This window comes from Colletes gigas, unplaced genomic scaffold, assembly GCF_013123115.1.
Source record: "Colletes gigas isolate AHSC1104 unplaced genomic scaffold, ASM1312311v1 Colletes_gigas_Sc00008, whole genome shotgun sequence".
Taxonomy (NCBI): domain Eukaryota; kingdom Metazoa; phylum Arthropoda; class Insecta; order Hymenoptera; family Colletidae; genus Colletes; species Colletes gigas.
In genome coordinates, this window is record NW_025106637.1 from 5,632,976 (window position 1) to 5,687,421 (window position 54,446).

At 37.8% G+C, this 54,446-nt stretch overlaps 6 protein-coding genes across 11 annotated transcripts; 2 read left to right on the forward strand and 4 right to left on the reverse strand.

Annotated features, from left to right (window-relative positions):
- Window positions 1-628: 628 nt before the first annotated feature.
- On the reverse strand, window positions 629-2,543 carry LOC122396988. Its single transcript, XM_043395788.1, has 5 exons — window positions 1,969-2,543; window positions 1,636-1,901; window positions 1,182-1,409; window positions 859-1,108; window positions 629-724 (listed from the first exon to the last, which is right to left on the reverse strand). The coding sequence occupies exons 1-5, from the start codon at window positions 2,251-2,253 to the stop codon at window positions 629-631; spliced, it is 1,125 nt and encodes a 374-aa protein (XP_043251723.1). The 5' UTR covers window positions 2,254-2,543.
- Window positions 2,544-7,575: 5,032 nt separating this feature from the next.
- Window positions 7,576-8,430, reverse strand: LOC122396855 (helix-loop-helix protein 1). The gene is made up of 2 exons (XM_043395570.1): window positions 8,303-8,430; window positions 7,576-7,729 (listed from the first exon to the last, which is right to left on the reverse strand). The coding sequence occupies exons 1-2, from the start codon at window positions 8,428-8,430 to the stop codon at window positions 7,576-7,578; spliced, it is 282 nt and encodes a 93-aa protein (XP_043251505.1).
- Window positions 8,431-13,872: 5,442 nt separating this feature from the next.
- On the reverse strand, window positions 13,873-16,348 carry LOC122396990 (secretin receptor-like). The gene is made up of 9 exons (XM_043395789.1): window positions 16,243-16,348; window positions 15,686-16,071; window positions 15,425-15,519; window positions 15,091-15,256; window positions 14,854-15,016; window positions 14,657-14,787; window positions 14,439-14,530; window positions 14,237-14,375; window positions 13,873-14,136 (listed from the first exon to the last, which is right to left on the reverse strand). The coding sequence occupies exons 1-9, from the start codon at window positions 16,346-16,348 to the stop codon at window positions 13,873-13,875; spliced, it is 1,542 nt and encodes a 513-aa protein (XP_043251724.1).
- Window positions 16,349-17,774: 1,426 nt separating this feature from the next.
- On the reverse strand, window positions 17,775-48,740 carry LOC122396779 (probable beta-hexosaminidase fdl). 5 transcript variants are annotated; one of them, XM_043395442.1, is made up of 8 exons: window positions 48,637-48,740; window positions 36,674-36,811; window positions 27,486-27,629; window positions 27,028-27,126; window positions 23,579-23,841; window positions 22,494-23,105; window positions 20,952-21,681; window positions 17,775-20,624 (listed from the first exon to the last, which is right to left on the reverse strand). In XM_043395442.1, the coding sequence occupies exons 2-8, from the start codon at window positions 36,754-36,756 to the stop codon at window positions 20,477-20,479; spliced, it is 2,079 nt and encodes a 692-aa protein (XP_043251377.1). In that variant the 5' UTR covers window positions 36,757-36,811; window positions 48,637-48,740; the 3' UTR covers window positions 17,775-20,476. The 5 variants fall into 5 exon arrangements, with proteins under 5 accessions (XP_043251377.1, XP_043251379.1, XP_043251381.1 ...); XM_043395444.1 differs by lacking the exon at window positions 48,637-48,740 and adding an exon at window positions 37,337-37,457; XM_043395446.1 differs by lacking the exon at window positions 36,674-36,811 and having other exon boundaries at window positions 48,642-48,716.
- LOC122396780 lies at window positions 31,276-40,344 on the forward strand. Of its 2 annotated transcripts, XM_043395448.1 has the most exons (5): window positions 31,276-31,442; window positions 34,750-34,924; window positions 35,558-35,749; window positions 37,516-37,672; window positions 39,719-40,344. In XM_043395448.1, exons 2-5 carry the CDS (start codon window positions 34,893-34,895, stop codon window positions 40,061-40,063), a joined length of 726 nt encoding a protein of 241 aa, XP_043251383.1. In that variant the 5' UTR covers window positions 31,276-31,442; window positions 34,750-34,892; the 3' UTR covers window positions 40,064-40,344. The 2 variants fall into 2 exon arrangements, with proteins under 2 accessions (XP_043251383.1, XP_043251382.1); XM_043395447.1 differs by lacking the exons at window positions 31,276-31,442; window positions 34,750-34,924 and having other exon boundaries at window positions 35,452-35,749.
- A 1,280-nt stretch (window positions 48,741-50,020) lies between the features above and the next one.
- LOC122396720 (Golgi resident protein GCP60) lies at window positions 50,021-52,372 on the forward strand. The gene is made up of 4 exons (XM_043395350.1): window positions 50,021-50,376; window positions 50,673-51,730; window positions 51,820-51,879; window positions 51,980-52,372. Exons 1-4 carry the CDS (start codon window positions 50,199-50,201, stop codon window positions 52,079-52,081), a joined length of 1,398 nt encoding a protein of 465 aa, XP_043251285.1. The 5' UTR covers window positions 50,021-50,198; the 3' UTR covers window positions 52,082-52,372.
- Window positions 52,373-54,446: the final 2,074 nt, after the last annotated feature.

Sequence of the window (54,446 nt, forward strand, 5' to 3'; positions counted from 1 at the left end):
ATTAATTGAAAATTACATCGTGCATCATCTGGACATACATCCTTTTCAGTTTTTTAACTACACAGAACTCTCAAGCCCTAGTTATGAGTTTTGTTCGTAATCAAAACCAATTCGTCCAAACCGAAAGATGGGTTCCATTGTATCATAGTAATAACGTACGTTATCACGAAGCTTAGGCACTGTAACAATTGTACGCGTATATATAGAAAAATAATGTTTTATATTTTTTCTCTGACACTGAATTCAACTGACCCTTCGCAAGAAGACGTAGTTCAAGCAAAAGAAATTGGATTTCGAGTTTCCCATCTGCTTTAGCGACGTTTGCAAAGAGATTTGGAGGATCTACGAACAGAACGATTTTGTTTTTAAAGAATCTGTCAAGATTTAAAATTGTACACAGTTCACACACACAAGTAGGAGGGATCCAAGAGAGGGACGAAGTATATAACTTTATTTTTTTCAAAACTTTAACCCTTCGCATTCAAGTGACACTGTTACGATGACGTACCTAATACAATACAAACTTAATTAACGAAACAAATTTATAATTACAGATATTTATAAATTTTTCTGAAAGAAAGACCAATTTTAATTTTTTACAATGGCTCTACAAAATTGATTCTCATTATTAATTGCTGTCTTCAGTTATTCTCACCTCATCCTTCATTTCCTTATCAAATTCGTGTACAGAAACCGAGTGAATGATATCTCTCACTTTGTTTGCCTAGAAACAAGATAAAATGATTTTACGTATCAAACTTGAGCGTCTGAGTATCGAACGAAATAAGAAATCAATGAAAAGTATGCAGATAAGTAGCCAATTTTGCAAAGTGGACGATAAAACTCGGTGTTACTCGCCTCTCTCGCAGCACGTTCGCAGATGTAGCACGCCAGAATAATTTTTCCAATATTACTCGATAACTCTATGAAATGTATAAACAGTAATGTCGAATTGTTCGAGTAGTCAGCTGGCGATTTAATTTTAGCGTAAGTAAAGTACAAGGTCATGGTAATGTATATCACAATGTTGGTGGTCTGTATCATTAATTGCGCTTTAAACACTTTGTTCACCATTTTTATGATGTCGTACAGCTGCAGATGCACGAATCTAGAAAAATAAAATTCTGGTTTAATTTCGTGGAATAAAAGGACCCAGTATTCCAGTTAAAGACGAGATTTACCTGATATCTTTCAGGAATTCTATTTTGTTTACGGTTGATTCGGGTGATTCAGAAGGGGCTGTCTGGGATCTTTGAAAATGAAACTCAGTCGCGTACGTATTGAAAATTTTTAAAAACTGACTTCGTCGATTTCTTGCAGTGTTTAGCTCTCTGATCCAAATTCGTCGATTGTCCGCGTGTAACATTTTTAAAAGATCATTCGTCTGCTTGAACTTCAATTCCAGCCAACTATGAAATTTTTTCCAGGTTTTTATCGTTCTATTTAAAACAGAGCTGTTGAAGAGTTGCTTATATTTGATTAAAAATTCTTTGAACCATAAGCTTGCCTATATGTTTAAACTCCTACAGTTGGAGGTAACTGATTAAAATTGTTAGAATAGACCCACAACGGCCATAAATGGTAAATATATTTTACTTTGAATATATTAGCATCGAAAAAGGCGTGATTACGTACTACACATATGTCACGAAGTCATATAGGATGATTGTATCAAGGTTAAGTATAAAACCGAAGCTAAAGGTAACGATTAAAACCATAAATCTCGATATTTGTTCCTGTAATCTGTAAAAATATAATCCGAGAAATACAACGAAGTAAATGACAATCACAATTCCAAGCTCTATCACGCGATAAAGAAAATTACGATAATCGATCGACGATCCTAATTTCCTTAAGCTTTCGTCTACTTCGGCTATCTTCGTTCTGAGCGTCGATGTGGCCTGAAGAAAAAGGAACTGTAACTATTAACTATACTATTTCTGTAAATTACGAGTTTTCGTCGCTCACCTTAGAGTAGTGCCATCCCAATATTATTGTACACAAATAAGTCACGGTAAAAACGAACGATATAAACATGTACGTCATACGGAATGGATTGCCCGATAGTTTCTTCATGTTCCACACATCGTGGTATATCAGACTCATAATAACAAAGCATAGAATTAGAATGTTATATAACCAGACGAATAGTAATTTCAATTTGTTTGCGGGATACTTGTGATTCCGTAATGCCAGAATGGAATTTATCGAAATTATAACTACGGTAGCCTCCTCGAAGCTGTTTATCTCCATTGGTTGGCCTCGTTGTTCCTCTATGGTGTGTACTGATAGAATTTCTTTAATGTCTTCAGGTATTACAGAGTTTTCTATTTCAATCCACCCTTCGGTTTGGACTCATTTTTCGAAATGTCGTCTTAAAAGTTTTTTCTGCTGGAAACATTCTTCGACATCGCCGTTACTATATTACTATATTAAATGGGTCACTTTTTGTACTTTATCCGCCCCAAAGAACCACAACTGTTTCGAAACACTGTCCAAACAATCTGGAGATCGACGATTCGACTAATCTATGGCTTGTGCAGTTGAACAAGTATGAGTTACATATGAAACCAATTGCGATATTGTTGCCTTTTGTTTCCTTTCTTGCACTAGGAATGCGGATGCTATCAGCGTCGCATGTTCATTTGCATAATTACGCAATTTCCAACGGCGAGCGTATGCTCGAAAAATGATAAGAAGTAATTCATTTGCTTGATTGGAATTGCTGAGAAAACGCAATGGGCGGTTCGTTTGTTCGTAGCATTTATAACAATCGCATTCACGTCATTCGAGTTCGTAATATCATTGTTGTTCGCTACCTTTGGATTCTTTGATAATAATATCATTAATATAATATTATGCCAAATAAGAGCTGTAATCGCAATGGTGGATAAATAGAATAAAACAATTTCTGAAGAAGAAAGTGAAAACTTTGCAGAAATGAAAAAATAAATACAATACATTCGTGGGGATTCGTATATTTACACAAGACAAAAACGATAAAATAAATAGTCACAAAAATAGTGCTCCAAACGTAAAAAACTACATTTCCATGTAACATAAATATAACTGCTTTGAAAAAGTATGTTTCAATGTTTCTGTAAGATTCATATTATCAGTGATCAGAGAATTTTTCTAAATCCTTTCACCGTTTCTCGAAGAACGAGTTCAACATCACAGAAAGGTCGAGTCCCGATTATAGGTCTTGTTTTTATTCAGTTCTGCATTCTCCAATTCGTAGGATGAGCCCCATTGTATGATAACAATCAAGTACGTAATCACGAAGCTTATGCACTATAACAGTGGTAAAAAAATACTGGTATTCTACGTATTTCTCTAATAGAATTCAACTAACCCCTCGTAAGAAGTCGTAGTTCAGTCGGAAGAAGTTGGACTTGCAGCGTCCGATTTGACTGAGCGATATTTGTAAAGAAAATTGACGGATCTATGAGCAGAAAGATTTTGCACGTATGCAATTAATAATGTTCAATGGTTTTGAACAGTGATTTACAAAAGAAACAATCTTCGGTGCTAATCAAATTTATGTCTTGTTAACACTTACCTCATCTTTCATTTCGGCGTTGAATTCACGTATAGACAGTTTATTAATGATCTCTCTTATTTTGTTCGCCTAGAAATAGAATAGAATAAATAAATAAAAAATATACATATGATTAATCTCTATTTTGTTTGAATAAAAAAATTGAAGTAGATATTTGCTGTGGCTTCTGTGAAAACAGATTGCAACATGATTATACGATAAAAGCCAGAGATTCTTACCTGTTTCACGGTATTTTCGCAACTATAGCACGCCAGAGTGAATTTCCCGATATTATCTAACAACTCCACGATACGTGTAGCGAGTCTATTTACAATTTCCCATACATTATTAGACGATGTTCTAAATTCATTGTACGCAAAGTACAGAAGCACGGTGAGGTATATCAAAATGACGGAGGACTGTACCATTAATTGTGCATCGAACACTCTGTTCATCATTTTTGCGATCTTGCACAGTTTCAGATGCATGCGTCTTAAAATATAAAAATATTTTAGAAAATGAACTCGAACTTCAATCATCAAATGGAGGGTGAAAGCATAATAATTAATGAAACAGTTAACCAGTTTTAAGTTTCGATCGTTTAAACGAGATTCGAAGATTTACCTGATTTCTTGTAAAAAATGTATTTGCTTCCCAGCCTGAGATTCGTGCTTCAAACTCGAAGCCGAGTTTAATGGAAAAACTGGCAAGCGTTGGAAACAAAACTCGGATAGGTATACTTTGGAGCTTCCTAGAAACTGACGACGACGATTACTGGCGGATTTGATCGTGTACTCGTGGAGTTCTTTCGCCTTAGTTTGAGGATCGTCTACGAGGAACGTTCTCAAAAGATCGTTTGTCTCCATGAAACTTAATTCCAGCCAACTAAGAAATAACCGTGAAGATTTTTATTGTTTTACGCAGAACAGAGTTTTCAAAGAGTTACTTATACTTTATTAATGGAATACACGAGCCTTCTTTAATCATTCTTCAAGCTTAACGCGTGCCTGACTAATTTTTTAAATAGATTTTCTGATCAATGAATATTTAAAAATCATTATTTTAGGAGATAATATATTACGTACTATACATGTATCAAGAAGTCGTATAGCAAGATCGAAGTAAATTGTCCACAGAAAATAGTATTAGCGAAAGCAAGCAAACCGACCCATCCCATTTTTTGACGAAGTATCCATCTTACATACAATCCGCACAGTATACTCATGGAGAGAGCAAACACGACCCCAGTCGCTATTACACGGCGATATAAATCACGATAATGGATCACCGATCTTAGTCTTTTAAAATTCTCGTCCACGTTACAGATCCTCTCTTTGAGCGTCAATGTCCCCTAAAAATACAAAAAAACGAAGCAATATTGACGAGTGTGTTATAGGAACTGATGACAGACGGTCGATCTTTTATATTTGTTGATTTTAAAGCGATTTAATTAGTTTAAAAACGAGTTTACACCTCTTCACTTTGGATGGAAAGTATTACTTTCGATGAAACTAGCTACATAAATTTGGTACTTTTTGCAGCAGCTTGGAACAAATCTTGGCACAAAGTGTGATTTCTATTGTTTATCGCTTACCTTCGAGTGACACCAACCCAGTATTAACGTCCACATGTAGCCAGCAATGAAAACGATCGACACCAATTTGTACGTTATGCGTTCCATATTGTTTGGTAGATTTCGAATGTTATATTCATCAAAATATAACATGCTTCCAGTAAAAGTGCATAGGATTAGAATGTCGTAGAGCCAGATGAACAGATATTTCTTTCTGTTCGTGGAGCATTCGAAATTTCGAAGCGCCACGATGGTACTCAGTGTGTTAACCACCGCGGTAGCTTCTTCGAAGCAATATGGCTTCATTAACTGGTCTTATTCTTTTTATTTTCTATATATAATGAACAATAATGTAATGCTCTTTATAATATTGTCTATTCGAAATCATTTGTCCGTGTATCTTCAGAATTTTGTTTAAAATCACAAACACGAAACCGATTGCGATATTGCTGCTCTTGTTTCCATTCTCACACTAAAAACCAGAAATCAGCATCGTACGTACATTGTCATAATTATGAAATTTCTAGAGGCGAGTAATGCTTGAAGCACGATAAAAAAAAAGCAATTCATTTACTAAGATCGATCTAATGATTATGTGACGGTCTATTCGTTCGTACCATTTGAAATAATTACGCTCGCATCGGAGGAACGTTTGACATTATCGATTGATATTAATGGCCCGCTTTGTAATGGGCGTTGTTGAATTCGTCGACAATAATGTCATTAATATAACGTGACAGCGATCTGCAATCGCAATGACATTTGAACAGACGAAAGTAATTTGTGAAAGCAAAGTCAAGAGACTCCCAAGTAATGTGAATCGATTATTGCAGTATTCTGTGAAATATTTAATTAAGTAAATTATATAGCTTTGTACTAAATCGAATAATATAATAAGTCCCCCGGAAAGATTTCAAGTCTCCCGCCGCTTCTTAATTCGCGGCTACCAGAATAGACAGGGGGGAGGGGGGCTGTTTATTTTTTGCCGAAAAATTTAAAAAAAAATTTTACGCGGCGCGTCCCCAGGTGGCGGATAGGGGTAGTCGCTGGAATGGGGTGCGGATATGGGGGCAGAGAAATGGAAACGACGAAGGAAACAGATGAACCGTGAAGTTGGCTCTCTCGTACAGTTCTAATCGAATGTCTGTTTCGTTCAACGATGACCGGTAACTGTTTCGGGATAGAGAACGTTGGCTTGTTGTCAATTATTGAGAAACATGCATTTCTAGAAATAATGCCTTATTTACATTATAAAAAGAAAGTGTTTCACAGGCTATAGGTCCCCCAAATAGCTTCAACAATCCTGTTATGCATATTGTAAATTAAGTAATTTTGTAAGGTCTGGGCTAAATTGTGTCAGAAGCTCTCTTTCTTCATTTAACAAACGTCGATTATACAATAAAAATCTTTTGACTCAGGGAAGTTAATTATAAAATCTAAATGGTATTCTAAACAAAATTTGTCAAAGGCCCATTTTTTACTAATTCTTTCGATTCCGAGAGATTGACTATCCGATAGTTACTGCCTAAATCGTAGCAACGTGCATTCAATTGCACGGTGGAACTTAAGCGACGGGGGCAGCGCGGCGAAAATAGAGGATTTAGTAACGTGGATCTCGTGGGGCGCGTTAATCCCAGGGGTACCAAACTCGGGACGGTCCGCTAATCCACGAAACAAGATTGATTTAAGAGTTTCGACGAGGCGTACAGGCGATTGCGAATCGCCGCACTTGAACTTTGTTTCTATCGAATGTTCAGCTTTCGTGGAAACTGTACATTTCAAAGTATCGTAAAATATTACATATAATGTGCTCGATACTTTAAAAGTATGATATTGTTTATGGCTGAGCAATTGGACTTTCTTTCTCCTATATTCGCGAAACAGAAACATAAATGACCTGCGAAGGAAACATTTTAGGCTTAATCAAAGAACAAGTATGTTTTATTTATTAAATATAATGATAAATAATGATTAATATTCGAGCCAGCGTCAACGTAGGCTTAGATTATAAAATTATTGTTAATTATTGCAATGGACACGGCGAAGTAATGATAATTTTTCCCGTAATAAAATAAGAGACAGTCAATAGAGCAGCAAAACAGAATTCTAGCAGTATTGCTTCACCGTTCATTCTTTAAATAACAACGTGCAGTTCAATAATAGGCACATATTTCATTCGAGTACACGTGCAGACGGTTAACAAAATAATGCTTGTAATCGTTGCGTAAATAATTAAAATGTAATTTTGTAAACGAACAAAACTTATCTAAGTATCATTTAAACGAATTTTGAATAGAACTATCGGTGCAGATAGAGGTCCGTAAACAGATTACAGAGACGTCTTTCTGCTCGTTTGGCTGAAATTGGTCAGAATCGTGTCTGATAAATACATAGTTCATAGTAATACGAAACAGGATCTGCAAAAATATAATCTGCGTAAGAAATTTAGTTCCGTTTCGAGTCAAGCCTCCAGGACGTGGTTCAAGTAGGCGATGTAGCAGATGGCCAATCGGAGAATCTCGATTTTCGAGAGCTTCTTGTCGGGTGGCAAGGTTGGCAAGAGTTTTCGAAGCTCCGCGAAGGCCAGATTGAAGGCTTCCACTCTGACCCTCTCTCTGTAACCAATTAACAATCACTTGAATATAGAGAGAATTTACGAAACCGAACCATCGAACATAAATTTGTACTCGTATCTTGTTCCTTTGTCAAAAAACTTCTTCATAAATAAATGAATATTTACTGATTACGTCGACTCGAGATTCAAAAATGATTTTTGTACTGTACTTTATATTACAGAATGTTCGAGCAAGTCGATCGAAAGTGCCCACATAACGTAATCTGATTACTATTAATTATAATAGTATTTACACGCATTGAAGACTTACAGTTACAATTACACCACAATTGGACGGTAGTTACAATATTCATACTCGTATGCAAATACTGCAAAGTCGAACCCATCAGTTATCAAAAATATTTATTTAAGTAAGAACAATTTAAGAAGACAAATGATTAATATTAGTATGAAATCGCTGAGAAACGATTAGTATCAGTGACGAAACGTTGAAGGGGGGCCAGAATGAGTGGCTACACCGTAAAAAGACATCCGTATCGCCGAGCAGCGGTTCAGTGTAACGAAATTACGAGACAATCTAGAATCGAATTGGACATTTTCGTCGGGATCTCACCGTGTAGCGTGTGCCGTTCGGTATTTTTGCGTGGCTCTTCTTCGTCTACGTCTCTCCTCTCTGGAGAGAGTGCCTCCGCCAGGTGCACCGACCCCGTTGACCACGACCCCGTGTCCACCGTTCGCCATCGAATTCTGTTCTCCTCTATTAAAAAAAAATGGAGGTGAACCTCTAACGCTTCCTGCCAGGGGGATAATTGTCTTAGGTAGAACCGTGTCGGTGTCGAGGGGCCGCTTCTTATCTTCGTCGTGGGTGGAAGCTCGGAACGACCATTTTCATGCCACGGAGCTGGAATTCAATTTCGTATCTATTCGCAGGAGATTTAATTTCCTAACGATAGTAACACCCTTCAGCCGTATTACTCTTTGTTCTATTTAATTTTTATGAAACGGAGAAGAATTTCTAACGAATCGCGAAAGAATAAACGCATCGATCACCTTCCGCGAAATTCGTATCGTTATTTAGCGAGCATTCGTTCACTTTCGCGAGTAGTATCTCGAATAATCGCCCTTTTATGTGGGCCACCCTACGAGGCACGAAAATATTATAGTAAACGTGCCTTCTGGCCGAAATCGCCTGAATCCCGGCGGGACTCGTGCGCCCAAATTCGGAATAAGGGGTTTCCACCACCAGAAATAATAACCTGATCAAATATTTGTCACGCATATTTTCGAAAACGTTGTTACAATGAACTAAAGGGTTGATTTTCCGGGGTTACTTAAGCTCCCCTATTTCGTGGCTTTTCTTCTATTAACGTTCTATTAACCTTCGGGGGACTAGAAAAGTCACTGTAATGGTTTCGGATATTAATTGTTGAAAGGGGAGAAGAGAAATTAAACCACCAAGATTTATTTAATAATACACGATAGTATTAAATCTTTTTTGCAATAACATTCTTAAATTCTGTTGCATTCAAGTGAATAAACCAACGACTAGTCCGACAAAGTGTGAGTCAAACAGGAACGTATTAAAGAAGGAATAGTTCCAGTTCTCGAGGGGCTCTTAAATTCCAAGCAATTCGATGAAATCCGACGAAAGATAGCGTTGTATTATTCAAGAAGAAGAAACGTTCCCGTTCTGCATAACCCACGACCGATCCCTCCTCAATTATTAACGAAAAATAACCCCTGGTCTCGTTCGATCTGATTCTTATGCTAAATCCAGCAATTCGTATGGACATCTTGCGGCTGCTTTAATATTTCAGGATATTCCCGGATTTCGGAGTCGTTCAACTTTCATTGACACGCATTTTTGTCTTTTCTCTAGGAAAATCGAGCGTAGCTTTTGTTTGCACCAACGAGAACTACACCTCGAATCGAATAAAACAGTTCTAACAAATATGGGCCATGTTTCGAACGTTTCAAGTAAAGGATTTTATTTCAATTGAAATTGTTAATAAGGGAATAATGATTATTTACTTCGATTTATGATCCACGGTTCCCTGACGCCGTAATAATTATTATTTTGTATAAATAATCACGCATTCGTTCGTCTTGTCGCGCGTGAAATAGTAAAAATAAGTAGAATAATCAACGTTTAAAAAGACCAGAGTAACGTTCTCCATCTTGTGAATTTTTAACCGGAGCAAATAAAATCCAAACCCGAGTGTCAAGTATCCTCGTTCTTCTGTATTTTTAATGACATCGTGAATCTTTTAACATCATCAATATTTTCCTTTCCTATCGTTTCTCCCTCAAACGTTTGCGACACGAAAAAACGAATAAAAGCGCGGAGAATAACATAAAATTTGTTACTCACAATCTTGTGACATATTAAATAATAACTGATATTACAGGTGTATTTGTTAGGTGTACGTGTTATTTGCTGATAAAAAAATTAACACAGTTTGAACGATCGCATTTGAAATAAAGAAATTACGAATTCTACATAAGTTAACAAATAGAACACGAGTAAAAAAATATTCAACAAAAAATCTACATACATATTACTTACGAAATTCAATTATCACTAAACTTAACATTGAAGAAAAAGCGCACTCACTTTAGAATCATTCTGCAGCTTTCATCCCCAACTCGAAGAAGCCATCAAGTTCTCCGCCGCGATACATTGTTGATCTTTTGAATTATTCAAGAATCGTCCAATCCTCGCGATCAGGATCTTCTTCCAAATCACTGTGCAGCTTTTGGGAACAAATATATTCTTCCAGCAACCACCCCGTTCTCCACAATCACTTCCTATCTATTAAACGTCGTATTCGAACGATCCTCGAGTATAGTATTTCGGTTTCGTTATAAAAATATTGACCAACGACGTTGATATTTTTATCTCTTACTTTCCAACCGTTAACCTGCTTCGCGCGATCGATTTGTCAAGGACGAGCACTCCACGAGATCAACAGCTCCTCTGATAAGATCTTCGGTTCTCGTGTGGGCAGGCTGCAACCCCCGAAAGAATCTAAACGATCATCTCTTCATCCCTTAGTCCACGCCCCGAAACGCGTCCTCTCGTCGTTCACCCTTCGTCTCCTGGTACGTTCGTCTTTCTCTCGCAGCATCCCTCGCGTTCTCCAATGGAAATGCTGGAAAGGTGGTGCAGAACCGCCCCGAACTGCCCGCCATTCTGTCGGTGGCGCGTACGATGGAACACATGATCCGAATTCGCGGATGGGTGGACCATTTTATCGATCATGTGACGTCTCTGGGTCCCCGGACGTTGGTTCTAGTCCTCTGGCTACAATCCTGGAGTCTCCCTTGCGCGTGAAATTTACGATACCCATAGTGGACGCGAAGTTATCCCTTTCTTTTCATTATTAATTACACTGGTCAACAGCAAATACGTACTCTTTACATAAGCAATCAATTCCCTGTTACGAAAGTCAAAATGTGGGCTCTAATTCTTCTAAAACGCAAACTAAACGTGGAAATTTTTTAATATCTGGAAAGGGTTTTGTCGACTTAACACTCTATTTTGAAATCATTTTCATTAATTCCTTTTCAGGAACATTGAGTAATATTTTGTAAATATATTCAAGTTGTCACTAATTATAAATAGTTTACGAATATTTATTATCTCCATTTTTAAATGGAATCGTTTCACATCCTGTTAATCCTTTTGTGTAAAACATTTCTCGATTTTTCATTTTACATGGAAGTGTCAATGAATTGTTGAACATGTCACTGCTTCTGCAAATAGATCAAAATGTTACTTAATGTCTTTCACATATATTCATTTAATAAATCCAGCTTATACGATTTGTTATTGTTTGCACGAATGATATAAATTTCGATACGTTAATATTTATCGAAAGCGAAATTTTTGGACTCGTTTTTAATTTCCTTCGCTGTTAAATAATTTTAAGAGCTATTCATGAGGTTCGCCCTTAAACATCTGCATTGCAAGTTTTATCATTTTCTAAACCAAAAATGAATACTATAAATCGTGAAAAAAATAACGTAACGTAATGTTTTGTAAAAGCACGTAACAAAAGGGGCAGAATCTTGCTTGAGACCTAACTTAACATAGAAAGGAGAGAAGATTATTATGTTAGGGGCGCTGGCGCAGATGCTCCTCCTTTAGCACCTGATCCTCTAAGGAAATCCATACTCAGTTGAGCCTCAGTATTGTTCTTGTTAAATTTCTTTCTATTTTTGCTATGTAAAGTGGATTTAGAAAAAGTGTTATAATAATAAGTGAAACCAAAGATATATAAACTTTTGCCCCATATTTTCGAATGAAAATAAAATTAAATGAAATGAAACACAATTTTGTTAATCTTAATTTTCATTCCACATGGAACGCTGCAATTTATTTTCTACAAATTAGACTTCGTCCTTAACTTTGTGCGAGGTCTTCCTCGATTCACAGCAACGAATTGAAAGCTGTGACAAAAATACTACGACAAAGGGAACCCCAAACGAGTCTTTAAACTCGAAGGGGTTGTCTTCGCGATTGGAAACACGAGTCGTTCTTGTAATCAGACAAATTCGTTGGGCAGATTGGAAGGCGTGGATAAGAAGTAAAGGGTAAAGATTCACGCAATGGATGTTACGCGTGTTATACAATATGCAACGACAGCCACGTGGCACAGATTACATCTTTGTAACGAGAGACGAGAGCAGGCAAGCCGCATTCTAATCGACCACTTCCCGATTAATGTTTCTGGTGGTTACAAGTGTCATGAGATAGTTCACGGTTCGTTACTTTATCCCCGCCTTCTCGACGCCCATTCTCACCCTGTCGCGTGCCACGCGACTCCGGAGAGCCACAGTCTCCGTAATAGGGTACGAAGACTGATTTTTATCACCTTGTTCCATACGAAATGATTGATGCTTTCAATTTTAACATTAGTTTTGTACGAAATTAGATGATAACATTTACGAGGTAAAAATTATTTCAATGGAAAGAGCAAATAGGAAACTATTAAAGGATCAACAAAATATCACGAGGAAAAATTAAACGACATCGAACTATGCAGAAACTGAATGTAATTTTATTTCTTTTTATTTATCTATGAATTTAAAAAATGAAATTGTATCCTTTTTTTAGAATGGACCTGTATAATTTTGATTGGACTATTCGATGCAGTTTTTTTAAACACCACAGTGGGGCACAGTACAAATGAACAGTGATACAATGGAATAATTTAGTTAACTTTAAAGTGTTAGAATTCTTGAACTATTAGATTCAGAGCGTAAGTACTTGAATATTTTTTTTAGAGTTATAGCTTTTCTCAGTGGTGTCAGAAGCTTGTATATCATTTTGGCAATGAAAAACAATGTGCCATGATGACGTGACGATCAATGTATGTAACAATGAATCCTTGACAGCCTGATGGACAGCAAACGCAAGATAGCAGCACAAACAAGGCCATCTGGTCAGCTAAAATAATCAATATTTCAGTATCTGCTGGTACAGAGATACTCTCTTCATTTTTATCGGTAGAAAAGCCAATAGAAAATAGCTTGTAATTATATGTATAGTTGGGAAGTAAATTTAAGACCTTTGGATTTTATGGTCAGACGGTTTATCTTCTGCTCATCTACCTAGTGGTCATTTGTGGATTTCTGACCATTTGATCAATGGTAACCACTGCTGACCATTAGTGACCAGTAATGACATCTTCCGAGTACAATTTAAACCTCAAACTCTCCAATTTAAGTTTATTTAACCGTTTGCCTGTTTTTACTTTATTATTTTGAATCGTTTCTTATTTTTTACCTAGATATTGCATCGACTTTTATTTACACATCGAATTTTATTACACAGTCACAGATAAATACAATAAATTTTTCCATTCCTTAAATACATTTGCAGTAATATAATCCAGTTTTCACGGAGGTAGCAATTATTATACGTATATAAAAATAGAAAATGGCTGTACAGGAAAGAACCTAGGAATCTCAACAGGATTAAATAAAACAGTTGTTACAGCAGAAGGTTCCTACAGCACGAAACTGAAATTCAAATAAATCAATAACGTAGTACATAGTAAAAATAGTAAGTAACACACAGTTCAGTCATTTACGAATGACTTGAACTGACGATTAAAATAAAATACAGACAGAAGCTGGAGTCTGGTCCAGTTGCAAAATTACTGTTAACAAATTTGTCTATCCTGTATCTAATTCTACCATGTTTGGCCAATACTCGTTCGATCTTCTATCTACCTGCACTACAAACAAATTCCTCATAGTCGTAGCGGAGATGGTCGGATGATCGCACTCGTGGCATTGCCTGTAATGACGTTTGATGTTTCGTTTTCCCGATTCTCGACGCGTGGTGAAGTTCTTGGACCACCTAGCTCGCCAGGAACGCTTTATTTCCGTTCTGACTTCGAGATTCAGCAGACAGTAAAGCAGAGCCACGAACGAACCCTAGAAACAAATGAATCTAAAATCTTAGCTTGGAGATTCAGAAAATATCAAAACATTCATGTCTCTGACAAGCTATTTTTTATTATTCCTGATAAAGTACTTGAAAGGACGCGAAGAATTGGTCGCAGAAGAGCCAGACGAGTTCCACGCGATCGTCTTTGTAATAAGAGAGGCCTAGGAAAAGCGTGTAATGAGCCCCAAAAAGTGGTACCAGGACTAGCGTGGACTTGGCCCATCTGCTGCACAAAGAAGACGAATTTCACTTTGAAAACGTATTCACGTTTCCAGAAGTATAAACTCACCTATACTGCATTTTCTTGCGTTGCAAATGCACCGAGGTCTTGAACTTGATGAACAGCACTCGCACTATGTTGATGAATAGCAGGAAGTTGAACTGTCAACAGTCATTTGTAATTTTCAATAATTTGATTATTGTAATTTTCCGAGTTGAAATTAGTTCCAAGTTAAGATCAAAGACAATAGACACGATTGGGAGAATTTTGAAACTCAAAGCACTCACCAAGATTGATATCATGATGGGAATTCTTATGAGAAGAAACAAAGAAGGATTCCCATGAGTCGTCCAACAAAGCGTGTCTTCCATCGTTGCACGGATAATTATCCAAGGTACCACCACGAAAACGGGTAATCCTTGTTTAAAAAAAGAAACGAATAGTTAATTTGAAATCGTGAAATTGTTGATAAGCGCAGTCTTACCCCAACCCATCAAGATATACAAGTTAATCGCTGCACTGTCGGCAGAAAATGCTAAGATCACGAGATTGTGTAGGTATAAACCCTCCATCAGGATCCAGGAGTAATTGGCAACAATGAAGTACTGCCACGCGCTCGTGATAGTCTTGCAGATCAACGTCTGAAACTAATCGTTTCGGTATCCAATCAGTTTCAACGGGTCTTCTTCCCTTTTATTTAAGGAGTTTCTAACATGCCTACGTTTCGTTGCTTGATAAACGCGTCTTTCCCGTCGACGTAGACGACGTCCACGGCGAGTCCAACCCCGTCAACGAAGATCCAATCTCTGATGAGTGCCATGGACGCTCTCATTATGAACGAGGCAAACAGGTGCATGTGCAGCCTGTTCCTCGGGTTTCTGAGCTTCCTGAACATGAAATTCGAACTCGATATTATAAATCAAGGATCAACTACAGTAGTCCCTCGTTCAATGACGAGAACTCGGGTCCGCTAGATGCCAATTAAGAAGTAAAATAGAGGTGGGAGTAATTTAAAAAAAGCAAGGAAATATTCCTTGAAAAAGAAATACGAATACCTGAGTAGAGAAAACACGATCATTGTGACAACCAACATGATGAACGAAGTAGCATATCCGATCTGCGAGACAATTCTGACAATCGGCAACCATTTCTGCAAACGTAGATAGTCAATTGAGGTTGCTTTTATCTCTTTAAATTGTTTATTAGCGAACGTAAATAAGTACACATTCAGCACTGTTTAATATTACGAAAACACAAGTCGATTAAAGAAGAACAAGTTTCTTCTTAGATCTTTGGAAACAAGAAGTCGTCCTTACGTCTAACAAAAAGGACTCGAACCTCCCGTAGTCTTGCGAATGCGTAATTTCAATTCCCAAATCCGCAATCGTTTTCAAGAGAGAACGAGTACTGAGATCGTCCGACGATTCGCAGAGGCTGTAATTGCTCCATGGGATTTCCACTGAATTTTTATACCATTGTCCGTTCGCCAGACAAACCTTGGTGGCCATAGCTGCACCGCGGTTATTCGACTCCAGGTTGGTCCTCGAGGATTCCGGATCGAATCCGAATTCGATTCCAGTCGGGCATGGCAGAACCGCCGTCGTCGAAGATTTCGTGTACGGCCAACATAGCAATCCGTCGAAGTACGGTGGGCAATGGCATAATGGTACACCGACGTTATTTTCTGACGTTACGTTGTGATCTGTTTAAATTTAAATCCGTTCGTCAAGAACACCAACACATCAAATGCAACAAAAGGTGTTGCAACGCAAAGAATATCCTTTTTTATTTTTATTACACTTATTGATTCGTGGCAATTTTTCTAATCGGTCAAAATTTATCTCAAACATAATAATTTCAACACTGCACTTACACTCTGCCAGCAGTCGATTGCATTTCTTCTTTTGCTCCGCGAAGAAACGTTCCACCACCGATACAACATCAGCTTCTGCTACCGGTTCAATTACCGTTGCAATCATCGCGATCCTCGTAGCATTCGATATCGCGTATAATTTTTAACAAAGACAAAAAAAAACACTTCAACGTGTCCCGTGGAGACGACGACAAAAGTTAAAACGCGATATGAATCGGCGAAGTCTATTGGCAATATTCGATGCGATAGAAACTCGATGCAGAGGGAAAAGCGTTACATTCTCTGGAGAACGGTACGGTAGCACGATCGGACCAATGCGAACCTTTCGAAACCTGGGATTGAAGTGACCCAACCGGTGTATACGATGGCAAACGAAGTGTTTACAAAGTGCCTCGCCCTCCATTTTCTTTCAATTGTAGTCACTCATGGGTGGGCTGAGTACGAAGTGAAAAGAGTCAACCATGAGTCAGCCAAGGATAGTTCAAGAGATTAGAATACATTAACGTAACAATGAAATGATTTTTTAGCAGTAGTAACAAAGAACTTTATCATAACATAAACTATAAAAAACTGATTATCTATCTTCTCGAATTTTTTTCTCGGAAGTGCGTAGGATTTCGGTGGTATGTCTATTGACCAAAAATGATTGTAATTGACCCCCATAACCAAAAATATGTTTTTTAGAACGATTTGGAATTTTTTTGAAATTTCAGTGAAACATGTCAACGGTATGGTCAGACATGAAATTTTTTTCTCGAAACTGCGTAGGATTTCGGGGGTATGTCTATTTACCAAAAATACTTGTAATTGACCCCTGCAACCGAAAATATTTTTTTTAGGACGATTTGAAAAAATTTAGAATATTATATTTGTACCTGAATTTCATTCAATTTAAATTCTTTGTTTGTATTATATGGTATTAAAAAAATAATATTGCGTCGATCGATTAGGTGCATTTGTATAGTATAATGAAATTACTTACTGTCAATGGTAATACACTGCAGACGACAAATATAGTAAAGTAATCGGTTAGCCACCGCGTGTTCCATCCATCAAAAGCTCGATAGCCAATGTATAATATTAAGTATATTCGCGGTTAATACTGATAAAACTATGTAGGAGTAATCGATTATGAAATTGTATTCGCAACAAAGTACTAGACAAACCTGCAAAATTGATCTTTTATAGACGATCTAAATAAAAATGTCAATGTTGACAGAAAAATATTAAGAATTAAAACCAGTTACAAGACAATTCCAGAATAATACTTTTTCCATGTTTAAACACATTATACATACATATACGTTGTATTTTTTTGTTCAAATATATACAATTATTAACTTGGAAATAATATGAACTTCTTGTTGGTATTTAAAATAATACATAATGCTTTAGTTAAACTATCGAGAGAAAGTCTTCAACTTAGATCGAAGCGTCGTCTTAAATGAAATTGTACGTATCGTTTTGAAAATAAAAAAGATATAGTGAGGAATAGCGTTTGTATTCAAAATTCGTTTTATTGTTAAACTTACACCAACCACGCTTTACAACAGATTGTTCCTCGTGGATCGATTCGAGAAATCATCCGCACGCAGTTGAAGTCAGCGCGTTTTTTGGCAGTCGTAAGTAATTGTACCAGTTTTTCGTACAAAATTCCGTCTCATTTTCATACTTGATTCGCACGATCGAAACGCGATTAAACACTGAGCATGACACAACGAATGCATCGGATGATTTTGCACCACGGATCCAACAGGTCGAGCTTAAAAATCACTTCATTTTTTACAGCCATCGGCGTCGGTAAGTGTCAGTAAGTACAAGACGATTCGTCGTTTCTCTCGCAAATCTTCGGCTCCCGTTTGATCATTTTAGCTACGCGTTATCTTTCGTTTCTGAGCGCCATTTTGCTCCCTACCGTCGAAGTGATTGCGTATTTACAAATCTACGTAACTTTTGTCGCGATAGGCCATACGGTATTCTGAAAAGCAAAGGGATAACAGTTCGTGAACGTTTCCCCTGCTCGAAACCTAATTGTAAAAGATACCAAGCGTGACTCCAGTTGGTCGATCGACGCTCGATTTTACTGATCCGCGACAGTGGCTCTCGAAATTTGACCTATAAATGCTCTAACTGTATTTTTCTGACAATTACAAGTAGAAATGAGAGCGAAAATGCCGCGCAAAGTACCTTAAAATTTTCTCATAAAACTTTTGCACCCGTCAATAATATACAAGGCGTTTTATTAATGGTGGAACCTGCTTCAACAATGGATTAGCTACTGATAAACGATAAAAAACATATGTGTTATTTTTTTTTGTTATTATTAAGATTTTTTCAACGGAGCCTGTTCTATATTATCTTTAAGAGATCAAACCACCATTTTTGAAGCTGGTTCCGTTAATAATGAAGCACACAGTATATCGTTTCCTTCGTTTTAATGGATATGAGTCTTCGAAGAATCATCGATTCGCTATTGTGAACTGCCTATTGCGAACGACATTGCTCTTTTTTGAATTTTTTATGATCCCTACACATAAAATCTAAATCTGGCAGTTTAAACAGAAAAGCTTATGCATATGGCGTCATTTTCTAGTTTCGGTGTCGTTTGATGAAGTGGATCGTTTGTTCCCTGGTAAAAGAAATGTGTACCAGCAGAATCAAGACGAAGATTTATGCTCTTTTGTTCAATGTCTCTGCAGTTTCACTTGTTTACCGTTTATACAGTGTCTTACCTGACGTCACAACCCTGAGTATCTTTCTTATTTTTTGTTAAACAAATCATCATCCACCATAGACTACGCTATATTTATAGTCATTTTATTTAATATGGTGCATGCTTTTAAAATAGAAAATCATTGCTGTCACTTATATGTGATGTGTGACGAGACAATTACTCTTGATTGAGATTCAGGGTTACGATTCTCCATCGTTAAAATCGATTGCAAATGTTTGTGGAATAAATTTGATCTTGTAACGAAATTACGCCTATTTTTGACTTTAAAATGTCCTTTCACACAGAGACATGGTGCCAAACATTAAAACAGATCCACGTAAGTGGAGTTACGACTTTTGTTGAGTATCTTTATGTTCTAGCATTTAAGCATAAACATCGAAGGCCCAAATATTTCTTCATACCGAATAACATGAATAATGCGTTAAAAAAGAATTCAACAATTCTTAATATGAATTTAAGTTTGTTCATAAGGAATAAACATCTTCCTTCTTCTTCAGTCTGAATGAGGAGACATTCAGAGCGGTGTCGTTAGGTGTTGCGACCACTGTATAGATACAGAACGCATTAAATTTTTGTCCTAAATATCGATCCTGCATGGGAGTGATGAAATTCTCGGTGTCCATTTACGAGACAATAGGAACGCGCGCGGTGTTTACATTTCAATCGTATAACAACAACGATGCAGCATCACGCGCCACGAGTAGATTACAATTGGAAAGGCACTTCGAACGAAAAGTATGGCATCGAGCTACAACAAGGCGTATACGCGAGACTCGCGCTCGTAAATCCTCGAATTGACGTTAATTTACCATAGCGTTTTGTCATGGATCGTACGTACAATCAGGAGTATCGACTAGTTCGCGTCCTTTTCCATGAAAAAGAATAGAAAAAAAAAGAAAAAAAAAGATGACTGTATTGTGCCTGTGGTTCTTGGCAAACCAGAGAAACGCTCGAAAAGTTCCTTCCGTTCTTTCTTCGTTAAGTAAATCTCCACTAAACTAGATCTCCTTCTAACCCAAACCTTCGTTCCACGCACCAAACGCGAGTTTTCAAGGAATTTAGTCTAACGACTGATTGATCAATTGCTCTTTCGTGTCATCTTGACACACTTTTCTCACGAGTATTCCTCGTTTCGCCACGTCTCTAGGTCGTCTTACGTTTCCCACGTAATCAACGTTTTGTGGATCGACGTTGTAGCGTTGATAGCCCTACCGGTACATGAACGATTACTTGTTACTCGGAGTTACAGAAACGTTATCGGAGAACTACCGATCTTGGGTGGCTCTGTCGCGTCATGCTCGTCACGATCACAACATACGACGAGCTTGTTTCGTTAGGATCGTTACAGAGTTGCACAGAGTCGATGGTTGATCGTGCCAAATGATCCGAGGATGACAGACGGAATCGCTTTTTGCAACGTGTTCCCCCTGCGCGACTGTTGCACTCACGTATACGATTCCAGTTGAACGATTCAGCGATCAGTTTCGGACTAACGAACGGTCAGAGACATTTCCCGGGATTCTGAGAACACCACTGGGGCCACATCGCCTCCGTTTTTAGTCCCCGGCTCGTGAGAAGCTCCATGTGAACTGCTAGCCTGGTATACACGTTTTCGTCGGTGGAGTAACCATTGGTTGGCATGTCGCTCCTACACAGAACAACGATAACATTGTAGTTTAATTTCTGTTACTGTGAAACGATATGTTTATACCCTATGCTTAGTGCTCGATTCTATACTTTGAAGCATTAAAATAACGCAGGAAATGCAATACTGTATATACTTAATACAAAAGTGTGAATTTTTTTTCTCAAAGAATATATAAAAAATTGAAGTCTAAACTAGAGTACACCCTTAAGCCCGTTTCCATAGAAAACTACGCTCGTTCCAATCCTAGCATACCTTTGTGAGAATGAGAATACGATTGAAATCAGATTCGACTGCAGTCTTATGCTTAAAATTTCAAGCTCCGTTTACCATAATCTTTCGGCGAGAGCTGATGCCCTAGGCCATAGTCGAGGTCCTAGAGACGCGTCGCCGGTTTGCTCGCTCCAGATCGCCGCTTCTCCGCCAAGAACTAAATTCAAATACTGCTGAGGATAATCCCTCCAGGGACGATGATTGTAGACAGTCTGCCAGGTACGGTAATCGCCGCAGGCGGCTTCCCCGGTTTCCCTCCATCTGCCGAACCCGCAATCCAAGTACCAAGCGTCTACGTGCGACAGGATCACCCTGAAACCGTCCTCGAGAAGATCCGGCGTTTCCGGCCAATTGCTTCCCCCCCAGGACTGAATAACGTGAACCTTCGGATCGAAGTACATCGTTATGTAAGGCCTTTTGGTCAATGGCGAACTCCAGAGGATCACGGCCTTCGGTGTCTCGTCGCGATTGGCCTTGACCAGCCTCTGCAGCATCTTGGTCTCGAACTCGGCCCACATGGCGTGATGGTCTGTCATGTTCTGCGCCTGCATCGCGGCTGTTATGTTCCCGTACTGAGCCCAGCAGTCGAGGTTCACCTCGTCGCCGCCAAGGTGCACGATATCGCGGATCTCGGTCAGGTCCAACAGCTCTCTGTACAGCCCCTCCAATATTCTGTAGGTGTGTTCGTTGATGGGATTCAACTGTCCGCAATTCGGCTCGCCGCAATACGACGACCATGGCTGCTGATCAACGCAGAGTGCTAGATCCCCGTATCCGTACTCCGTCCCTGAACGAGACGAATTATTGCATGAAGCATTACAGACGATTTCAAGCGCGTTTTCGAACGACTATCGAGGTCACGATGAAGATAAGTGTATTATACAACGTGTACCGCGCAACTGGGGAAAGCTACGATACAGGCGATTAAAATGACTAATTTTTTTATAGATTATTGCACGGTATTATAAATATTAAATAGTAAACAATTTGTACTTGGCCTTAGAATCACTCGTACGCTCATAGTTTATCTATTATCGACCTAACCAGTTTCAAAACATAAACAGTACTTGGAAGATACAACGTAATATACAACTTGGAAGAACATTATATTTTCGGTAAAGAATTTTTTTCTCGAAAGTACGTAAGATTTCAGGGGTATGTCTATTCACAAAAAATGATCGTAATTAACCCTCCTAGCTAAAAATAATTTTTTTAGAATGATTTGAAAGTTTTGGGTTTTAAAAGATGTGTCAATAATATTTAAATGTGTTCCTTTCGAGATCAAACAACTGCTGCCTAAAATATTCACCTCTAAAGAAGAGAATCGTTCAGATTGCGTGTTTTAAGTACATTGTCCAACAGCTGTACCTGTGTCGATGCTAAATTAACTTATTCAGGAACTATAGACTGTATAATCAATATAGTCAAAAGCAGATTGACGATGGAGCGCACAAAGGTTTTATTGGACGATTGCTACGATCAAAGAACGTTACAGATCACTTTGATCTCGGCCTAGCAGTCAAAGGTTAACGCTTCTGTTTCCGTCGTTTTTTTTTTTATTTTTTTAACCGTAACTTCGAGTAAAGGTGCTCAACTCACCCCATTGCCATCCGGCGCCAGCATGCGCAGGAGAATCGATCTCCACGAGCACCCTGATACCCCGGATTCTCGCGTAATCCGCGAGATCCTTGACGTCGTCGGGTGTGTAGATCTGATCTCCGCTATAGGCGCCCCATCTGGCCATTTCGGGGAACTGGGCCGAATCGAAGGGAAAACTTTGCGAGTCCGTGAGGTGCCAGTGGAACGTGTTCAGCTTCGAAGCAGCCATACCATCGATCACCCGTTTAAGCTGCTCGATGGGAAAAAACTGCCTGCCGGTATCGACGAGCAACCCTCTATAAGGAAACACTGGCTTGTCTTCCACGAAAGCGCGAGATAGCACCCTCAAAGCACCCTCTCGGCCAGCGGTTTCGTCCCACCAGATCATCTGCCCGAGCGTTTCCAAACCGTGTCTCGCGCCGAAGTAACTTTTCGCGTTTATTCGACCTTCCAACATTTTCCCTTTGGTTAACAGCTCGAGAGTGTACGATTCATCCGTCTCCAGACTTGGTCCAACGGGTCGATCATTTCCAGCGCTGATGTATATCACGAAACTGTCCACTCCGGACCTGCTCTTCGCGTTCGGTACTTTTACCAAACTCCTGATGTTCCCTGCAACGAATAGATCGTGTCACGTTTTACAGACATGGCTTTTCTTTTCATCAACACATCGCAATCTTTGGTCGAAACATTGTAATTTACTTTTATCTTTTATAAAACCGAATGAGAAAGTACTAAGTAAAGTGTAAGTTTGGTCTAAAATGAAGAATTAGGTCTCCGTTATATCTAGTCTCTAAGTTAAGTGTAGGATCATAGTCGATGTACTATAGATCAGATTTATGTCTGAGTTAGAGATTAGGTCTGGATTAGATTCGTGACCTAGGTATAAGTAAATTCTTTCAACGATTCGTGTCATGAACGTGACAGACTTTTAATGCGTTAAACGACATGCTGGTCCTTGAGAACCAATAGATGGATTTTGTGGAATCATTTTAAACAAAAACGAGGCTTCTTGGTCGTTGTCTTTTAAAACTAGCTCGCCGTACAACGCATTAAAGAAAGATTTATCACTGTTCGATTCTCACCGATGAAGATGTCCTTAGCGTGCTCCAGCAGGTTCTTCGTTTCCTGATCGGCTGTGTTGACGGTGACGATCTCTATCTGTTGATGATGTATGATGACGCTTTCTTCGCCTAGGAGGACGCTGCCGGTTGGTCTGGGCCAAAGCAGTCGACTATTTCCACCGCACAGGGCGATGCAGCTTGCCAAAGATGTCCGCGAGGATCTCACTGCTCTCCTCTCGCATCGTCCAGCTACGCACGCCCACGACCACGGGCTCTGAAACGTCCTGCGATCCGCCAAGCAAATATAAACATTTTCCCGATCCCCAACCGACGTGCTGAATCGCCAGCAATCGGTAATCTTACGGAAACGTGCCACGCGTGTACCGAGTCCACCGCGACGATAAAGGGTACTAAAGTCGGATTAAACTCAATTGGTCGCCCAAGGCCATTTCCTCCACTTCGAACCACGTCAGACGCTAACGTAAACGTCCCAGTGGTTGGACGATTAACACTTTCGATGGCGCCTCCCACTCTGAACTTTTCTTTTGTTACTAATCGATTGAGATTATTATATTCTTTCGATTTTCTCGTGTTTCAAAAATTTTGGTCGTTCCATTTTACGAGAGTTCATTATTTTATAAAAATATGAAATTATCAAATTCTTTTCCTTTCGTTGATCTTATCTGTGTAGCTACGACGATAATTGGTTGAAATAAGAAAGGAGTTTAAAAAGACAAATTGATTTTGATCCGACTATAGTTCTTCACTTTTCTATACAGTATCGACGAGCTGAGAAAAGCGACACGAGGATGAATACAAAGATACAGGTAGATTGTATATTATTGTTTGCCAATTAACACTGTCTTACGTTTTCGTCCGCCAAATTGTATCAATTTTGAGAATGTTTCTGGGATCTGTCGCACGTTCGAATTCGAAATAAGTAACGGGTACTAACCTCAAGAACCCGGACTCTGATCCTTGATTCGAGTCTCAAGAACATCGACGTTCTCTTTGATCTTCTTTTCATCTACTATTTTCATTTCTTTGACGTCACGTTTCGGTGATTTACAGCGAAAATTTAGTAACATACGCGAGGAGGAGATATAGAGGATGACATACAAAAGCTGTGCACAAAACGTAACAAAAATATACACATAATGAACATACGTGGGGAATTGAGTGTAAGTTATTGGTGCACTTAAAAGGAAGCGCGCGCTAAAAAGGATGTAGAGCTAATATACTGAATGCTTGATGAAGAAAGAATACACTGAGTAACTATAGAATAATCTGTTGCCAGACTATATTATATATTGCAAGAAGAAAGGTGAAAAAATTAGAAAGACCAGAAAAGAATCCTTTGAAAAATTACAATCCGATTGATATACCAGAGACGTTAATTATGATCGAAGCACTACATATACCGTTCTAATTTTAACGACAGCTTATTTTCTATTCAACAAGGAATATCGACGTTTGATGGGACATTAATATAAACGTCCTCTGCGAAGACCAGATAAACAAGTTTAGACGGATGAAACGATTGAAATAGTTCTCGGTAGATGGGAAACAGAACGAGAACACAGAAGAGAATCAAACTGATAGTTGGTGGCTTGCAAGAAACAACGAGAAACACACGCTATTGCTGAACAGATAAAATCAGGCTAATAAATATTCATGCGACGCATCAGTTATTCTCAATTAACGCTCCACAATATCAGAGTGAACGATCCTAGATTTGCAAGTACTAACAGACATCTCGTTACACTCTAGCAATATTCAATAAATTCTAAGTCATTTCCCGGGTTTAAAAGTCGCTCGTTAGGCTGGTCGCGTTTCGTTAATTATACGTATAATCACAGCGGAGTCGCGATTCGTTGAAATATTATATCTCGAATAGATACAGGCTGAGTTCAGGCGTGACTTTTGCTCGACAAACTGAGAAATTAAACATTATAAACATTGACACTCGATCGAACGAATCTCTGTGGAATTTCTTAAGACATTTTCTGGAGTTCCAATTTTCTTAGTCATTTGGGGACGACGAGGCACCTAGACGATTTCTCATCGCATTGGCTTTGATTTGCCGGATGTTAATGGCATACACGCTGCTCTTGAGCAACCCACTATCAAGGGAGCGTCCATCGTAAGTGTTATATCGGACTCAAGCTTGGAAATACCCTGCCCTCATTTGCAGGGAATCATTGGACAAATTGGGTCTAACCTTACGGGAAGCGACTCATTTAGTCAGTCCTGCACGTCGCAGGGACGTCTAGCAGGAGCCACGAGGAGGTAGATACCGTGCAGGTTGCCAAAGACGTAGCCATTTGCCGTTAAACTCCACGACAACACCGTCATCGTGATCAATAGCAGTTGAAAGGAGAAGAAAATCGGAGAAATACAATTTCAATCTCCACCACCAACAAACAGGGTAGTCAAAATCAAGTACAAGATATTTTATTGTATTTGCAAATTCTTTACCTATTATCGTTCTTATTTTATTTAACGAAGGTCCCAATAGTGTACGTGCATATTCACGAACGAAACGTACACAGGTAGATTAATCTAAAAGAAGTTTGACGACTTCCGAATTACGACAAATTAACCTGGAAGGATTCTAATCAGGTACAGTGTGCATTCGCAGTAATGCATACGCGATTTATAGAATCAGATAATACCCATGAGCTGGTGCTATGGACAGAAAGACCGTGCGAATCTAATTGGTCTCGAGGGATCATAATAGTTGGTTACGCCCAGAAAGTGGAAACACTTTGTATCGTTACTAATTATTTTATAAAGAAAAACCAAGTCCATGATAGTTCTCACAGTGCATACCAAAGGGTGCATACCGAGTCTCAACGTAATGGGATTACAATCATGATCTAAGAAAAACACGATACCACACTTGATGGATGGTAGGGTACTAATTTTAATTTTGCAATTAACGCAGAAATTCTGATGCTCAGCGGACAACTACACTTGTACGTCCTGGACGATCTAAATTTATGTGCATCTAATGCACTGAATATCCACCATCCAACTGTTAATTCGACTCCACTAAAAATCAGATCTATCTAAATCGCTAGACGCTAGTATATTCGATCAATAAATCAGAGATCATCGCGCAACGTTCAGACAACGACGGTACTGTGGCCTATCGTGAGCGGGCTACTATTTAGCATAAATCATGCCTTGTTCATTCGCTGTCGTCGATCGACCAACGACCGATCGAAAACCAAGGCCAGATTGCTCGAGAAAGACAGAGAAGGAGTGAACATGCAGAGGATCCATGGATCAAGCAGACGTCGAGCTGTGCTCTAGACGCGTTCAAAAGCGAATGCGAGATATCTTCCTTCCAGGGGGAAGAAATCGCGGATTGAGGGGGTGGGGGGGGGGCGATTGTGTGCGGAAATTTCAGGGACAAAGAAAGCTTTAGCAAGTATGGGTTCGCCCCTCGGCGAGGGAGACGTTACCTAGGCTCTTCCAGATACTCGTAGAGCCGTTCCTCCGGTCTCTTCGTGCTTTCATTACCGACCAGGAAAGTAACCAAGCCTCGTTGTAACTCCTTCAGTCTTTGATGCGCACCGAGTCATCGGAAGTGCGAGGTAATTAACAAAAAATGAAAAAGAAAAACAGAAAGATGCGGTAACAAAAGTGTCAATATGTGTGTATAATAAATAAGCGATCGCGAGTTAAACGCGAGAATCGGGATTGGGGAGGGTGTGATAATGGAGCGAGAACGACTGAACCGTTATGAGTAATGAACCGTCTCACGCACGTGATCGTTAGAATATCGAACCACGCGTTCCTTCGATCGATTCTTCGCAATCGTGTCTCGATCAAACGCCGACGATAACGCGAAGAAGTGATGGTTTAACAAAATAGCTTATCGACTCATATGGTTCCACGCGAATGATAATGATGCACTCACCGTCGTGATGAGAACGGCTGAAGCGAAACAAGAGGTGGAGCGTGTGCGTACATGGCGATAAGCAGGACCCCAGTCATCAGGACCAGGAAGAGGAGAATCTTCCTCATCCATCCGCTGGGCACGCTACCCACCATCCTGGCGAGTCTGAAACAATAGAATATACCTTCAATATTAATTAAATAAAATTAAATAACCGTGCGTTTGTGATTACCCTATAACTCCTATCTTTATTCGTTACTCTCGATTTTCAAACTAACCCTTATGTTGGCAATCGAAATTTTTACTCTGAGTATATTCGTTTTCAGAACGACTTAAACGATTCGTGCAAGAATATTGTATGGAACTACAGCGAAGAGCAAACCTGAATCGATAAAAGAGCTTCTTTGAAAACTAAAAATCTTTCAAGGTTCGTGATAATGCTATACTTAAACAGATATTATTTATCGTTTGATAACAAGTATTATATCGCACGAGCAATTGTTTATTGAAACAATTTTTATTTGTAATTGTTATTTACAGTGCCACGCCCGTCTCAAAAGCTGTCCTCTTGAATTTCAGACTGAAGCTTAAAACGTTTGATTAAATGATTAAATGATTGATGATTATCAATCCCTGTTGTATATTGATAAAGCACTAGGTGCTAATTAATTTATCTCTTCATGGTCATCTTCTATATGTTTATAACAATTAGGAATAGTTTATAAACCATGCTGCCAGGATCCCTAGAAAGCTCTAAGTATGAGGTGTATCTATACCTTGATTATTCATGGACAGTAAAGTAGAACACTTTATATTATTCAGTACTTAGTTACAGTAATTTCAAGAAAACAAAATGAACTTTTTAATAGTGGCTGATACTTTAAGTAGAAATCAGTTATCACAACAAAATCAATTTGATCAGTAAATATTTATCGAGAATAATAAACAGTATTTTCGAAAAAGGAATTTTTTAATAACTAAATACACAGGGCCAAAACGTCGAAACCAATAAAAACGTTTAAACTATTATTAAAAACTACACATTGGCTGCACTTCAAAAACGTGTTTAAAAATTGTTTGCAACGAAAGAGTTCTAATATTTGTAAAATTTTAAATAACACTGCTGTCACTTGGAATGCTATAAAATAACAGGTACATCATTGAACTGATAAATATTTCTATTGTTCACTATACTAAATAAACAAACGTCGGAAATATTTCGTGTTAAGAGCAAAAAAACACACGGATTTGAAACCAAGTATTCTATTATCCAATTAATTCATTATTTGAATTTCCTACAATATTTTGACGAATAAAATTCAGAAAATATATATTATCCCTTCGAAGAAAAAGCATAAATTTTCTACGACTACCATTTTCCAAGCACCATTCGTGAGTGTCAAGAACGAAGCCATCCTACTGCAAATCCTCGTAAATCTGCTTACGTTCAAAACAGGATAGACTTAATGCGGATTTGAACTTTATCCTGTGCTAAGCATTAAACAGTATTAACAAGCTGACAACATACCACGAATATGACAAATTTATCTAACCCTAATGCTCGGTGGTCGCGAGTAACGGTAAAATAAAAAATATTACAAAAGAAACAATTGTTTTGTGGATGTTACCTTTCGACATAGTTGAAGAGAAAGTCGTCGAATTGGATGGTATTACTCGATCGAGGTGGAAACAGGTAACCATGTCTCGAACCTACAGGCATCGACCACAAACGAAAGGCGACCTGTTCCGTAGTTTGGCTCTGACCAACCAAGACTAACTCGCCTCTGCTACTATTGCGTATCGAAAGACTGAAGTTTTCGTGTTAACGAACAACCGTCGGCCGCGAATCGATTGGGACAACCTATACGATAAATTGACTCGAAGGACAAGCGGAAGTTTCGCGGTAATTTTATGCAGGCACGATCGTCGCGACGCATAGCGTTTCGTTAGGGTAAAGAGGGATGAAAATTTCAACTGCAAAAGTGCACGGCGTCCTGTCGAATAGTTTAAACAAATTAAACGTATTTATAAATTCGAATATCTCGAGTCGAGTATTTCTAGAAGCTCGAAAAACATTCGAGTAATTCGATTTTGTTTATTCGTTTCAACGAAACTGTGCATAAACAAATGAAAGCGCAAAATGTAGTTAATGTAACAGATATTTAGGACCAATTGCGATCACTATTGGCTAAACGATCAAGAGAGATGAATAATGTATGATCATAAAGCATGTTACATGAAAAATGGGAATACGTATCGATCACTGTGTTGGGGTATAATTTTACAGTATTAAGAGCTATTCTGCTATCTGATGTATAGTTCTATAACGTGAATATGGAACTGATGAAAAACATGCTACATAACATTCGTTTAATTATTCCTCCAATTTAGTTACGTAATATATTAACAAAAGAATTCGGTTGCTTGCAAAATACAAGTCAGAACAATTGCTAAAATGGTAAATTTATGTACTAATAAAGCACACATTCTGTGAATTTATTTACTGATAACACATTCGAGAAAAGGGATGAAAACACTACAATTTACATGTTATATTTTAATCAAGTTTTTATCCTTGATTTGTTCATTCGATCGCAATTATTTCTTGTACAAATTTCAGTCAACTGGTAAATATTTAGAAGAGGGTTGTGAATCTCGATGAATTCTCGCTGTTATTTTTGTTTTTAACCGACTGTCTAGCCAAAAAACGCGAATTATTTCCGTAACCGCCGTATTGCACGACACGCCTTAAGGGGTCGCGAGACCTAATTGCACAAAAGCATCGTACCCCACCGTGAGTCACGTAACGCGTGTCTCACGAGCTCCACCATGTATCGCGATAACAACCCGTCTGCCTCAAACAAAAAGCTTTTCTAAATTTCCTATTTGAAAATGTTCGCGTGGCCGCTATTACCATTAACCATCGGGAAAAGTTCGCGTGGTTTTCTATCCGAATTGAGTTCAAAGCGATCTTCTATTATTTATAGGAATGAAAAGTTTTCTGTCTATAGTGCGAACCTCTATTTTTACGGCAATCATCTAGTTTTGTCTACGACAAACGTGGAAACAAGCATTTCGAAAAAAAACAATCGCTACATCAAAACAGACTTTTACATAACTGGAATCTGCAAACGTGTGAAACATTGGAAAACGACTGTAATTTTGAGAATTAATTTCGTTAACTCCTCAGTGGCATAAAACATAAAATGGTAGTTGCCAAAAGACTACCCCCAAATTTCATTTGTTTCTCATTGTTTGGACGAACCCATTTGGGAAAATGGGTTATTTTTACAAATAAAAATGACATTAACAAAATTGTCTATTACCTCGTTAGGTATGTAACTATCAAATAAAACGAATGCGCCACCATTTGCAAAGTGGAAGGCGGGGAATTTGAATCGTGAAAAAGGCTACTACGTTTACAATTGGATATTACGTTTTAACAAAAGTTTTTCCGCCGTTCGTATGTTCGCGTACGGTTGTGGAAGTGTTTGGAAAAGGCCAAATCTCTAGAATTTGTTTGTCGAAAGGCGAATCTGGCAACCTTAGTCGCGGCAGAATGGTCGAGTCCAACCCTTTCAGCCAGGGTAGTTGCACCTTGGCCCTGTTCGTCCCGCTTCGTCCTAGTTCCACGTCAGTCGTCGGCGTCCTCCCGCCTCGTCCTGCCGCGCGAGGCGTCGCGACGTTTCGCGGCGTGCGCCGCTGGTAATGTCGCGTCGACTGGAATCGCGTGGCGTAGCCAGGCAACGCGCATAATATGACCGGCCGTAATAGTTTCAAACGAAACGGTTGCGGGAGCGGATCGGGGAATTTGAGGATTTTCGCGTCGCTATTAGATCCCTTCTGTGGAAGCCACGCGATTTTCCGGGCCGGTTTTTCCGTCGCCGCGATCGAACGATCGACGGGAAAACGAATGGAGCCTCGCGATACCAGTGGAACGTAGAACAAAAAAAAAGAAAGAAAATCGTGGAAACGCTCGTACGTATGCACTTACCGCCCGCCCACTATAAATAATGCTGCATTTTCATTTGCATCGTGACACGGTTCGAAAAATGTACTTCGTTCGTGAAACGTGAAACGCGTGATATACCCGGTAATTACGAAAGTGGCCTATGTCGATGATCTCTAATATATTTTCCATTTCATATTAGTATAACGTAGATCCATGCAGGATAAGCAACGAATTCGATTTCATGGGATGTTTCTGTTTAAATCTATGTTGCATCGAGATTTGTGTATTTGTTAAGGCTCGTTCGCAACGATCGCGATCAGAATCCTAACGGGTGATCTAAACGAAAAGGTCCGAGAGTTTAGAGGTGTATTGTTCAGAAATGAATTAAAGTGTTCTGATAATCAATCTTAATTGGGCACAGAATTACTTTCCGTGTTTCGAAATCCGCGGTAAGACTAATCGACTACCGCAATTAACAATTTCCGGGAAACGTCTGAAGCCATTTTTACAGCGTTGGAAGCACGTTGATTGTTCGAAATTGCTAATTGAGAGAATTTGTTTGGTCTTTTCTTCGCTGTAAGTATGTAAAGTAACATGGCAGAGCGTTTGTATGTTTGTTATTATCGAATATATTTTTATATATTATCCTTTGGATCACCTTGTACAATATGAATGACACGAAAGAAGACACTGAATATCAAGGACGAAAGGAATACTATACAGTTATAAATAATTAGGGAATCACCTACTCACGTGACCTCGTCGCTCAATAAAATGTCCAATACTTTCCAAACTTCAGCAAACTGTACATAAGTTAAACATTCGGCTAACAATTACTGTACCAAATATACATATAGGCATATTTTACACTGATATTTGATTCGTCCTCTTGAATTGCCCAAACATCGTACCCACTGATTGAATGTACTAAATATCTTGTTCGTACAAACTGTTAGAGTTCAGAATACTAACTGCACCGAAGTAATTATTTTAAACAGTGTGCTTGAGTGAAGTTAATTACGTCGTGATTGTATTGATAGAGACCGACATGGGAAATATCTTCGATTGTTTGGAGTGAAAACAAAAAAGATATAAACAATCAAGGATTAAAAATTGCAGAGGAAATATCGGCGTGTGCACGAACATTGTGTATTTAACATTGATAACGATGGGTTGCCAACTTCCATAACATTTGCTATTAAAAGTTTCGTCGATTGAGTAGGCTCGGCACAAATCGATCGTGTACTCGCGAAGGCCGAAACAAATGGCGCAAGAACTATGGAGGAGCGCTTTTCGCTTAATCATCTACCATGCACACCACGAACGCAATAGTTTTTCTACCTCTTCGATTAATATTTTCAAAGTTTATACGTATTTTGTAAACCTGAAATTTTTAACACGAGTTGCCTCTAATTTTTACATACTCATACGTTTTTTGGATTCAGAGTCAATTTCAAGGTATATTTATCCGAGACGGTTTTCTGCTTTACGAACGAAAGTGCAAAACTTGTTAGAATAAAAAAGGGAATTTATTTACTAGAAAAACGTAAATTGATTTGACTAGACAAGCCCTAATTTGGTATTTTAAAATCAATATTTATAAAATAAAGAATTATTAAGAAGGGATTAAAATATTTTTGATACTGATATATTGTTATTGTACAGATCTGATACTATCTCGTGTCATGCAAATTATTGATTTTTTATGCGACTTGTACTAATTATAGAAAAAGTTAGAAATACATGCACGTCGGAATAATTACATTTAAAATATTACTCCAGTTGGTATTGCAACGGTTAGAAGATTATGTATGCAATTATGTATGCACAAACTATTTTCTATTTTACTATCTTTCAACTATAAGATAGATAACAATACTCTAATAGTATTTTAGGGTTAAATATATTTCAGGAAATATTAGAAAACGAATGTTGCGTATAGAAAATATTAGAAAGTAAATATACTTTGCTGGAGGTATTAGAAAACAGGCATTTTCTATTAAAAGCATTGGGAAATGATTACTTACGTAATAAATATTTCAAAGTAGCGAAGTGCGTTCGAAAAGGGATATCGTATTCGGTAAATACTACGAAATTCAGAAAGCAATGAAAAGCTAATAATGAATGAAATCCTGTTAACATTGTTCCGTTCCTATTTTAATACCATGTCAAGGAGTTAGTAATGTATGCTAGTATTCAAGATCGTTTCCCACCGAAGACACGAGAATGAAACTAGGACGTATAAACGTATTTTAATATCCATGAAATTCTTTGCATTCATCCGAAGCCTCCATTCACTTTGCGCCAATAGACATTTCTTCTGTCGCACGGTGTACGCGTCTGTATCAGTTTTCCTCGACTCAGCTACATTCATTCGCGTTGCATATTATGTCTACTTTATCCCAACGATACTCCAATGAATTTCAATTTCCAATTTCTTTCTTAATTTACATTAAATAGTACCCTCTGGAATTACACGGAGAAAATTAGTTTTCTAAACGCGTTGGCTTCGTTAATGTTTCAAAATGCGAGTTGACAGGCGACCTGCTGAAAACGCGTATTCCCGTTATCGATATCAATTCGCATGAAACTCGTTGTCTGTGGCAAATGACAGTCATTATATTCAGTCTAGGAGAATTCGTGTCACGAGAAGCAAACATCTCGCTTAAATCCCCCTAGAATTTTAATAATGAATTAACGGTATATTTATTATGGACAATACTGTTGTATTCGACTTTAAAATATTCATCGAATTACGAGGATTGGGTTGTAAAACAGTCTTGATCGTGGAAACCCGTTTAACACACTTCTTGATTCGATGCAGTTCTTGCACGTAATCTTTTTTTTCTAACAAAAAACAATAGTGAGCATACATTATGCATTCACTCGTTCATTAACTGTACGAGAAATCTAAATTTGAATAATAATCGTGCGACTTTAACACTAGAACTATCGACAATTATGGTGCATTTATTGGTACCAAAGAAATTACGATAAGTACTCGAGAAAATGTTCATTCTCTTATCGAAAACTACGGTAAATTTTTATTAGAAATTACGAAAATTTTGACCACTTCAGTAGTTCTAGCGAGTAGATCCAGAATTCTCATTTGTTTAACGGAGTCAAACATTTCTGAAACTTGGTATCGTTGAATTTCGCGAGAATCAAATCATGTGAGTGCGTTGGATATTTTTAAACGAAACAGGCAATAAGAGGGAACGTTCTTTCTCTGTTTATTTTTTTGTTCGAATGCCAGAAGGAAATGCTGAGTAATAGCGTCGAGGACACGAGAACAGGGATCAAAGGCTAAAAACGAAAATTAAAATTCTGCAGGTAAAGGCATGCGACCGAAACGAGCATTTCGATCGTGGAAACCCTGGGGGATTGAAGGTCGAATAATTCCATGCAAATTCACTGAAGAGGCGTCCAGGATAGCACCAATATAGAACACGGTGTGCTTCTTGCAACGTTTGAAAATGTCCCCTGACTCGCATCTACGGAACAAGAGGTAAGGGGTGACTTCGCACGAGCTTTAAGGTTGAATTCCCTGTAAAGGACGTGATCGATAAACTACGAGTCGACTAGAAAAGGTCCCCGATGCTACTTTTCCGAGTCGACCCTAATGCTCTACGAACACTTCGACATTAACGCGAGAATTCCAGTCTTCAAGACTTCAGATCCTCATTGAGGCTCAGGATTATTCGAATAATTAGTTACTTGAATATTTTATAGATATCAAAATATTAGGAATGAGCTCCCAATATTTAAATGAATCGATATCCTTATTTAAGAAAGTATCTATTTGCACGATTTAAATAATGCAGGTAATGGTTACGTAATTAGATATTCGAGCATGTTATAGAGGACGTGAAACAATGATTTCATGGCCACTATGGTTTAGAATTTCGTCCCATATAGTATACTCTGAAATCATCGAGATCTGTCTACGCATGTTTCTTTTATTAAAAATATAGTTAGTCGAACTCTACGTGTGATCTTAAGTCACGTCCCGGTAGGATTAGGGTCGAAAAGGTTTAGAAGCTCTAACTTGGAGCATAGTGGTTAACTGTAGACACGCCGAGTGAATGGAACCGAGTAACTTCCGGACGATCACTGATCATGTTGAAAATGAAAATTGCAGGACTACGTTCCGGAAGACGCTGCCGGTGCTAGCTGCGGTTGAGGTCGGTTCTTCGAACAAACGGAACGCAACGAACGAGGACGTGGCCATTTTGCCAGGATACAATGTCACAACGACAGCAAGCGGCGCGGCTAGTAAGACGAACCACTTTGATACGGATTTACATGGGAATGTTAACATTCTTCTCGGTGGGTGAGTAGCCACAATTCGTATCCGCAAGAGTTGGAGAAATTTCATTCGCGACTATCGAATGAAAACCTTTGTACACGTTTGTAAACTAGGATTTGTCTGGACGTTAATAGATTTATAAAAGTTTATTTTCAATTCGAATGCTCACAGCGTGGCGAGTCCGTTCGAAACCGATTCTAATTTTAAAAGATTAAGAGTCTCTCTGTATTTGCAAGCCCAACTTTGTTGTACAGGAAGCGACCTCAAACACGATGTTTCTTTCCTTAATTACATTCCATGGAATTTCCTTACAGACCTTTCGGGCGAAGTAAAGAAAAGATAATATCCGGTAAGATGTTTAGCCTTCTTTCCGTACCATAGACCGTGTTTACAGAGTAAAGATCAGTGCCTCTCAAACTCGATTAGTATAAGAGGCTGGTTTGAAGCAGCAAATCTTTTGAAACTTCCCTAACTTCCAGCGCCTTGAATGTGAAAGAATAATATAAAGATGCTCGCTGTGCAAGCAACGCAACGTAGATCGAAGTTGCGTTAAAAAACAAGAGACTATAACAACAACGTTAAATATAACAAATCGGAGCACGGTTTGTTGCATGAAAAGAATCCAAATAATTTAAATATAATGAAACGGTACAGTTATACCAGATAAAAGAATTTGTAGACACTTTAGATAAATTTGAAAAATTAAAAATTCATCGAGCTAAGAGACTTTAAATCGAAACATTCTCTGAGATTTGAGATCTTTGATGACATTTGTGAGCAGAAAAAGACCGAATGGAATAGGAAGCGAGCCCGTCACCGCAATAATCACGGGAACAACTGTATTACGGTGATTAACCGTAATCGCTTAATGCACACAAAGTCGCAAACAACGACTACGGAATCGTTGGTTTGCCTGTTTCCGCGTTAATCTCGAAGCGCAAGAATTACCTGGACAAACTATAAATCCGTCGGCACATTCTTTCCTTTCCGCGAAATTCCCTGAGGCCACACCATCTTTTTGAACTCCACATTTCGTAAGGGATCGCTCAACGAACAGGATGATGCGTTTCCGCAAACGGTACGATACTGAAAACAACGTTTAAAAAGAAAGTCAAATTTTAACGCTCGAAACTGCACACTTCTTTGAATACAAGCCTCAAATCCGTTTTCAAATTGTACATTCTATTTTGGAAGGTTTAATCAAGAAAGAAATTTTAAACGAAAATCTCGATCATCAAAATATTCTTGAAGCTATCCCATCATTTAAAAATGAACAATAAAAGAAAATTCAACAGGTAGGATACTATTTTTTCCCCCTAAAGCAATACAATATTGAAAATTGTGTTAAAAAAATATTTGACATTTGAAGTTCCTAATGATTCGACTGCGTTTTCTTCCGGGAACAAGCCATACAAATTTTTTCTCTCGACAGTCTCGAAGTCGTTGCAACCGATTAGAATGCACATTTTTTAGTGAGGAAGATTTCGAAGAATGGTACATTTATTTTATCAGAGGATATAAAATTGTTTCACTTTTCCACGAGCGTCAGTCGAAAAAGCGTTAAGTAGAACCGGCAATTAACGGTGAAATTTTCAATTTACTATGACTTACTCTGCACACGTAGTAAAAGTAGCACGTATCACGTTTTATAGCTTGATAATACTGCAGACTGAGCCTTAATACATATTATGTAGAACGTCTTGGGACGTGGTTGTCGCGCGCTAAATATACGCCTGGTCGACGTTCTCTCACTTATGCTCTACATCTCTGTGGCGAACTCTGTTTTTCAGAGCGATGCTCAGCGGCGTGATTATGGTTGTGGCCCTTATGTGTTATTGCTGTCACAAGAGCATACGAAAGAACCGACCGCAAGAGTATCCACAGTACTGGAGGACAGAACCGGACGTCCACAGTCTCGAGGTTTTCACTACCGAAGCACACGCAGCTGTGAGTGATTTTTATTAACGAACAACAATTTACGCATCGTAGCCACTAATCGTTCATTCTTCATTTTTTTCTTTCTCCGCTCGAAACGCAGTGATTTTCAACGAGACGACGGTCGACTAACGATAAGTACACAGAACGCAGAAAGAACTGACTGCACGAGACGCTATCCCCCACTACAAATAACGAAACAATATATAGAAACTCGCCTCCTCGAAAGAGTGTGTCCGTGGATTTTAAATTCCCATTTTTCAAATATAACGGTGGAGACGAATAGTATCGAGGCGATATGGTGGGGACAGCTCCGCCCAGTGACCTTCAACGGCCAATATTTTCTGCCACTAACTATACTTTCTAGGGATCGAGGCTATTCGAACAATGGAACTTTCTTTTCGAGTATTTATCAGTCGAACGATCGAGGTTCGTTGAACCAAAGTCTTCCTGGTGCGCGGTAACGTTTTACTTGAAACAAATTAGAACTTTTGAATGTTAAAATTTCTAACTGCGACACAATATTTGTTCAAAGTCGCCGCTCTAATCGTTGGTGACTACTTAAAATCAACTGCCCTTTTCTTTAAATCCAGAGAAATAAACTCGATTGATACACGTTTAGTATAAATGACGCGAAACCAGTTTGGCAACGGTTCATCCGACAGATATCAATTTCTCTGGTTCGTCGCGTATTAAATGCAAAATATTCACAGCGCACGGATCCAACGACACACGACATAACTGGCTCGCCTTATGTGCACAACAGCGATATCAGTTGCGGTGAAATCGTTTGCGGTTTCAGGTAAAATTAGTAAGACCCGCGATTGGAGAGCCTCCTTTCACGCATTGCACGGGCTTGGCATATTTCTTACCGATCGAAGAGGCGTTCCAGTTTCTTCTAAGGATATCTGTAGACTAGCACGTGGCCATATGCTCGAGAAAACTTTGGCATTTAACGTCTCAGTTAAATATTTATTCGACATTGTTATCGCTTTACTAAGTCTGTAGGATTAAACGACTGAGTGTTTTACAGCCGGAGAACGCAACGTTTGTACGTATAAATGGGAATTCGGACTAGATTATCAAAGTGTAAACCATCAACGACCGAACAATCGATCTGAGTAATCAGTATGTAGGTATTTAACCTTAGGACGATCAATGTCTCAGTGATAAATATACAAATATTCAATGTCTACCACTTATGTACTCGTGTATCAGCAGTGGGGCGTTATACTATAAGCGGAAAAGAGTATTTTAGTATTTTATTTGAGGAACTTAGTCATAATTTATTTGAAATTATCTTTACTAGACACAGAATCAATATGAAAGCGTATTCTATCGGAAGAAAATGTGTTGCAATGAAAGTTAAGGCGATTCACAGTAATTCTGTTGCACGTTTCACGTATCAAATTGTTTATTTTTTGGTTAACAGATAAGAGCGGGTAAATGTTGCGTAGCCGGCTCTGGAGATAATAACTTGTTATCTTGAACTTTTTTCGAGAAATAATTTCAAACGTACTTTTTATAAAATCTACCTGTAATTGATAGCAGATACAGAAAACCTGCAGATTTCCGTTCCTTGATCTAACCATCTTATATTTCCAAGTGACTCTAATCGTTGATCATAAAATGTTGTTATATAATTCGTTATTCCTTTTAATTTTTAACAAATCGGTATGGAATGGTATCTTTCAAATGCAAAACATATTTTCGATGGGCTAGACTGCAATTTTGTAATCTCAAAAAGTACTTTGTGGTCGTCTTCTTTTAATAGCTCGACTTAAGGCATACAATTCACTACAGTAAACTGTTTTGTTTTGTTGTCTCGGTAACAAGAGATTAAAATAATAATACAGAATTAAAATGACCATCATTAGACAGAAACCCATAATAGTGCTTCTAATATAGGCCATTTCTTCTCTTTCTAAACAGAGTTTTCAAATGCTATATTGCGTCCCCGCGAAGGTATAACGCGCCACTGTGCATCAACTATTTACTGCACCCTGCCACGACTAAAAGTGCCCTTTAATCTCGCCAGTGACGTTCTTCTGCCCCCAGTGCTGCGAAAGACAATCAGCCACGGAAGGAAACCAAGAGGAGGGCACGTACGGGGCTCCTTCGTGTCCAGTGAGCCCTAGCTCGGGACCCGGTCCACCCCCAACCTACGACAGTTTGATATTCGATCCACGGAGTTTACCCGCCAGCATAGAGAAAAAGTCAGAGGGCCCTGACACGCCCAGAACCATCATTCCTTCCATGGTGTCCACGTTTCTTGGTCTGACGACATCGCCGGTGAGATCCGCGGAATGCAACGAGCCCGTCGAGCAAGAAACGTCCGCGATCGACGAAGGTTTACCGTCTTACGAGGCAGCCTTAAAATTAGACGCCAACGGTTACGTGTAACCGACGAACTGCCACGCCTAGCTTTTAATCAGGGAAGCGGAGGATTTTACGATTCTTCGAATCGATTACCGTCGATTCCCTTTGGTGGTCGCGCTCGACGCGTTTCTTATGCTCGATCGAGCGACTAAAACGATGAACGAACGCCGAGGGAATCGAAACTAAGTTGGGATTGGTTTCGATTCTTAGTTTCGGTTCTCGAGAGAAGTTACGTTGCTCGATCGACGCTGCTTGTCCGTCGATACTGTTTCAGAAAGTCTTTCAATCGCTGCGTAGCTCGAAAAGATTAGGGGATCATCTTTACGGAGTAGAAATCGATTTTTAGAAACGAAAGAGAATTGTACTCGATATAGTAACGTTTTGGAGCTTTCTATCGAACGTCTATGCTCTAACTATATCGAGCATCGTTGTATCGAGCGGATCAAAATTTATGAGTATTTTGTTTGAGAAAGAACTAGCTCGTTAGCGATCGATCGGCTGAACGCTACTGTAAATGGACGTTTAAACCCGTTATAAAGACACTGAAATAGTTCGAGACGATTTTCGACGATTGAAACTAAGTGAAACTACGGTCTCCGGATGCTATGACAAACTTTACGGTGAACTAGTTTAAACTACTTAAATAGCTGGACTCGGTCAGCTTCTCGAGCCACAATTTTGCATTGCAAATGCCTATCGAGTGTTTTTTTAATAATCATCGAGAACAATGTTGTCGACAGAACATTTTAATGGATCAGAAAAGTGTCCTTTAACGATCCACGAAGATAATCGGAGAACTGACGCAGAATAAGTACCGAAACCGAATATTTTAAACGCGTAATTCGTGTTCCCTTGTGAATTTGCTATTATTGAGCATTTTCGTTTGCACGGTAATGTAAATTTGTGTAAATAAAGAGTCAGAATTAGCGACTTTGACGCCGCGATCTCTTCTTATTAATTTTTACACCTCGCCGAGACAAATCCCCGGCGTCATCTTTTACCATCTATAAGGTTCTTTGATCGAAGCCACGGATAAAAATCAGAGATCTTAACCTTCGACGCGCGAAGGCCATTTCACCGGTCCTCGATTACGTCGTTGATCAGCTTAAAGTGATCACTTTGGGGAGGCTTGAATCGCAGCTTCATTTAGAGTCCTTTGTAAAACTAATCGAATGTCGCAAATTCGACTACTGGTCGCGTAATGGCTGCAATTATTTCACGCGAACGTACACGGCCTTTAAAACTACGCGGGAGAAAAATATTATTCCGTTGAAACAAATCTATAGTGATTACAGAAATCGTTCCTATTAATTTGAAATGATGGAAAGAGAAATTCAGTTTAAAAATGGACACCTAGACCATCGATAACAAAACGAAACATTTATTTTTCTGATATTGTTCACAAGATTGTCAGTAATGTAAAAGAAAATGTACGTTCTTTTGTGAGTTTGCTATATTTTCGTTATTTGTCATTTGCATTTATCCATATACACGTAGATGACTATTTTAAATCAAGTGAAATAGCACTTTCATCTAGTAAGTAGGCTTAATCCTACAAAATTAAAATAAAATATATTTAACATATATTTTATACAGGATGTTCGGCCACCCCTGGGAAAAATTTGAATGGGAGATTCTAGAGGCCAAAATAAGACGAAAATCAAGGATACTAATTTGCTGATTCATGCTTCGTTAAGAAGTTATTATAGTTGGAAGTTCCGACCTTACTGAATTTTTTTCTCGAAAGTGCGTAGGATTTCGGGGGTATGCGTATTGACCAAAAATGATTGTAATTGACCCCCGCAACTGAAAATAATTTTTTTACAACGATTTGAAATTTTTTTTTCGCCGAGAAATTTCACACCTACTTGAATTTTTTTCTCAAAAGTGGGTAGGATTTCGGGGGTGTATGTATTGACCAAAAATGATTGTAATTGACCCCCGCAACCGAAAATAATTTTTTTACAACGATTTGAAAATTTTTAATAATTTTGTAATGAAGCCTTAAACAACAAATTAGTATCCTTGATTTTTGTCTTATGGCTGGCCGAACACCCTGTATATAACAAAGTAAAATCTTTGTAACAAGTTTCTTTTTCATTTTATGTTGAACTTATGTTGAAATTTTAAAACGAATTATAAGCGTTCAAAGAGACTTTACTTACAAAATAGAATACGATTGAAATAGTCCAACATTTTTCAATTCACCGTATCTTCTAAAAATCGAGAGCCTAATAAAATTAACATTTGATTTTTTTCAAAGTAACATATTAAAATAAGCTCGAAAACAAATCTGCTTGCAATCACGGTTCTCGTTTGAAGTTTGACACCCGAGTTCAGCAATATTACAGACAAGGCTTATCAGTAAGCTTAAGTAGCTTGTTATAATTAAAATAACGAGCGTGTTAACTGCCGTTTTAATGTCGTTAATTGCACATTCTCCAGCCAATTTGGAATTTTTTCATTCTTTTGCGATAACTTCTCGCCGTCTGTACATTTAAAAAAACGACGAACAGTCGCACGAAATTTCAAGATAATTGATTTACCAATAAGCAGTATATCAAATCTGCGAAAAACAAATACAGTCACGTTAACGATAAGGTTATTTTCCAAGAGGTAGTCAATTGTGCATATCTTATCAATGAAACCATGCACCAATTCAAGAAATCAAATGAAAATATTTAACAAATCAAAACAACACGCATAACCACATTTTAATGTATTTTTAAGTTTATATTTCACATAAAAGGTAAATATCATTATTATTCGCTGAATGCAATTGATTACATTACGCAGAATCTTTTATCTACTTTTTGCTCGTGTGACTATATCTACAAGATGATAGAGAAATTGTATATCATTCGATTACACCGAGCAAATGCTAAGATAATTTAATTAATTTAATTTTCTATTCGCAGTAATTACAGTTGGGTTCCTTTTGTTGTTTCAACTTCGACGTAAAAGATCTTGACGTGGCGTTTATAAAATACAATTCTTCGCAGAGAACGCGAGATTTGGTCAATGAGACTATTTACGAGGAGCCATGTTACTTCGCTCGAAGTTCGCGAAACTTCGTAATCGAAAGTAGAAAAGTTTTATACCGCTGTATAATAATTTTCCACCTCCTTTGACGGAGAAAGAGGGTCGAAAAACTTTTCGGGACGACCCTCGTAAATAGTTTAGCGATTTCAGCGCAACTGTGACGAAAGTAGATCACGATTATCCGATCCCGAGGGTAAAACATTTCGTGCGAGGCTTTCATATTTAAAACATTTAGTAGGATCGACTTCAATCACAACGAAAACTATGTAACCATAAAGTAAGGTATTCGATAATACATAGACTTAAATTGCTCGAATGTTTCTCGATAATTTTACGATCTCGTGATTTTTCTTACTCAGGCATATTTGATTATTCTTCAAACTTACAAAGTAAATAATAAAGAATGGACCGTATTATTAAATTCAACTTCTACGTTTGTAAGCAAAGCATATTTTTTAAGGAGTACGTAACTCGTTTATAAGTGACTGTCAATTTAAAAAGAATGTACGAGTATTGTATCTTGCAAGAAGTGCATAAATTGTTTCTGAATATTTTTAACAGATAAACAATCAAAACATTGATTCTCCAAATAGTATCCAAATTTTATTTAACGAATATTCATATCACCGAAAACTGATAAATAGGACGTTCATCGTGGCACTTATCTTTTCAAAAATTTTTGCATAGCGTCTAAATTAATGGCAATATTTAATGTTGCCAAGATAAACGAAATACGTCGTAAGACACGTGTTTAAAAAGAATAATGCGTTCCAAGGTAAACACGTAATGTCCACATCTCACAAATAACGTCAACCAAGAGCCAAGTCGAGCCACCTTCGCTCGCGCTCGTTTAGCTCCCGATGCATTATAAACAACGGCGTAATATATTTTGATTAATTGGCCTTGTCTGTTAATGGTGCCACCGTTAGAATTATTATCCGCGTGGACTGCTGGTCGACAGGATAATCAGTATGTTTTTACAACGTCATCGGATTTAGGGCTTACCGACGGGCAAGGAGACCCTGTCTGGCATTTGAAAGACTTCCGTCCCCGTTATCCCCGTTTCTCCCCTTTACACGTAATGGGATATTTTCCGTCAAGGGGACTACGCGCGAGTGCAACTTGCACTTTGCACTTGGCTGTCCTCGTTTGAGAATGTATCCAACGTGATAACGCATCTATTTGGGAACGTCTAATCCAAATATCAATAATCACCGAATCTTCCATTCTCCGAATCTCGCGAACGTGGACCGTTTTGTACAGAGTAGATGCTCGCGAAAAAAATGAATCGATACTGTCAAATGAAGTTTCTTTATACGAGCCTTCGTTTTCGCGAAAATCGATGTTGAAAGTGTTTGGGAAACGCGGGCGCACTTAAGTAGAGTGCTCCATATATATTCTACGTCGATTCTCTCGAAAACGAACAACCGCACGAAAAAATGTCGTCCCACATTTTCGATTCGATTTTTCGAAACGAACCAATTTCTAGTTTTTGAAAAGTAACATCTACCAGGGAAATTCTGTTCTTAAAAAATTGTTGACAAATTCTATTTAAGCTTCGATACTGGTTTTTTAAAGAGAACTCTTGAGTAAAGTACCACGCAATGAAGGAAACATTTTTATCTTGAAAATCATGCTCAAAAATAATTCTGTAGCAAGTTTTTTTTTAACAATACGCCTATGGCAGCCTGTACAGTGCAGCATGTATGAAAAATAAAGTAAATTACGTTTCTGTTCCAGTGTGCGTTACGCGAACGTTTAATTAAAAACTAAGTAATATGGGTACTTTACGTGCACGATAAAGACTAGATGTCGACCAGGCAAGAACACATTTGGACATGCGAGTTACATATTTCAATTTTTTTCACAGACACATAACCGATTCGTTGCATATTGTAACCGGTTGGCGAAACAACCTGCGATATCGTGGAAGACAATGGGACACGTAACAACATTGTCTCGAATCAGAACAGAAGTTGTGTGTCCTCAAAACGGAATAGCGAAAACGGTTACAGAAGAAACGTGTGATTTGTAATTATTTTAATGCATACGTGTGTCAAAACAAGTACTATACAATTTTAGTAATTAAAAATGACAATCCCTTTATGCCATGCGTGACTTCTTTTCAAAAAGACAAATGACCACAACCTTGCACACGCACTAATTGTAAGTATTCATGGTATTTCAAACACATAATTCGCATAATTGCACCAGTAATTTTGAGCCAAGTTTAAGCTTTCAAGGTAAACACAAGCAAATAACAGCATTAGCAATAAACATTTTCTAGAGAGTTTTCGTACTAAAAATGATATGCTGAGGATAAACTCTAATAAACGTATCATCGAAGGATTACAAAGGTCGCAAAAAACCGCGTACAATTGAAACTGTGTACTTCGAGTGAAATTTCAGAATAGACTCAAGGTTTATCTCCAAGACATAGACAAAATAAGATAAAGATAATTAAACGTGTCATTGCAAAAGTTAGTAATACTCTTATTAAACGATACATTGTGGGAGACATAAGTTTATCTATCTTTGTCTTAAATACGACAAATTCTTACATTTTCAAATAATGTTCCTACATAATATCCCTGTACTATTAAAAAGATGAACATCCAATTGCGAAACAAGCATCTATTTAATTACCGTATCGATATCTGTTTGATTATCCTCGACAAACTAAGTGCTATATACGTACAACATATTGCATAAAAAAACAGTCATTACGTTCAGTTGTTATCACCGAACCTAAAGTCCATTATAATTGTTATTGATCAGTAACCATCTCGCACTTAAATATTATATGTATGTAAAAAAAAATCTTCAACGAACAATCTTATCACGGTAACAATCAAATTTATTTTCTCGTTCATAAACGATGCAAAAATGTGTCTCGGGGTGGTGAATTAACGATTTTTCTTTGCAAACACGTTGAATCGCTGCGAGAGAAATTACAATAATAAATCAAACGTCGATCACAAGGCACACAATTTAAAGCCATTAAAATTTCATCGAAACGATGAGGGGGCACGACGATAAACTTATCAACTTTGCTCTCTATTCTTTTTTAAACGGCACATTGTTCCAGATGAATGTTAGTAAATTTATCATATTTGCGTAACAACGATAACAAATAACGGACCACGGTCCTATATCGTCTGCTTTTACATCGGAGCCTTTATTAACCACGGACACGTTTAATAAGCCCGACCCACGCTCTTTAGATACCACGCTCTATTTCATTGCCCTCGAAACCTTGAACGATACATAAAGCCTATTAATTGCACAACTCACTCTGCAGCTTCCTTGTGCGTAACGCACAGCACAGACATTGCGTCTCATGCGTAAATTTTAAAACGGGTCAGTTAAAGACGAAAATTATGTGTGTGCAACTTTTCTTGGCGTGTCGTTTCATGTTCATGGATTTACATCGTTCTCATAATAAATCGTAAATAGATACTACCTCGTTAACATTGGAATTTCTATACCGATAAAATTAACGTATTTTTTTTTTAACGATATTTTCAGAAACTTTCAGAAAATTTTGCTTTGTTCGCACAATGAACGACTAATATATCTATGTTCGAATAGAATCATTAAAACCTTTAATCAGCCCGAACATTTTCGAGGAAAAGAACTATCAATGCAGTGGCGAGTGGTCTGCCCTAATTTTAATCCGATTCTAATCTAGAACTAACCCAGATTTCGCACACATCTATATAAATTAAATTAACGACGATTTCCTTCTAGCAGCTTAGAGCCGTACGTTCATTAAGCAGATAATGAAAAATGTTGATGCAGCAGCGGCGTTGAAAAACGATCGTAGATACGATTAAAATTTTTCATTGCTCGAACTTCGAAGGAGGTAATAATCATTCTGAATTGGCGATTACGTAACGAGATTCCATTTTCAGCGCTTCAAAGAGGAATATACGATTCGCTATTTGAGAAAAATTACATTCGACGAGATTGGATTTAAACGCTCGCAAAGGGAGAATTATATAATAATTTTGATTCTATTAAACGAAAAATGAAACACGAACACTCTGGGATAATAGATTCTATTTTTAATTCAACGCATATTCGGTAGAATGAATTCTCAAATACGGCACAAATATAAATTCGTTCCAGTAGCTTATTAAATAATCCTATATGTACATCTTTCACAGAATTAAATAACGTATTCGTCACAGTGTAATTATTCGCACAATTTTAATACACATTTCTGTTGTTTATTAAATTACGAACATTTCAGTATACAGGCCACGCCAATCCCAATAAAATACTCCAATTAAAAAATAGAATCAAAATACCGTCCTAATTATTTATTGATTAACATATATTCTTAATTTTTATTTGAATCGACAAACAGAATTGTTATGCCTCCTTTGTAATTTCTTCTTCGTCTAACCAATACTATTTATCAAACAAACGTCCTCGTTACAAAACATTGCTTTTCAAACATCCCCTTCAAAGGTGAGGGAAGAAGGGGTTGCAGACCTCTTCGATAAAGGAATTTTTTTATCCAACAGTATTGAAAAATACGTATAGCTTGACTTTTAAGTAGAACGAGCTCATTGTAAAAAAAATCCAATAACATATGCTCACTCTTATTTCCTTTAACTGAAACAAAATAAAAAATGATGAATATGTTTCAAGCATTAAATTGTAATAAAATAACCATAAAATTGAACAAAGATAATTTCGTTGAGATGGAGCATACTGCTTTTCAGAAATTAGATAAATCTTTGGAAGATAAGATACTTAAACAATACCTCAGCTGAGAAACACCGATATATTTGTAAAAATAAATACAAATATTGAGACTGTGCTACGATGTAACGCGAAACAGCAATTACATAAAAAAGTAAAATATATAAGTACCTATTGTGCGCCCTGGTTCTCTCACAAGGCTTCGAACAGATGAGCGGTAATCACTCCGCATTTAAACATCGATTCGCGTCAATCTTTAAACCTTTAAGCCTAGATGCACACGAGCGGTACGTCGTCGTCGCATTTCTATATTTTTTCTTGTCTTGCCATTGAAAACAACCAAGCAGACGTAAGAACCGTTTTCGTCGTTTTAATTGCGATACAAAGAAAACAAGAAACGCAACGGCGACGCACCACTCGTGTGCGTCTACTCCAAAAAAGTTCGCAGGTATGCCATACTGTCGATTCAAAGCCGGCTGACACACACCTGAACACAACCCACAAACCGATTCTTAAAAAGGAATCACCCCAATGAACTGACGTTATTCGAGTTTTACAACAATCTCCCATTCACCTGTGCTTCGGAAAAATGTTCACGTAGGTGTTAGCGTACGAAGCGGCGAACATACAAATAGGTTACGCCTTTGTTCTGCACTAGTACGTACGGGGAGCCTGCTCCGGTCTGACTCGACAGGACAACAAACGATAAATAACGAAACGCGGCCTGACAGGTCGAGAACCCGGACGGAAAACGCGGTAAAAAATCAATGGAGCCACGCGAAGACGTTAAACACGGTGCACGAGGCGAAATACGAGGAGCCGGATCGTGAAAGTATGCTTACCTAACCTTGCAGCAGGATCGCTTTCTCAGTTCCCAGATCTGCGTAACCCTCTCCGCGAGTAAAGTTCCATGTACCGTCCGTTGATTGATTCGAGCCGCGCTCGCGGAATCAACCCTTCGACTGAGGCTTCGAGGGAGACATCGAGAGACGAACGAAAGAAAAAAAAAATGTTCACGGATAACGGTATATCCCAGCCATGTCGAAAACACGAAAGAGGCACGATTTGCCGCGCCCGCGCGCGCACGGTCCAACTCGTTTTTTCAGTTGCACCACAGACATTCGTTTCGGTAACGCATCGTTCGTCGCGTACGCATCTGTCCGTCACGTTCGACGAGGTCTCACGGAATCCGTACTGGTCCGTACGGCTTTTGCCTCTCCCGCGCCTCTACATAACGCTCTCCTTTGCGGAGATAAGCGACGCTCCGCACAAACACGAACACACACTCGCGACCCTCGCTCGCCGACTGAACGTGTTGCTCCAGACTACTTGGCCATCTGACGGGGTCGCTGGTAACGAACTGCGCCGTCGGTGAGTTTTAATTGAACGACCGATCGTATGAATGGGGATCGCCGGTGGGGAATGCGTGCGTATACGCCGAATGTGTAGTAAAAATTTTCGATTTATGACATAGAATCAGGTATGGATTAAAGGGAAGTCTAGAGAGGACTGTAGCCCCGGGATTTACCCTTCAAGGGGCCCCATTTTTTCAGATACAATTTCGCCAATCATTTTACAATACTCATGCATCATCGTGACATTGCCAGATGTGTAATATTTTTTAAAAATTAACTGTACTTCGTATTTTAAATGGAAAAGATATAAGTTTTATGTTACAGTCGACTATTTTTTCTATTGTGCCTTTCGGTCTACCATATGACGGTCTTATAGTGTTCCTTTGACGATTTTTCCACGATATTGTTAATATTTAAAATAATTTTATCATTTTGATACTTCTATTGCTCGTTTAAAGAAGGTTACGATAGACGCAGATATTTTTTACTTATCGCGTCATAAATGTGCTTACTTTTGGTTTCTAATTTAACATTCTCAACTCTTATCATTTCGAATGCAGTTAGCAGCTAGTTCTGCATTCTCACTCATCCTGGAATATCTTACGTGTTTTAATATAAGTTATTAAACACAATTGAGTGTTTTTAATGTCAGATCTGAGACGAACCAAAAACTTATCAGTCAAACTATTGTTTTTATCTCACGTTTTTTAGAAACTAATTAATATATTGTAATTTTTTTGTTCTGTGATTGCAAAATATACCAATCGATTCGTTAAAGTTGTTTTTACGACCCTCCGTTCAGTCCCGTTCGCCGAATACATATTACGATGTAGTAATCCAATAGAGACCAATAAAGAGAATGTTTGTAGCCTTTAACACAATAAATAACAAGTGCTGCTATAGAAGGACCATTGCGATATAATATACTTTTAGTCACTGTGCTTTATATATTCAATGATCTTGGAAATGTTTCAATTAACGTACGCATTTAAAGAAACAAGGTTAAGGTATTTGTACCGACAGTAATTGACGTGTCAGTGCAACTGCAAATGGCGGACACCAATGGTGACATTTCTCCGCTAGAGAAGAAAATCGAAAAATTAGGAATATCAGCGGATGAATCGACGAAAAATGAAAATAATACGAAAAACGAAGAAACATCCGAGCCTCATCTTTGGGGTTTCGAAACCCGAGAACTGTATAAAATGGCAGTAAATTTCTATAAAGGTGAGTTAGTCATAGTGACAGTTTACTAGAATAATCTTGCGGTTCAGTACTTTGTTTTATTTTTTAAAAATAACAATGTTCGTCTAAATTCGCGTTATCATATTGTTACGTTGTATTTTCGTAATACGTTGAAAACGTGAAGTATAGAATTTTATGAGAACTTCATTTGTGACCACTGTGTTGATTTTGATGTTGTTCACCTTATATGCGCTCGATAGTAAATAGATGAGAAATTACTTTAGTAAATTTCATTTTGTCATTGACACAATGTTGTGTGAAATGAGTAATTATTATAGAGAAAGAGGGGAAAGCAGTCCATCTGTCTTATGAAGACAAACTAAAGTTAGTGGCTTTTACACAACAAGTTACACATGGGAAGTGTACGGCGGAAAATGCACCACCACTAGGTGTGTTAGATGTAATTGGAAAAGACAGACGTTTAGCATGGCAAAATTTGGGAGATATATCCAAAGAACAGGCGATGGAAGGATTTATAGTTTTATTGGATAAATTATGTCCTTTATTCAGAACAGTTGTAGAAGCACAAAAGAGAGACATAGAAGAAAAATTACGGCTAAAGAAGGAAGAAGAAGCAAAGAAATTAGAAGAAGAAAGGAGATTAAAAGAGATAGAAGAACAAAAAAAGAAAGACGAAGAAACACGATTAAAAGATGAACTACAAAGGAGACAAATACAGGATGCCTTAAACCAACAAACGTATTATCAATTTAAAATGTACGCGGAGCAACAATATCCTGGAAACCCAGAGCAGCAAGGTGTTTTAATAAGGCAATTACAAGAACAACATTACCATCAATACATGCAGCAGTTACGCCAAAATAAATTAATCATAGAAGATCAAACCCCAGAAGTAAATAATACCACAGCCGACAATGATCAAAAGGAAGAGACCAAAGAGACAGATGAAACAGCACTGTTAAATGAAGAAGACTCGGATGAACTACCAGAGGAGTGGCCACCTATAGCTCCTGCAGAAATGTGGACAAGGAAAGGTGTGGAGGAATTTAAGGAAACTATTAGGAGAGAAGCCGGTGATGCAGTTATTAAAGTTGGACATGGAGAGACAGTGACTGTTAGAGTGCCAACACACGAAGATGGCTCTTGTCTGTTTTGGGAATTTGCAACGGATGGTTACGATATTGGTTTTGGAGTATATTTTGAATGGTCAAAACCGGAAACAAATCAAGTGTCTGTCCATATTAGTGAATCAGAGGATGAGGACGAGGAAGAAGATGATTATGTTTCAAGAGAAGATTTGGAAAGTGGGGTAATGAATGGTAATATTCAACCTGATTATAAACCACCATCACCACCCATAAGCGTGGTAGTACCTGTAAGCAAATAAATATATTTATATTTTCAGTATATTGAATAAAGTTTAATATTGTCAGCATTTTCATGATCATGTATTATTTTTAAAAGGTATATAGGAGGGATTCCCAAGAAGAAATTTATGCTGGAAGTCATAGATACCCAGGACAGGTGAGTAAATGCATTCATTAAAAATACAGATGTTTCGAAATTAATTTTACATCTGTATTCTTGATATATGATAATGTTATTCTAAATTTATTTATCGCAGGGAGTGTATCTTCTTAAGTTCGACAATTCATATTCACTTTGGCGAAGCAAAACGCTTTATTACCGAGTTTATTATACCCAAAATGGCTATGTGAAAAATTAGCTTTAATAAAAGCTACGGCAATTCACTGAACGTACAACCGTTGAGAACTAGCCGAATGCGATGATCTGCCGATATTGCTAGTCCAACTAAACGAAGAGTCCTATATCTTATTTCTGTAAACATTAAGCGAAGTGTTCGCTATAAAAAATATACTTATTATAGTTATGTTAAGACACTTTATTGTTTAATATGGCAAAAAAGTGGGCACAAAAGAAGAAAAGGTTCCTATTATTCCCTTTCCCATGCATGTTTATAAGCAATCAAACAAAATTCATAAATATCAGTAACAATACTATACACAAGAATGCATAAAAGAATTTCATTCTGTTCAATATATTAGTATTGTACTCAATTGTACATACATTATGTCAGTGATGTAGTGGTAAATTAATGCATAATATTGTTTTTTGTGATTTTAGTCTCTTTGTTAATATTTCACTTATGACTGTATCTTATACTTTTATTGATATTGTCCCACATTTTGGTGAAATACATTAAACTTCAAATATTTAAATGTTTAATTTGAAAACCATAATTATATATGTAAAAAAAAATAATCAAAGTCTCAAAAACTTCAAGGAGACACTTCCTTTTTTCGCGTCAACGTTTATTGTACTATAATCATATCGTTTTCTTTATTTTTTTTACAGGAGTGATTTGTATATCGTCGTTAGTAATAATAATAGTAATTACATACGCAGCAGTATACACTTACAGGCTTTTTACGCGAACGAATATGCTTGTACGTATCGCATACATACGCGTGTTCAATTATCGCATAATAATAGACAATTCGCTCTATATCAACAATTTTACTTAGAAGAGCACTTTTCTGAGACGGCATGGGTTTTTTGTTATTAATATTGCACGGTAACGAAGATTCCGTTGTATATCAAGGCTTTAAATACATCGCGTGAATAATTTGCAAGAACATTAATTAAGCGATAACAGCAAAATTCCTGCTGGCGTGCAATTCGTTTTGCAATAGCCAAATATTCACATTATTTTTTTTTAATTAATTGATCGAAAATTGTAACAAAGTGAAATTTTAATCGACATGAATATTATATAAATTTAGCCTTATAACCCGTTTTTATATATCAACGTTTTCTAACTGTTCAAATTTAGATCGTCGATCTTTCATTCACGTATTTGACTTTGAAATTTTCGATAAATTCTTTAAGCCTAGATTTTACCTCTATGCGTCTACGGATCGATGATTTTTTCGAACGTTACAGGTGCGAGTGGTTCGTTAGAAGAGACACTTTCAAAAGTAACGCACGATGCAAACTAGTCAATGCATATCCTGTTTAATAAAAATTATGTTTTAATACGTGCGATGTGACTTAATCTATAAAATTATGAATCTAATTTTAAATTGATTTTATTATTTCAAATTTTAAAAGGGTCTCAGCTGTTTTAAAAATATTCCAAGTTAGCTGCCATATTACTTACGTAGTACATCCGCTATCACGGAAAGTGTCTCTTTGCAATCGGAGTTCGTTAGATTATCTATCAAAAATTCTATTATACGCAGAATAAAAAATTGCCATAGATTATTCGTTTTACACATAAATTTAAAAAGTAATCGCGCGCGTTATCCTGAGATGCTTTAACACTTAAACGGTTATCGTGAATTCGAGTTTCTTGTATCACATGCTTCGTCGCTTGTTCAAAAAATTGCAACGTCTACGTCTATGCGGCGGCTGGGCTAAAGTGTCTACAATATGTATCATTCTGGCGCATTTGAATTTGGCGCTAAATATACCATTGAATCACATGTGATTATCGTTACGACAACTTCTTCGTTAGAAAAACGCGGTTTGAAATGTGAATGTGCGTACGTTCAGTGGTGTGTAGTGTTCAAATGGTGTTCCAAGTTTGGATTTAAGAGGGAAATATCACGATTTTTCCAAGAAATCCTGTTACTCAAGAAATTTAGTAGCTGCACGAAGAATTTCATCGTTTTCGTCATGATTGGCACACGGGGTGAGTGTAATTTAAATATTAAAACACATTCTACGTTCGTTACATACTTTTTCGTTCGTAATTTAGAAAAGAAACACGATATTTATAAGTAATTGGTGTAAAATTTGGAATAACCTCTTAATTATGGGTTTTTTCTGATAATAAATAATCGAAATCGAATAATTATTACTCTTGACGAGAACGAGGGATGACGAATATGTTAAATTACACGTACACACATATGCACATAGTATGGATTCCAGAATCCTCATTTTTACTTATAATATATGACAATTATTGTGGTATAATTAAGGTTCTTATTTTTTTTTATCGTTTAATGTTTCGTAGCGAATGGATAAATATATGATGGTCAATTGTGGGCATGTAAAAGTCAACA

Bases quoted from the DNA above. Each gene is read 5' to 3' on its own strand.
- LOC122396988 (XM_043395788.1), bottom strand. From the start codon at position 2,253: ATGGAGATAAACAGCTTCGAGGAGGCTACCGTAGTTATAATTTCGATA. The intron at 1,902-1,968 runs GTGAGCGACGAA...CTTTTTCTTCAG, and splicing joins TGGGATGGCACTACTCTAAG to GCCACATCGACGCTCAGAAC. The intron at 1,410-1,635 runs GTACGTAATCAC...AAAATTTCATAG, and splicing joins GACTTCGTGACATATGTGTA to TTGGCTGGAATTGAAGTTCA.
- LOC122396855 (XM_043395570.1), bottom strand. From the start codon at position 8,430: ATGGCGAACGGTGGACACGGGGTCGTGGTCAACGGGGTCGGTGCACCT. The intron at 7,730-8,302 runs GTGAGATCCCGA...AATTGGTTACAG, and splicing joins CGAACGGCACACGCTACACG to AGAGAGGGTCAGAGTGGAAG.
- LOC122396990 (XM_043395789.1), bottom strand. From the start codon at position 16,348: ATGATTGCAACGGTAATTGAACCGGTAGCAGAAGCTGATGTTGTATCG. The intron at 15,257-15,424 runs GTATTCGTATTT...TTTCATGTTCAG, and splicing joins ATCGTGTTTTCTCTACTCAG to GAAGCTCAGAAACCCGAGGA. The intron at 14,137-14,236 runs GTACTTTATCAG...ATTTGTTTCTAG, and splicing joins AATTCTTCGCGTCCTTTCAA to GGTTCGTTCGTGGCTCTGCT.
- LOC122396779 (XM_043395441.1), bottom strand. From the start codon at position 29,184: ATGCCTGTAGGTTCGAGACATGGTTACCTGTTTCCACCTCGATCGAGT. The intron at 27,630-29,092 runs GTAACATCCACA...CTATTGTTTCAG, and splicing joins CTCTTCAACTATGTCGAAAG to ACTCGCCAGGATGGTGGGTA. The intron at 27,127-27,485 runs GTGAGTGCATCA...TGCGCATCAAAG, and splicing joins CAGCCGTTCTCATCACGACG to ACTGAAGGAGTTACAACGAG.
- LOC122396780 (XM_043395447.1), top strand. From the start codon at position 35,502: ATGGAACCGAGTAACTTCCGGACGATCACTGATCATGTTGAAAATGAA. The intron at 35,750-37,515 runs GTGAGTAGCCAC...TCTGTTTTTCAG, and splicing joins GTTAACATTCTTCTCGGTGG to AGCGATGCTCAGCGGCGTGA. The intron at 37,673-39,718 runs GTGAGTGATTTT...TTCTGCCCCCAG, and splicing joins CTACCGAAGCACACGCAGCT to TGCTGCGAAAGACAATCAGC.
- LOC122396720 (XM_043395350.1), top strand. From the start codon at position 50,199: ATGGCGGACACCAATGGTGACATTTCTCCGCTAGAGAAGAAAATCGAA. The intron at 50,377-50,672 runs GTGAGTTAGTCA...TAATTATTATAG, and splicing joins GGCAGTAAATTTCTATAAAG to AGAAAGAGGGGAAAGCAGTC. The intron at 51,731-51,819 runs GTAAGCAAATAA...TATTTTTAAAAG, and splicing joins CCATAAGCGTGGTAGTACCT to GTATATAGGAGGGATTCCCA.